This window comes from Notothenia rossii (assembly GCF_949606895.1).
Source record: "Notothenia rossii genome assembly, chromosome: 10".
Lineage (NCBI taxonomy): Eukaryota > Metazoa > Chordata > Actinopteri > Perciformes > Nototheniidae > Notothenia > Notothenia rossii.
The window spans coordinates 23,291,415-23,358,814 of NC_136908.1; the positions used below are offsets into that span (position 1 = coordinate 23,291,415).

The window sequence follows — 67,400 nt, forward strand, 5'->3', positions numbered from 1 at the left end:
CCCTTGAAACACTTTCTTATTATTTATTTTGTAATATTTTCAAGACATTCTTTTTAGTCTTACAGCTTGATGAAATCAGCCATTATAGATCATATGGCCATCTGAGTGTGTGTGGTACTGTTTGTGGTTTATTTTTCACTGTGTAATACAGTTATTATTCAAAATGTTAGAGTTCCTTATTTGTATACTGAAACTTGCACTTCTGTTCAAAAATAAATAACAACAACAAACCTGAAATTATGCATTTGGGACTTTTTTTTACTTTTTCTTGTTGTACAGTACCAAATCCGTACCGAACCGTGACCCCCAAACCGAGGTACGTACCAAACCGTGAATTCTGTGAACCTTTATACCCCTACCGTGTCGTGTTTAGCTGTTTGGCAAAGTGTATCTGGAGATAAGAAAATCTCATTTGGTCATCCTCTCAGAGAATTATTTGACACATATACATATATTTTTTCTTCTTTTAACCATAGCAGTGGAGTGGTGTAGATGTTGTAATGTTTCATCAGATTAGTTCCCACCACGGTTACATATGATGGGCTGGACTGATGCAATTGGAGGTTTGTGGTTGTTTGAGACGGAGGATTGACTCTTGCTGCTTTTAATTAGCATCAGTGGGCTTATAAGGGTTTGTCTTCTGTGGTATTTTGTTGTTCTTCCTCTGAATGTTCCCAAAGCACTGTTTTACAACCTTTTTCTGAGTTGACACAATTCTGTATCATTTGAAATTATCACATTTCTACATTTCAACAATCTAGTTCCAACACTAACCACAGTGACTCAGTCTAGTTCATTGAAACTTTCACTTCTGCTTATTGTTGTTGATAGGGTAAAATGCCTTAACACGGCTAAACCAACAAATGGTTGCTTAGCCCCAATCCCCATCTCCACAATCACAAACTTAAGGACTTTGAGACTCAGGACTGTCAAATTGTCAATTGCACAGGGATTTGATGCAAGCTTTTCTTTTTGTAAATCCGCAGATCTGCAGACTTTCCTGAGGGACCTTAGTTCTTAGTGATTATGTATAAACGGTGGATGTCCTATTTTTTATTTACTTATCAAAAGACTACTCAATGTTCTTATCAGTGTTCAATTAGCTGAAATTAAGAAACAGAATAAAACAGACTTCAGCATAAAAGCTAATTCTGAAGAACGATTCACCTAATTTCATATTCAAGAGAAAAAAATTGAGGCAAGTAAAATTGCTCTGTATTAAATATTTTCACCCACATTGATTAGTGTTTAAAGTTATTTCAGGTTGTAGATACATTGGGATCAGTCTGAACAACTCTTCCCTTTGTGGTACCGGGAGAAAGAACCAAACCTATAATCTGACCGGATCCCACTTATGGCGCATTTCCACTGCAGGGCCTCGCTCGGCTTAGTACGGTATGGCTAGGCCTCGTTTTTTCCTCGACAACATTGAGAAAAAAACGATTACAGCTGGCATATTCAATACCTTAGAAATACTTTTGATACTGTGAACCATACTGCTACACAAATTAGAACATTATGGGGTAAAGCAAAAATAACGGGTTAAGAGTTATCTGATAAATAGGCTACAATATGTGGATATAGATGAGGTGAAATCAAACAAGCTTCCTATAACATGTGGAGTCCCTCAAGGATCAATTTTAGGTCCAAACCCGTTTCTGATTTATATTACTGACATTATCAACACCTTGGACCTATTACATTACATTGCATTTAGCTGATGCTTTTATCCAAAGCGACTTACAATAAGTGTGTTCGAGCAACAAGATACAAACTTGAAGAAAACAGAATCATATAAGTAATCAGGTTTCATAGAGCTAAAATCAGTGATGCAAACACAGGTATGGTGAAAAAAGAGAGAACTATTCGAAGCAGGAAAAAAGCAGCGTAATATACCATCTGACAAGGGCCTGTGCTATAATGCTTCAATTAACTGCTATTCTTTATAATATACTCAGATCAATAGGAGACAGAGATGTTAAGTTATAACTCAAGGTTTTTTATTATTATTTACAGCAGGGGTGGGGAACCTTTTTCCTTTCAATTTTTACAACATCCTCCGAGGCCCGTACAAATTATTGAACTCAACCTCTGCTTAAAAAAACTAAAATCACAGCCAATTCATTTTGCCTTTCTTTCATGCTGTGCAAAGAAAAAGCAACCTCTTAATCCAGATATCTTACCATGACTCGCGCATGCATGCATGTGCACGGTGTGGCATGACCACCACAACAGAAAGATATGGACACAAGATGTGTGCAAATGTGGGGGCATGCTCCCCCGGGAAGATTTTTTTGGGAAATATTGAAGTTAAAAGCATCAATCTGGTGCACAATGAGAGCAACATGAGGAGATCTATGGGTACATCTTTCAACACCCATTTGAAACAGAACTGTAAGCAGATTTTTCTTTTTGGATATTTTACAAATCACTCCCCTTTTAAACTCTATTCTTGTTATTTTTAACAACTTTTTTGTTACTGTCATATAGTATTTTATACCTGTTTTTCATTTAGTCTCTAATGTCTCATTAATAACTACAATGATCATATCAAGGTGTGCCTTAACCTCACTGAGCTGAGGTTATGTGAGCCTCTCAGGAGAGAGCTCTCTTCCACCTGGTTGTAGAAAAGCTCTTTAAATTCGTTAGCATAGCTAGCTAACCAGATGCTAATAACAACAGATCACCACTGTGTTTACAACTAAAGACACAACCACGCAAACACTGCGGCATGTGTACGGCTCCTTATGGGTAGTGCAATATTTGAAGAGCTGGAGCGGCGTTCCGGTGCTCTCCGTAAGCACTCTAGTCTAGTCCAGAGCCCTAGAGAGAATCTTTGTGACAATTATCTTCATGACAATTGACATGTGCAGAAAATGACCCTATGTCTAGTTTTCTTATATATATATGCATTTATTATTTTCTTGGCCTAACTTTTATTAATTTTTTCTCCAGTTTTCTTTATTTCTTTGTACTCAAGTACTCAAGTACTTTGTACTTAATTTCTATTCGTTTTTGACACAATAATGCCAATGTTGTATTAGGATGATTCACGGGAGGGCTACTTCCATAAGCTATGCTTCGCCCACCCGCTTCTACTCATTTTGTTTATCTTTATGTGTATGAATTATACTTTTTCTTTTTTGGATGAATTAGTAGAATAAAAATATAAATTCAAAAGAAATTCAAAAAATGTTGTGCAGCAGTTTTATCAGATAAGCACAAGAAATATTTCCAATTCAAACTGATAACCATAACGTAAATAAAACTCCTGTAAGAAAGATAGAATATATTAATATTAAATAGCCTAAAATAGTAATTGACTGAATTGAATTTAAATTCACCGTACATGTTTTTGAAAAATAAAACATAATCATTAAAGATTTAAAAAGCTGTATTGTTGACAACCATAGCTACAGTTCTTCTTCTTCACTGTGTTTGCTTGAGCATTGCTCCCATTTTTAATGATTTACATCCACCTGTATACTAATGTGAAACCATTGGTGAAAATTGGTCGTAACCTTAAAAAGATGCTCCATAGCGCTACTATTGGTTTAAAACTCCACTATTGTTGCCTGAATCTGTTATTATGTTGAAATCTATCAAATCCTAAGGAAACTTCCTCAATCTCGTTCCACTTTTAGTTTTTTTATCTGTTTCCCCAAGAAGTCAAAGTCATTCTGTTCTTTACATGCGCTCTTCTAAGCTTAAAGGAAGTTCTATAGTTGCTGCACTTTTCTTGTTTCCCTTTGAGGGCAGCCGTTTCCTTCTGTAATCTACAGAAACACACTTAACTTCTCAAGTGGATTGTTTTAGTTTTATTTTGAAGCTCAATTGCATTTTCTCGCATTGGTAAGGATACTTTTAATATATGAAATGTTATCTGCTTGTCCTCAGCCTCATTGAACCAAATATCTGGTTGGCCTTCTCTGCCATCTTTGATTTCTCACCAAATGTTACTGTGGTATCTTGCTATTTATATCAACAACCATTTGATGTCTTCATGTCAGATGTCACTGTGTGTCATATGATCTGTTGCATTCCCAATGTGCGGCAACAGACAGTGTGAACCGACAATTTCTAGGTCATGGATGTTTGATACTTAACTGGTAAACACTTTTATTTCCCCCCAAAACAGTCCATGGAGCCTTCTTAACCTGATGATCTCTAAGTGTTACTTGATTTATTTGTTTTATTCAGCGAGGCTGGCATTTTTTTCATGGATGTGAAAATTGTGGGCATGGTCTTGACAAACTTAGATACAAGCATAAATGTTGCATATTTGTCTTTTAACCTTATAATGAAAGGTTGATTTTGTTTTATCGCTACATGTCTTGCTTATAGCAGATAGAGTTTGCCCAGTCTTAAATGTCAATACATTTAAGACTGAGAATAAAATTAATCCTAGCTACACAAAGGGCTTCTTGTCCATATTGACTTTTTAAGTCCAGTTTAAACGTGAGCCAAATACTTTACACTACATTTAAATACGATAAAACATTACCTAGATACAATCTATATATACAAAGCTATAGTCTGATAGTATTCAGACACAAAACTCTGATGTCATGCCAAGAGTTGTTGCTGATATTTTTAATTGCCACCCTTGTTTAGATTCAACAATTATGTAAAAGGTCTCTTAGTTGTCCCTTTTAGCTGTTAATGTGACACGGATAATTTAATTATAGCTGAAAATAAATGCTTAATAAATGCTTGCAAGTTGACTGAAAGATGTTTTTCTTGCACGTCTTCTTCTTGTTTGGAGTTTTTAGCATGAAAGCAAATGAGGAAGTAATCTAAAACAACATTACATTACATTACATTGAGTTTAGCTGACGCTTTTATCCAAAGCGACTTACAATAAGTGTGTTCGACCAACAAAATACAAACTTGAAAAAACAGAATCATATAAGTACATCAGGTTTCATAGAGCTAAAACATTTCAAGTGCTACTCAACTGACTTTAGATAAGCCAGTCCTTTATTAGTATATAAGTGCTTTGTTAATAGTTATATCGCTCCAAGTGGATTCAATAGAGATGAGTTTTCAGTCTGCGCCGGAAGATGTGTAAGCTTTCTGCTGTCCTGATGTCAATGGGGAGCTCATTCCACCATTTTGGAGCCAGGATAGCAAACCCACGTGTTTTTTCTGATACGAACTTGGATCCTCCTCGCAGTGCGGGTGCAGTGAGCTGTTTGGCTGATGCAGAGCGGAGTGAACGTGCTGGGGTGTACGGTTTAACCATGTCCTGAATGTAGGAAGGGCCAGATCCATGACACGCAGCATGGTACGCAAGTACCAGTGTTTTGAAGTGGATTCTAGCAGTTACTGGAAGCAAGTGAAGGGAGCGGAGGAGCGGAGGAGCGGCGTGGTTTGGGAGAATTTAGGAAGGTTGAAGACCAGACGAGCCGCTGCATTCTGGATGAGCTGCAGATGTCGGATGGCACATGCAGGTAGACCATCCAGGAGGGAGTTGCAGTAGTCTAGGCGTGAGATGACAAGACTTTGGACCAGAACCTGCGCCGCTTTCTGGGTCAGCTGGGGACGTATCCTCCTGATGTTGTAAAGCGTGTATCTACAGCAGCGGGTTGTAGCAGCGATGTTTGCAGTGAAGGACAGTTTGTTATCTAGGGTCACACCTAGATTCCTTGCAGTTTGAGTCGGGGAAACAATAGAGGTGCCGATGTTGATTGTTAGATCAAGAGTGGGACAATCTTTTCCCGGAAGGAAAAGCAGTTATGTCTTGTCAAGGTTGAGCTTTTATTACATTGCATTTAGCTGACGCTTTTATCCAAAGCGACTTACAATAAGTGCGTTCGACCAACAAAGTACAAACTTGAAGAAAACAGAATCATATAAGTACATCAGGTTTCATAGAGCTAAAACATTTCAAGTGCCACTCAACTGGCTTTAGATAAGCCAGTCCTTTAATAGTATATAAGTGCTCTGTTAATAGTTATATCGCTCGAAGTGGAGTCGAAAGAGATGAGTTTTCAGTCTGCGCCGGAAGAAGTGTAAGCTTTCTGCTGTCCTGGTGTCAATGGGGAGCTCATTCCACAATTTTGGAGCCAGGATAGCAAACCCACGTGTTTTTGCTGATGGGAACTTAGGTCCCCCTCGCAGTGCGGGTGCAGCGAGCCGTTTGGCTGATGCAGAGCGGAGTGCAAGTGCTGGGGTGTACGGTTTAACCATGTCCTGGATGTAGGAAGGGCCAGATCCATTCGCAGCATGGTACGCAAGTACCATTGTCTTGAAGTGGATTCTAGCGGTTACCGGAAGCCAGTGAAGGCTCCCTTCACTGGCTTCCGGTAACTGCTAGAATGGAGGAGCGGCGTGGTGTGGGAGAATTTAGGAAGGTTGAAGACCAAACGAGCCGCTGCATTCTGGATGAGCTGCAGAGGTCGGATGGCACATGCAGGTAGCTTGAGGTGGTGAGCAGACATCAGACCTGGGTCTCTGAGCAGGGAAAGGACAGAATTAATTGGGTGTCGTCAGCGTAGCAGTGGTATGAAAACCCATGCGGGCTAATGACTGATTCGAGCGAGTTTGTGTACAAGGAGAAGAGGAGGGGACCAAGAACAGAGCCCTGAGGGACCCCTGTAGTTAATTGACAAGGGTCGGACTCCGACCCTCTCCAAGTAACCCTGTAGGTGCGGTCTTTGAGGTATGAGGTGAGGAGGGAAAGTGCAGAGCCTGAAACTCCAAGTTCTTGGAGAGTGCGAAGGAGGATCTGATGATTCACCGTGCCGAATGCAGCAGACAGGTCCAAAAGGATGATGACAGAGGAGTGGGAGGCTGCTTTAGCCGTGTACAGTTTCTCAGTGACAGCAAGGAGGGCAGTTTCTGTTGAGTGACCTGCCTTGAAACCAGACTGGTGCGGATCCAGAAGGTTGTTCTGATGGAGATAACAGGAGAGTTGTTTAAAGACAGCGCGTTCAAGTGTTTTGGACAGGAACGGGAGGACGGCGTTCACACCGACCCTGTGTAGTGCGGCTAAAGCGAACCCTTTTTACCCCCTTTGGTTCCAGTTTGTTTCGGTTTGTTAGTAACTGTTGTGCGTACTACACTGCTCATACTTAAAGAAACACAATTTGTATCCGTCACAGAAACATAGCGTGTTATGGTCATTTTATTGCCTATAAACTGTCACGATCTGTCTGTGTTGTGTTTTTTCTTGTCTAGATCTGTCTTTTGTTTTCTGTCTGCGTTGTATTTTGTTTTGTTTAAATCTTTCCTTGGTTTCCTGTCTGTGTGTGTGTTCCCTCCTACCTGTTCCCTCCTACCTGTTTACTTGATTGTTTTCACCTGGTGCCCCTGTGTTTTCTCCTCCCTCCTCACCTGTCTCTTGTTTCGTTGATTAGTCTTGTGTGTATTTAAGTTCTGTTTTTGCTGTCTGTCATTGTTGGTTTCTCGTTTGTCTGAGACTGTGTTCTCAGGGTAGTGTTCGGTTTTTTGTCACCTACACCTTGCAATAAAGGTATTTTTCTCTGTTCAACCTGCATTTGGGTCCTGCCTGTTTCACTAACCCTAACATAACATTTTTATTTTCCTTTTTTAATTGGGTAACTATTATCCTATTTGTGCATACAATCCAGTTTATGGCGTATTTCCACTACAGGGCCTTGCACGGCTTAGTACGGTATAGTTAGGCCTTGGTAGGCCAGGCTCACTTTATGCTGCGTTTCCATTACAGTTTAGGAACTGGGACAGTAACTATAGTAACGCTGTGTAGGCGGAGCCGTGACGTCATCTTCAATTCGAAACACAAAACCAACATCAGCCGTTAGCTGTTAGCCCTCAGAGCTCACAGCTCCTCATATCTGTTCAGAAACAAGACAAAAGTTAAACAAGTACAAATCACAGACTGTCTATGTCATGGTGAATACAGTCGCTGGTTTATTTATGTCTGTAGGCCGTTCTTGTGAGTGTGGACAGTCGGAGCATATACCACGTTAACTGAGCCAATCTCCATTCAGAAAACACGCATTTTAAAAGGTTTTTCAACTGCTGTCTCTCTGCAGGCTTATCAAAGCATTAATTCATAGTTTTTACGAACCGGTATCAGTATTTTGTTACTTCGTCATCATTTTGAAACGTGTATTACAATTAAATCACGGTAAAATATGTTCATTTTGTTGTAGTTGCCAGCAATTCTCTCACTAGTTTAGCATACTCAGCCCAGTTGTTGGCCCGGAAAGAACCTCGATTTTGGAGTGCCAGAAAAACTAGCCGGAACTACGCCTAGTGGAAACACAACCAAAAACGGGCACGGCACGGCTTAAACCGCGCTCCGCACTGTAGTGGAAATGCGCCACTAGTGTAGTGTAATACCAGAGTGTACTGCATGATACAGCCCAGCTGTGCTGTGATTGGCTAGTACACATTGGTTTATTTTCAGTAACCAGTTTAGCTAGCTAACTAGCCATAGGCTTGTGAAATACAAAAACTTAAATGGGCCCTATTGTGCTTTTTGGGGTTTTCCCTTTCCTGTAGTGTGTCATAGGTTTTTGTGCATGTAAATGGTCCACAAGTTCCCTCAAGAGTTTCTAATATTTTGACTGTGTTGTATTCTCTTTTTCCAGCCACACAATGTCTCTCAATGCCTCCTTTCCACTCCTTAAGCCTTCCAAGAATTACCAGGCATCAATTAAGGACGCTGAAGCCATCATGAAAAACGTCTCCATGGTCCTCTACGCTCTGACTGTCCTCCTTGGCATCCCAGGGAACTCCATGGTGATCTGGGTGGTTAGATTCAAGCTCAAGGTGGATTCAAAGAGTATTACGAGTTACAAATGTATAAAAATGAAATATTTTCCTGAAGCTGATTGTCCTATTCTTGTTGTGTCTGCTAAGGATCAGCTCAGTGCAAACAAGAATTACAAACTAACTTTTAACATGTCTATCTACCTTTGAGTATGAGCATAATACAAAGCAATATCCAAGCAGTTCATCTGTTTTCCTCTTTATTGACTTTTATTATTGCTTTGCTTCTGTTTTTCCTCCTCCTCAGCTAAATGTAACCAACGTTTGGCTGTTGAATCTGGCGATAGCGGACTTGATCTTCTGCATCACGCGAATCTTCTCCCTCACCAAGAACCTCTTCTTCGACCACTGGCCATTCGGCACCTTCATCTGCAAGTTCAACGGCTTCTTCAAGTACGCCAACATGTTCTGCTCCGTCTTCTTGTTGGCTGTGATCAGTCTGGACCGAGCCCTCTGCGTCTGGCATCCCGTCCTCACCAAGCGGCGTCGCACCATATGGGCCGCCAAGGTGGTGGCTTTCTGCATCTGGTGCTCAGCGATTATCTTTAGCACTCCATACTTTGTCCACCGCAAAGTCTACCTGGGGAAGAACAACCTGAGCAAGTGCTCTATGGAGGTGAAGGAGGGGAACACCATTGCTAAACCAATTCTCTACTCAATCCGCTTCCTCTGTGGCTTCATGATGCCTTTCCTGGTCATCCTTATCTGTTACATCCTTGCCGCAATTGGTATCCGTCGAACCCGCCTCACAGGGAAGTCCCGCCCCCTGCGCATATTGGCATCATTAGTTGCTGCCTTCTTCCTCTGCTGGGCGCCATACCACTGCCTCCTGATGGTGAAGATGGTGGACAGTAAGAATGTGGTGGTGAAAATCTGGCACCCTGTGGCGAAGGGCGTCGGCTACTTTAACAGCTGTGTGAACCCACTGATGTACTTCTGCATTGGGTTGGGAGTGAGGGGGCGGTTCAGGCAGAGTCTGGCGGGGGTGTACAGGAGAGCTCTGGCGGACTATGGGGAGGGACAGGTGACCCAATCGCACGACCAATCTCTGGATGACAGCAGCGGGTCAAAGCACAGTACTGCCATAGTGGCAGGAAGCAGTCTCACAACAGTGGAGGTAGCTAGAGTTTGAGTCTCTCCCAAAGTTTCCTGCATTACTGGTGGTTTTTATTATTAAGTCACACTGGAATTACAGTTGGAGTGTCGTTAGCAGTCTGTGATTTAGATCAAATCTCTCACATATGTTTAGATCAGCTAACTAATTCATAATTGGATCGATACAATTATGATAACCTCCCCTCTAGAGTTAACACAAATGACACATATTGATTATGACAAAACATAGCAGAAACAAAAAGAAGGTCATTTGTTACGTTTTTATGTCTTTTATAAGAGATTCTACTGAAATATTCTGTACCGTAAGGGAAGTCATTAACACCAGCATACCCGGTTGTCATATATGCTGTGTGGCTATATTTTTTTAACAGGGCATTATTTTTGAAAATATCCAACAAGAAAGTCTAATCTACTGTTTATTGTATGTTCATATGTATAGAAGTATTCATAGTACTTGTCCTTGCAGACCATGAAAGTTGAATTAAGTGCCACGGCGATATATTAGAAGGTAAAAAGGTTGGTTATAGTAAAAGGAGTAGTATAACGTTTTTAACTGACTTTCTCTGTATTTGTATCAGTGACGTGCGGTGAGGTTCATGGCTGGTGAGGCACTGACTCTTTCAGAGTCAGATTTACAAATATTATATTTTGACCTTAATCGAAATATTCGGCTATTTTCAAAAGCTTTTTTAGTCTGATGCTTCGATTCATTTTAAACAGACCGTTCAACAAAAGGATACCCAACATCTAAATATTGGATTGTTCTTTCTTAGTAAGATCCTATTTTCATTACAATTGTGGTCTTACCTTGACTTGAAGATGAAGTCCATGCTATCCTTCTGGACAACAATCTCTATTACTTTTTTGTAAAAGTCCTCCTTATCTTCCTGTCATTTGAAAAGTCTAGCTTGTTGTTCGTGTCTACCGTCTCTATGTAGAATAACAGTAGCAACAAGAACCTGTGGGCTCATGTGCGCCCCCTTCAGTGCGGCAGAGGTTATGGCTACCTCCCCTGGTGCTTTTTTCATTGATGAGACCAGCGAGCCTAAATATCATATATACGTGAAAAAAGTTATTTAGAGACTATGGATGGCGAGGACAAATGTAATAAAGGGATCTACAAACATTACACTGGTGACATACAGTGAGATGGTAACAGGCATGCGCTTAATGCCCGCGCTCCAGCCATTTTCTGTGGGATGACGCATTCTGAGGTGAGGCAGAGCTCATCTGTGCCTTACCTCACCCCACAGTAACTGGCTCACAAAATAAGTGCCCGCGTTAAATTAGTGCCCGCGCTCCAGCAAATTACTATGGGTTTACGAGAGGCAGAGCTCATCCCTGCCTCACTTCTCATCACTACCCGTAGTTGTAGCGGAGCTCGGCAAATTTGCTGATTTTGACTTTAAAAAGCGATTGGAATCATACATAAAGCACATTTACAACACAGATCAGTGGAGACATTTTATTATTACTATTTAGTTTTTCTTTAGTTGTTTTTCCGTTACATTGGAGTATGAAAGGGGAGGCTCTGCCTCTGGCCGCACGTCGCTGATTTGTATATATATTGGTCAAAGCAATCCTATATCTAAACTGAAGACATCATGATGAAGGGAATCATTGGATCGAGGTTGATGTACTGAGATCGGATTCACAATTTCCTGTAAACTGTGTTGTGATGTTTGTTATTTGAGTCACAGATGAAAAGTGGAACTGTGGTATGTCTGGAGGAATAGGAAAGACGAGAGGGGGAAGTGAGACTATTCAAAGGAAAGCCAGTTATAAATTGACACTGTCCTTTAGTGAGGGGTCACACTGAAGGAAAGATGAAATTAAACTGTACATTAAATCCACTTGAAAAACTAGAAGAGCTAGAGTGCAGATCTCTGCCATGTGTGTCTGACAACAGGGCAGGTCTCCAGGTTAACTTTTCCAACACCAGCCCAAAACTGTCCCACAAGAGCACGGAAATATATTTGTTTAATTTGAGGAGAAACCCTTCCAAACCAAAAATGTGGTTTCTCTAACTTGTAATCCACCAACCAACCACCAAACCAAGTGGCTTGTGTTCTTTCAAAGCAGGCCACTTAATGAGCTGGTTTCTTACAGTAAAACACAGCTAAAAAACGACAGATATGTTGTCAGTTCAGAAGTACCGTTAGCTGTTAGCTGTTGCTATTAGCACACACACCATAGAGCGGGGGTCGGCAACCTTTTTGATATGAAGTGCCATTTAAAAAAAAAAATGTTATCAGCAGGAGGGCGGGGGAGCCTCGCTGCGGGGAAGCAGTGTGTGGACCTGTCAGCGCAACTTAGATGATGCCGAATTTAACAAACACATTTAAATAATTGGTTTAAACGGCATAATGATAAGGACGATTGTCCGTTCTGTGATTCTCCAGAACACACAAGTTATGATATTAGGGTCATGCAGAGTGAGATGAGATCGCTGTCCCTTTAAGAGAGAGAGAGAGGGGTGCGGCTTGTGCATGTGTGTTTGTGAATGGTAGAGCGACAGTGAGGGAACGTGTGTATGTTTCTGGAAGTGAAACGGGAAAGCAGAATAACAGAGGTCTGTGATGTATTTTGTGAAACAGAAGAACAGCTAAATAAATGCAACGTCCTCCCAAGAAGAGCTCGCCTCTCTCCAGTCATTTAAGCTAAAGTGGGTTATTGAACCTGAAGCTTGTTGCTTCTGCCCTCCTCGACTACGGTCTGGGAGCCGACAGGAAAGTTCAACACACAGATGGCCAGTCCGCCCCTTTGTAGCATATTATTTCGATGAGAGATGAGCAGATCGCCACTGGGCTTTCAACTAAATAAACACAGCCACGCAAAAACTGCGTCATTTGTACAGCTCCTTATGGGTACTGCAATTACTATAGTGCTTTCCTCCGTGGTGAAACGATCAGCACTGCACCACGGAGGAAAGCGGCAGAAAGTCACCTGGAGATAAAGAGAGCGGGGCTGCGTTGCGTGCATGGCTTCCTTCTGCAGGTAACGGGGAGACGCGCTCTGGCGGCGGTCTCGCGTTCAGGATCCGAAAATTAATTTAAATATTTTGCACACTTATTCCACTTATGTCTAGTGTGCCACTGGTTACGGTGCCGCGTGCCAGCATTGGCACGCGTGCCAGGGGTTGCCGACCCCTGCCATAGAGTAAAGACAGCACCAGTCATGATGGTTTTAAACAGACAATAAAATACATTTTTCAAAACATTTGAATCATCACAACCACGAGAAGTCCTTTAACATACAGTGATGAATAAGTACAACACATATTAGTCTTATTGGTCCAGTAATATGGGAGATTGGTCATGGAAAAGGAGGAAATGTAAAGCTAGGAGCGAAAGCAAGATGCCTTTGTGTCATTTGGTTTATATGCATATTTTGTGTTCTACCATCAGAAACGCTCAAAAGGATTTCATGAGTGTAATTGTATTCTCTGTGGGCAGATAATTTGTTTCTGTTATGGGACACATGCATACAGTATGGAAAATAATAAAGTCAAGCCTTGACCAACACCACAAACATCAGTCCTTAGCAACAGGCTCATAAAACACAGCAGTACCAGCTCTTCAGATTACTTTCGCCTCACTAAGATACACATATATGCAATGACGCTGTTTGTCTTTAAAGGTTTTATGGTACTTCTGTTCTGCTGAGTACTGTAGCAGCAGTATTATGATGAATTTCTGAAGCTCAAAGTGTTAGACATTGATTTAAAGTTCACAGCATAGAGGAATAATCAGCTTATTTCACACTTTTTTGTTGCACATTTCTTTTAAACATCTGTATCATATAATCATAATGTATTACTTTGTAAATACTACTGTAACATGCAAATATCAAGTGCTTTCACATCTTTTTTAAACAGTTTTATTGTGCAAAGGTGTCAAGAAAGAGGCAAAAAGCTGCAACGTTACACGTGATGGTGGTCCAAGATAATTTAAAGATTTTTGTAGAGTTTTACTTTTGCTGTCTATTCGCTGGCTACGGACACCCAAGAGCATAATTGGCATTGTCACAATATAATAAATAAAAATAAATGTTTTCAAAGATTTCAGTTTGGTAATTTTATCTCCAAAACAGCAACTTGCTGCTTTGTCTGAGTCTAAAACTCAATGAATTTAATTATATCTGCTTCTATAGTACATAGTCTTCAAGAAATTAGTTTGTCTCTTGGTATGAAATGTGTCGTAAACTTTTGGTATAATGTAAGTACATAGCTCAGCAACCTAAATGGCTTGAGGATGAAACCGTCTTCGTATTTAGTCATTTTAAATACATTTTCTTCTGAATTAGTACAAAATAACATTCTTAACAGTATACATTAAATAATAGTTTAATTAAAAACACATCATATCATTCATTAGTAATCCTGTTTTAAACAATGACTTGTATTTATCTGTTTCAATTGAATATATTGTAAGACTAATAAAACTAATATAAAGTGTATTTCATGTTAAGATTAGTGTCATACAGCAATTTATGTTCATGTCAAAGTTAACCAAACAAGTGAAGACATTAATATTCAAGACAAATAAACCAGAGAAGTTCATCATAAAGAGCTTTAATGACAAGAGATACATGAAACATGAAATGTCAATCAATCAACCCGTAAATAAACCTTAGATGTAGGGATGTTCACAAACCACCTTTATCGATTATAAATTAAATTAAAACATTTGTCGCTGTTTTTCATACTGACCAGCAAAACATTCCTCCATTTATTTAAAAGACACCTGTGTAACAGATATTTTTTTCACTTATAATTATATAGATCAAGGCAAAAATAGGCCCAAAAGGCCAGGTTTTTAATAAAATACCCATTAATTTTCTCTTTATTACATTGTCACGTGTAGTGAAATCTTAATATTGTATTAAATGTTGCTGAGTTAAAGCAAAAGATTCACAGGTAAATTGTTTTTAGGGAAACACAAGTAGCATAACTTCAGGTCCTTAAATTAAAACATAGAAATACACACCAGCAAGTGTCATCGTTTTTTGTTGCATTTGACACTTGGTTTAGGGTTTCAGTAGAGTCCATTTAATCATGTTGTGAAAAAGTTTTATAAATATCATAAACTGGGATAACATTATGTAAATAAGATAAAGTTAGATTATTTTAGATCATATTAAAAGCATTTGCTTGTTTCCAAGTGCAAAACAGTTATTGTTGTTGTTGTGTTGGTGTTGTTCATCATTGTTTTACACCAGTGTTCCACTTCTGTTGTAGGTCCTTGAATACATAACATGTGGTTTTGTATTATTATTTACTGTGATTGGACTATCAAATGAAGTCCTTTTAGGAGTCTGGGCAAATTGCATGTTGCTTGTCTCTCTTGTTTGTCATGTCTTGCAAGATTATTGTATAAAATGTATGGCCACAGTTACGTTATGTAAATACAAGATATCGCAATAAAATGTCAATTATGAATTTTCTAAGAAAAAAAGAAGAAAAAAAAAGATATGGCTTGTTCCTCGGTGAGTGTTCTGTTTAGTCTTTATTTAATAGTATAGCCTTGAAATAAAGGAGTTTTTTGTCACTTTAATCTGCATTTGGGTCCTGCTTCCTACACACAACGTAACAGTACGAACCGACCAGAGATATGGGCCCAGCAGATCCTTTTGAGCAGGAACTATTGGATTATACCTTCTCTTTGACTAACTGCGCTTATCGATGGATGGGAGCGGTCAGGGTTCAGTAGCGAGAGGCTGCTCTGGCAGATGCATGCAAGATTACGATGGAGAATCAAGATTTGGTTAAATTCTTACCTGCCTGGCTTTTGGATTACCTCACGGTTTGTTTTCCCATGCCTGATAGACCCAGGTCTCCCAATTCCCTTTTTGATACCACACGCATCGGTGTAGTCCGTCTGGCGTCAGCCCCTGCTTCTTCCCCAGTCGTCTGGCTTTTGGAGGTCCACGGAGCCTCCAAACGGCTCCTAAAAGAAGGAGTCGCAAGGCCAGGTTAGCAGCACGAGCCTAAGGGCCATGGTTCCAGAACCAGTTCAGCCCCCAGCAGCCGTGGTTACAGACCCAGTTCTGGCCCCAGCAGCCATGGTCCTTGCTCCAGAACCGGTCCCGGCAGCCATGGATTCGTGCTCCAGTGCCGGTCCACACAGCCATGGTACCGTGCTCCAGTACCATCCCACACTTCCATGGATTCGTGTTCCGGTACCTTGCCCTGCAGCCATGGTTCCGGCTCCAGAGCCGGCCCATTCAGCCGTGTTTCCGGCTCCAGAACCGGACCTTACTGCCATGGTTCCGGCTCCAGAACCGGTCCACACACCCATGTTTCCGGCTCCAGAACTGGACCTTACAGCCATGTTTCCGGCTCCAGAACCGGACCTTACAGCCATGTTTCCGGCTCCAGAACCAGACCTTACAGCCATGTTTCCGGCTCCAGTGCCGGCCCCAGCAGTCATTGTCCCTGCTCCAGAACCGGCCCACAAAGCCATGTTTCCGGCTTCAGAAACGGACTTTACAGCCATGATCCAGGCTCCAGTTCTGGTTTCCACAGCCATGGTCCGACTCCAGCACCTCGTCTCCTGTCGGCGTACCGGCCGACGCCTACTCCTGGTCCTGTCCCATTGGAGGCCCCGCCATCACCTGTCCTGCCGAGGGTCCTGCCAACTCCTGGTCCTGTCTCGTTGGAGGCCCCGCCATCTCCTGTCCTGCCGAGGGTCCTGCCAACTCCTGGTCCTGTTCCGTTGGGGGTCCCGCCGACAACTCTTCTGCCGGGGGTACTGCCAACCCCTTGTCCTGTTCCGTTGGAGTCCCCGCCATCATCTGTCTCGCCGGGGGTCCTGCCAACTCCTGGTCCTCTTCCGTGGGGGATCCTGCCGAGGCCTATCCCACCAGCTCCGGTTCCTGTTCGGCCGACACCGGACTCTGCTCGGCCTCTGGAGTTGTCTGATCTTCGCCCTCGAGCCCGGCCCCCTGAGAGCCCGGCCCCCTGAGAGCCACAGTCTTCGCCCTCAATCCCGGCCCCCTGAGAGCCGCAGTCTTCGCCTTCGATCCCGGCCCTCTGTGAGCCGCAGTCTTCGCCCTCGAGCCCGGCCTCCTGAGAGCCGCAGTCTTCGCCCTCGATCCCGGCCCTCTGTGAGCCGCGGTCTTCGCCCTCGAGCCGGGCCCCCTGTGAGCCGCGGTCTTCACCCTCGAGCCCGCCCCCCTGAGTGCCGCGGTCTTCGCCCTCAAGCCCGGCCTCCAGACTTTCCCGGCCGCAGTCCTCGCCCTCATGATCGGCCCCCTGACTTTTCCGGCCGCGGTCCTTGCTCTCATGCTCGGCCCCCTGAGTTCGCCCGCGGCGGCCTTCGTCCGCCCGAGACCCCATCCTTGGACTCTGCCTTGCCCCCGGGCCGTCCGCCCGAGACCCCATCCTTGGACTCTGCCTTGCCCCCGGGCGGTCCGCCCGAGATCCCTTCCTGGTCCTCTGCCGTGATCCTGGGTTGTCAGCGCAAACCCGTCCTCCTGACCCCCTCCACCCACCCTGATGGCCTGGTGATTCTCTAAAGTACCGCAGTCTCTTCTCCTAAATCCTTTTGAATTCTCGTATCCACTATCCCTTAACCCTGTGACGTTTCACTCAGAGGTCAAGGAATAGGAGATAGGGTTAGAATTTAGGAGCTGATTTTTGGATTATCGGAACGCAACCCTGGTGTGTCTTATTACCCGATTGTGTTCACCTGGTGTCCCTGTGTTTTCTCCTCCCTCCTCACCTGTGTCTTGTTTGTATCATTAGTCTTGTGTGTATTTAAGTTCTGGCTTTTCTGTCTGTCTTTGTCGGTTCGTCTTGTGATATGGCTTGTTCCTCGGTGAGTGTTCTGTTTAATCTTTATTTAATAGTATAGCCTTGAAATAAAGGAGTTTTTTGTCACTTTAATCTGCATTTGGGTGCTGCTTCCTACACACACCGTAACATTTTTGTTCTCGGGAAGAGGCTCCAGGTATCAGATCTTTGAAGAACTGCTCCTCTTCCTGCAGAGAATCAAGTGTTATACTTCATGTATTTGTCCTCAATGTAGTGTTGGAAAACATTCTGAATTGTAGAACATTGCTGTATTAAATGGTGTTGAGGTTAGATTATTCTTACAAATCATCAAATAAGAAGAATAAACGCAAAAATGTTCACAGCTTTTGAAAAATCGTATTGCTGAATTTAACATAATTGGATTAAAACACGTGATATTTACATTACATGTCACTTGTTAGACGCTTTTATCCAAAGCGATTTACATACTCAATGCTGTGGATAATCCCCACAGGAGCAATTTGGGGTGAAGTGTCTTGCCCAGGGACACAACGACATGCTGACTGCAGTGGGGTTTGAGCCTGTGCCCCCTGATCCGAACAACAATGCTCAACCCACTGCACCACACGCCTCCTCCCTGATATCGCTTACGGCCAACAATTGCAGGGGTACCACTTATACCACAATAAGACTACCCTTATAAAGGGTCTACGAATAGTTTGTAATTAATTTATTAATTAGGTTGTGAACACTTTATAAATCATTAGTAAGCTTCTATTAGACATGAGATAAACAGGGCAACTGTGACCGGTTGCTTGCCAAATAGTGAGCCCACATTTATCTGTACTGCTAAGCCTTATATTGGCTACTTAGCTTACTTTCTTACTTCGTCTCCTTCTTAAGCCAGCATCCTTGGTATCCTTGTTGTTCACTGAGTTGATTCTCGCTACGTAGCCAATATAAGGCTTAGTCATCTTGCCAAATAGTGAGCCTGTGTTGATGTCTATGTTAGAACTGGTTTATAAATGGTTCTTAATGATTAATAAAGTGTTTACAACCTAATTCATGACCTACTTATAAACCCTTTATGAATCCTTTATAAGGGTAGTCTTATTGTAAAGTTGTACCTAACAAGGTAACACTTTATGGTAAGGGTACATGAATCATCAGGAATTAATTAATGCATGAAAAAGCATGAATTCATTCATGCAGTACTTCATGAACTATCGGTAATGTATAAGGATTAATAGTATCTCATGCATGACTTAATGCAGGAACAATACCTTAAAGGTACGGTAGGTAAGAATGTAGAAACCAGCTCGAGTGCGCTAGAATTTGAAAGTACACAACCGGAAAAAATCTGCCCCTTCCTTCGGACATCCTTACAGAGCCCCTCCTCCAACACACACGAACGCGCACATGACCAATGAGGGCACGAGATAAGTTTGTGCACAGATGGAAGGCTGACAGGCAGGGAGGCCATCCAGTTATTTTAGCCGGGCCGGCTCAGATGATTGGTCGTGCTTTTTACAGCGCCACGACTGCCACAGATTAAATTTGTCAGCGACGTAAACGGTGATGTCACGACGCAGCAGCGGCAGCACCAGTCAGGCTCTGAGCGGTGGAAACACAAGTGGTGCCACAGAGAAGAACCAGTTAAGCAGCACAAGAACGTATCTTGAACCTGAACCGGTTTGGGGGGAAATGGGAATATGGGGAAAGAAAGGATGGCCCAATTACCAGCCTAAATATGAAAAACGTAGTTAAAAGAGAACATTTTAAAGACGAGCAAGAGGTTAGGCCAAACAATAAGACAATGTGAATGTGTTGTTTCTAAAGTGTGTTTTGATGAACTGGAATCATGTTAAAGGAGCCGAGGAGCCTGTGCGGTATGGTTAGCATATTCTCTACAAAAAAATAAGAGAGACAAACTCTGTAGTTGCATTGGGTCATTTCAGAATTGCGGTTACATTTGGTGTCCCAGCAAAAACAATGTTAATTATTTTCTCCTAAAAAAATATTTTCAGACCCTGCTTTCAATATTATCACTAAATAGACTGTATGTAAAAAAAAAACAATGTTTGGAGTACATTTTATGCACAATTTATTTGTTAAATATTCATCAAATGATTCCCACACCCTCCAAAACCATCAAAATTGCCTGTCCCAGGACAGAAATTCACATTTTCAACTTGAATAAATATTACATAATTCACCAAAATTTGCAGATTTTTTATGATAAATCTATAAATATGTATATAATCAGTTGCACAGAATGTTATTTTCCTCTAACACAGCTGATCTTGATATTTAAAAAATAAAAAATGTACCTGTCCCAGAGCTCTGTCAACTCTGTTATGTCTGGCATAAAACTACATAAAAAAAACCTATAGCATTCAAATAAAACCATGTGACCTGCACCAAGTGATGTCACTTCCTTTTCCTCTCTTCCTTGGAGGGAACAATGGTATGTTTATCTTTCTCTCTTAATAATTTGTGCAAAATGTTGAGAACAAACCAAGAGTATATTTATTAAGCGTCAACTCTGTTTGTATGATGTTTTAGTGAATCTCTCCATCATTTCTTAAAAAATATATATATGATGGAAATTCATAAAGTTGTGGTTTTAGTCATGGCATGTGTTGTCTGGTTCTAAGATAGCACATGGAGTTAGACACAAAATGGTGGAAAATGTCAACTCTGTTATCGTCAACTCTGTTACATTTTCATGATAACAGAGTTGACAGCGACTAACAGTCACGTTTTCAGTGACTTTTGACCATTTTGCTGTAGTTAATATATAATTGAGAGTTATTTTTCTGTAAAGGTGAGATGTGTGATGTCGCTTTTCAGGTCATTAAAATGTAATTGAAGATGGTGTCGGCAGCAGAAAGGCAACGGCAGTACAGGGCACAGCGAGAGGCTGACCCTGAAAGGAGGGCAGCGAATTTGAAAAAAGACAGGGAGAGATGGATGAAGAGAAGGGGTGCAGGGTCAACTGGCCAAGTGGCTACTCGGACTGAAAGGGGGAAGAGGCAGAAGAGGAAATATTGGAGAAAGGCTCAGCAAAGATGCAGAACAAGGAGTTATTTGAAGCAACACCAGAGATTTGAAACACCACCGCAGAGTCCTGAGCTAGACCCTGAGCCAGACCCTCAGCCAGACCCTCAGCCAGACCCTGACCCAGGGCCATCCAGGTTAGAATGGTTAAGTGAGAGCAGGTTGATGAGTTTAATATTACAGTAGAGAAGGCTACTATAGATTTAGAGAAGTGTAGTTCTTTCATTATTAGAAACTGTCAATGCACTACGTAATATATTAAAATATACTTGCAATATATGTTAAATTCACTTGGTAAATAATGTATTGTATTTGTTATTACAGACAAAGGACATCAGGACTGAAACGAATGAGACGAAAGAATTCCAAATTATACAGAGAAATCAAAAGATTAGAGATCGAGCTGAAAAAGAAAACGTCTACTGTCGAAAGATACAGGAAGCGCATGCAGAGATTCCCAAAGGCGACTGAATCCCCTCGATCACAAACAAAGAAACAGATAGGAAGACAGAGAGTCTCTCCGGCGATTCAAAGAACTCTACTGTTTCATAATGCATTGACCAGCACTATCAAGCAAAAGTACCAAGAGAGCAAAAAGGAAAGAGATCGTCAGATCATTGCTAAAATTGTGTCAGGAAAAATCCTGAAAAGATACAAGCTACTGAAAATAACACAGGCCGTATTTGGTTTTTCACGAAAGCGGTGTGGTCTCATTAACAGTCATGGATTGTCATTTCAGCGAAGCAAGTACCAAACATCCCAAAGCGTGCTCCAAACAAACGTGAAGAAGTTTTTCTTGAGAGATGACGTGAGCCGCTCAACAGCAGGAAAAAAACAAACCGTTACTCGGAAGAAAGTGAAAATGCAAAAGAGGTTTCTAAATGATACCTTAAAAAATCTTCATCGCAAATTTCTTCTTGAATACCCATCATGTAAGCTCTCATACACGCTTTTCTGCTCCATGCGTCCTTTTTGGGTTGTCCATCCATCCGTTTCTGACAGGGAAACCTGTCTTTGCAAAGTGCATGAGAACCTATCCTTTCTTGTGGAGAAGCTTCACGGGCTGAAACTTCTTGAAACGACTGACTTGGAAGTCATTGCCAACTCAATAGGTTGTGATAATGCTGGCAAAGAATGTGCGTACGGTGAATGTGCAAACTGCAGAAGCAAGGCCTATCCCATCAAGCAAGGCTATGAGGCTGGGTCCTCCGTAAAATTTGTTCAGTGGACAACTGAGCTGGGAGAAAGGAGGAAGAAAAACAAAGAAAATGAGAAAGAAAGTAAAAAAGAATCACAACCAGTCCGAATGACTGTGAAAAAGGAGATGGAGAGTTCTCTTGGAGAGATGATCGATATGTTCCAAAGTCAGCTGAGAGTCTTCACAAGGCATCAGTTCAACATTAAAACACAATACAACCACTACCGTGAGCACAAGAAAAGTATGACATCTCAGGAGTGTTTGATTCACATCGATTTCTCCGAAAACTATGCTTGCAAATTGTCTGCAGAGATACAAGCGGTTCACTTTGCATCCTCTCAGCAGCAGGCTACCCTGCATAGAGGAATCCTTCATGTGGGTGGAGAGGAGAAACATTTGTGCTTCACCACTATATCAGCATCGAAAGAGAAAAGTCCACCTGCCATATGGGCGCACATGTCCCCTGTGTTAGATCATGTGAAAACACACTATCCATCAGTCAATACGGTTCATTTCTTTAGTGATGGACCATGCACCCAATATCGACAAAAGGGCAATTTTTACATGTTTAGCACAGAGCTGTTCAAGCAGGGCTTCCAAAAGGGCACTTGGAGCTTCTTCGAAGCAGGGCACGGGAAAGGTGCTCCAGATGGAGTGGGTGGCGTCTTAAAAAGAACAGCAGACAGACTGGTCAGTGAAGGAAAAGACATTGCAAATGCCAGGCAATTGTATGACAGTCTGTTAACGGCCCAGACCTCTGTACAGCTGTTCTACATTGAGGAGGAGGCTGTGAACAAAGTAGTGCAGAAGATGCCAAAACAACTCCCTGTGGTTCCATCCACAATGCGCCTCCATCAAATGATCACTGAATCACCAGGAAAGGTCATCTACAGAGATGTCAGCTGTCCCTGCTCCACTAGAGGGACTTTTGAGTGTACATGTTACAACTCACAGAAATTTGAATTTCCTGTTCAGCCTGTCCTCCCTGATAGCACTGAAGAACAACCCATGCCAGTCTCCTCTGATTGCACTGAACAGCAAACAGCAGAAATCAAGTGGGGGAGCAAAGACATGATGATTGGACAATGGTGCGTCATTAAATATGACGACGACGTTTATCCTGGAACCATTCTTGAGGTCAATGAGACGCATGCAAAAGTCACATGCATGCACAAGGCTGGGCAAAATAGGTTCTACAGGCCAATTCGTGAGGACACTTTATGGTATCCCTTCGATGATGTCCTCAGAATCATCCCACAACCTACCCAAGTGACAGCGCGCCATGTTGAAATAGACAAAGAAATATGGTCTGAAATTGCTGAATAATTCTTACTGCAGGGACTGGGGGCAGGGTGCATTTGTTATTTTGTTGCATTCTTATTGATCAAATCAATGATTTTATAGATGAACAGGATGGTGGGGTGGAGGGGGGTGTTATATTGTGATTTTGTGATATTGACAACATGTAAACAAATTAACAACTTAACATTTTCAACTTTATAGATGTTCTGATGCAGTCTACCAGTTAATGTACGATGTGTTCACATTTTTGAAAGACAAGTTTTTACAATTTCCCTCAGAATCATCCCACAACCTACCAAAGTGACAACGCGCCATTTTGAAATAGACAAAGAAATATGGTCTGAAATTGCTGAATATTTTTTTATGCAGGGACTATTATTTTGTTGCATTGTTATTGATCAAATCAATGAGTTTATAGATGAACAGGATGGTGGCCTACAAGTGGGTTGGGGGTGGAGGGGGTTCGTTATATTGTGATTTTGTGATATTGACAATGTAAACAAATTTACAACTTAAAATTTACAACTTTATAGATGTTGCTACCAGTCATGTAAAATGTGTTCACATTTTTTAAAGACAAGTTTTTAAAATTGCAATGTTACTGGTTTGGACTTTAGTTCATGGTGTGTCAACTCTGTTATGTCAACTCTGTTCGAGTCACGTCAACTCTGTTTGTCCTATGTTTTGTTTAAAAAAAAAGACAATTAAATGCATTTTATTGTCAACCAAAAAAACAGAAGATGTGTCATGACTAACTTACTCATTACAGGACATTTCTAAGCATTTGATTAATTTTTAAATCTATAATTATCAGAAAATGAAAGGGCCCTTGGCAACTTTTCAATGAAACGTCTCAGTGTTTTAACTCCTGAAAAAAATAATATTAATCCTAGAAAGCTTAAGTTTTAATTAATTGATATAGGGACAAATGTTCTCTCAGGGAAGACATCATTTAAACATGTATTGCATTTTAGTACAATAAATATTCAACCCACTTTGTCCATAACAGAGTTGACAGATTTTACTCTTAGTTCACCGATTATCTGTTAAAATATTAAAATTCTTACATGATTAAGCGTGGCAAATACTGGAAGAGTAAAATATAAAGTATTCTCTCTGAGAAATGAAAGAAAAAAATACAGAAAAAAACTTTTTTTTTTCACTCTTGTCTAAACTCAAAATGTACCCACAATTCTGAAATGACCCGCTTATATTTAAATGCTTGTACTATTGAGTTGTCTTGCAGTCAGTTACCACTAGTCTTCTGGAAAAGTTACATTCATTTTAAAGATTGACTTTTATTCTCATTATTTCCAAAATTAAAATATCTAGTTTAAACTTGTTTTGACCGTTGTTTACACGTAGTTGGCAAAGAGATATTTGTTTTGATCATAATCAAATTGCTTTGAATTGCATATAAAATAAATATTTGTTGATAACTAAAATGTAAATATATGTGCTGCCAACCCTAACCCTAATAATTTATCTCATGTTCTGTTGCTGCTCTCTAATGGCAGGTGGATTTATGTACTGTCCGTGCATTTGTGTGTGTTTACAGAGTTTCACATTTGGAGTTTGACGATGTAAATCACAAGCTAACAAGGAATCCCTGCTACATTAAGTTGGCTGGTCCATGCAGCACTTTGAAAAGCGGTGTATTAATCTTGTTTTTTTTCCAAAAGCCATTGTGGGGACCAATTATTGGGCACTTTGAGTATGAATACCTTCCATATTCACACAGAATACCTGTAATAGGTGGAAACCCCAGATGTGAAATTTCTCAACATTCAATGTCAATGTGTCCAGTTTACCAACGCAGTAATTGCGGAGGTGCTTGAGAACATCTGAATCAATCAAGAGAAAAAGCACAACACACAAAATATCGTCTGATTTTTTTCTTTACTCTGCGTATGCTGTTGCTGATATATTCGATTTAGGAAATTGTTATTCCGTTTGCTTTGCAGCATGATAAAAATACTTTATCACCAAACAAAAAGGTTAAACGAATGAAAATGACGGTGGTGGCAGGCGTAGAGCATGAGAGGGGGTCTCATTAACTATGACTCCTCTCATGTTCCTTATTTAAGTGCTGTTTACTGAGGGACTCTGGGGCCAAGAAAAACACTGTCAGGTCTTTCGGTTTGTTAAATTGCTTTTATATTTATTTAATTTGGTTTTTGTTGTATTGAACCACCTTCTTTCTCAACAAAACATGTAATTTCTCAGATGTCAGCACTGTTGTTTCTTTACGCTCTGGCACATAGTAAAAGGCAGTAGCTGTATGCAGCTTCTTGTATACATTTTCAACTGTTGGCCACAAGATGGCCTTCATGAACTCAAGACTTTAACTCTTCTCTCGTAAGCTTAAAAAGGACCAGAGGAGTTTGTGTGACAAGAGGGAGTGCCCATGCAGGTTATAATTGCAGAAAATGAGGTAGCAAGTGATCGGCTTTAAGTATTTTATATACCTTTAAGAATCTTTAAGCCAGATGGGTCCTGTGTTTTTCTGCCTTGTTAATATGAGCTTATATATCTGGTAAAATATTCGAAAGAGTTGGGCATGACACTCCAAGACTCCTATGATGTATGAGGAATTAAATATAATGAACAATAAGCACTTAACACGAAGCAAAGTTAATTCATTTGTACAGCAGCACTCAGTCAAAGATGGTTAAGTAAAAAGAAGAACCTGCAATATCACTGGGAACAAGTCATGAAGTGGTTAAAAGCTAAACCTACATACAATATTAGTATAAGTAAATACCATTGATCTGTTAAAAGGTACCACTTTGAATTAAAAGTAAAGCCCTTCTGTTCTTGTTTGTGTCAGAATGCCGATGAGGTCATACTGATGATTTGCATCCTACGCTCTTAATAACCAAGAATGTGTTGATTGTTCCGCTTATTGCATTTGATGTTGCATTTTAAAATGTGTCATCACTCTCAGCATAATTCATTTGTTGCTAAGGAAGTGTGTGGGTGTCTTTGTTGCGGCCTACATGCAGCTAATTAAGTGTTGGAATATGTGCAAATGCTTAATTGAGCTTGGGAGAAACTGCAGAGATGATTTAATAATTGTTTGCAAGTTCATCACAATGAGGATCCCCTTTTGCTTTACAAAAGATTGACTCAAAATGATATTCAAAGGTTTTATTGTCATACGCACATACAGTAAGCTACAGTGTAGAAATGGCAATGAAATTCTTCTGACCTGAACTCCTCCGACAATGAATAATAAAATACAAGGGGGGGGGGGGGGGGTATATATAGTGCAAGACGTCTATACACATGTAACTAGAATATGATATGTACAAGAACAGAACATGAAACTGACAGACATGTTCTTCCAGCTCTCGTACAAAGATGAACTTTGAATTGAATGACCAGATGTCGACAGATGTACAATTAATGATTGTTTTTTGAAATTTCCAATGACCAGACATGTGTTAAATAGTGGTGATTAATACATTTTTGTCAGATCAGATTACACTCTCGCACTAAACAAAATAAATTAATTCATATTTACAGATTACAAGGTATTGAATAATAAGGTATTTCTACTATTATCACAAATAATGTTAATATCCTTAATCGTCCAGCAATCAGACTTAAAGGTGGCCTATCATGCAAAATGCACTTTTGTACGTCTTTTATACATGAATATGTGTCCCCGGTATTCCAGGGAACTCACCAAGTGTCAGAAAACACAACCCTCTCTATTTTCCTCCATACCCAAATCTCTTAAAAAGGGGCTGCAACGGATCTGATCCAGATTTGAACACTTCTATGACGTCACAGAAGTGGCGCTACGGCTATAGAGAGCCGCAGTGACGCGTCCTTAAACCCGGAAGTAAACTTCTTCCGGTTCCTTCGTCTAAAACGCAATGCAATTTCTCCATAGGATTTTGGAAAATAGCTCGAAATAAGGTCTGTGGTTGACACATATTTAAGAGATGGATCACGTTTTGTTCAGCCGGATAATATCCACATGTCAACCCTACTTTTATAATTTTTGAATAATAAATCTAGTCGGCAGAAGCAAAATGCTAACGTTATGCTATAAACGAACTACAAGCCAGTACAGCAGCAGGGTCGCACGACTTCAACGTCACGCCAACTTAAGATCGTTTCAACTGACTTGCACTGAAACTGCACTTTGAAAACTTTAAATATATTAACATTTTAAACTGTATACCCCGGTTATCTAGGCCCGTTTTGTTTAATGTATACCACGTTTATCTAGGCCCTTTTTGTTTTATGTATACATGTCACACTGTGGGAAACGATATTTCGATATTTCTGGATGTATAACACATGTAGAATTTTTGACAATAAAGCTGAATTTGACTTTCGCGTGCTTGCATATTTTAACAAAGCTTTTAATTTTAGCCACACTGAATTTAACTAGAATTCATGGCTGTGTCAATTACCAGTCTGATATCGTTTTACAAAGATGACAAGAAGAGTGTAGATAGAGGAGAGAACCACTACAAGTCAGGACACGTTACAGTGCAGCCTAGATGAAGGTGTGCTTACCGGTGTTGTCAGGGCTAGCATGAGGGACAAGGTTTATAGTGTCGGTGAGTAGTGATAGCAAGAGTACTGTTAACCTTTTAAGACCGAGATAATTTATTCACATTAATTCCCATCAACAAATCAATTTTATGTGTCACATGAAATCTTTATTAGGCAAGGCAAGTTTATTTATATAGCACTTTTCAACACAAGGCAATTCAAAGTGCTTTACAAAAAATGAAAGACATTAAGAAAATGGCATTTAAAATCAGTCATTAAAAAGAAAAGCTAATAAAATAAACATTAAAAGAAAAAATACATGGATAAAAGTTACAGTGCAGTCTAAGATATTAATAGTTCAATTAAGAGCAGCGACAAAAAGAAAAGTCTTCAGCCTGGATGTAAAATTAGTAAGTTGCAGCGGACCTGCAGGTTTCTGGGAGTTTGTTCCAGACATTTGGAGCATAATAACTGAACGCTGCTTCTCCATGTTTAGTTCTGACTCTGGGGACAGAAAGCTGACCAGTCCCTGAAGACCTGAGAGATCTGGATGGTTCATCATTTAGCAGGAGGTCAGAAATGCATTTTGGTCCTAAACCATTCAGTACTTTATAAACAGCAGCAGTATTTTGAAATCTATTCTTTGACACACAGGAAGCTAGTGTAAAGACTTCAGAACAGGAGTGATGTGATCCACTTTCTTAGTGTTAGTGAGGACTCGAGCAGCGGTGTTCTGAATCAGCTGCAGCTTTCTAATAGATTTTTTAGTGAGACCTGTGAAGACACCATTGCAGTAGTCCAGTCTACTGAAGATAAAAGCATGGACACGTTTTTCCAAATCCTGCTGTGACTTTAGTCTTTTAATCCTAGATATGTTCTTTAGGTGATAGTAAGCTGATTTAGTAACTGTTTTAATGTGACTGTTGAAACCAATAACTAATTTAACCCGCTGACAAGAGAGCCTACCTCCGAAGATCGTGACTGGCTGACGGACAGACTCGGGGGCAGGTTCTCAGGAATTTCTTGGCTTCTCTCCCCCGAGCCACAGACCTTATTTCGAGCTATTTTCCAAAACCCTATGGAGAGCCGCACTCACTTTACGACGCGTCACTTTACGACGCGTCACTGCGGCTCTCTATTGGGCCAACTCCAGGAATCAGGAGGAGACAGCCACGGACATTGGCGTTCCAAAGCGCTGGAGACGCTGTAGTACATATGCCAGGTCTGTAGATGGTGCTGTTCTCACAGAATCAGCCCATGCAAGACAGTGTTAAATTGAGCGAAATGAGGAATGGCTAGAATGCATGATCTGTTTGGTATTTTGAAAAATAAAAAGTATAAATATGCCTTATATAGGTATGGTCCTACACTATATTATTCAAATATAGCATGATATTAACATTACTCTTTAATGTATTAGCCATGCACAGACAGACAGACCTAAAATTATTACAAGTATTATAAGTAGCCTACTAGATTAATTTTGGCCCGTAACAAACATTTATAATGTTTCATATAACAATTATGTAGCATATTTGATACTCAAATTAGAGAGGTATAATTTAAAGAAATGTATATTCTATATTCAACATTAGATAAAAACAGAAGAACCCGTTCCAAGTACCATAAATAGATGTTCAGGTAAGTATGGCTAATAAGACTAATTAATTTAGTTAATTTGGTACGGATCAGTTTTAGCATTTACAAATGTATGAATTAAAGTTTTAGGAATGTGTAATCCTTCTTTTCCAGGTTTTTACAAAAGTCTTTGAATATTTGCCTAACCCTTCATTTTCATATTTTTAAACATTTTGAGAATTGTTTAACTTTTCCCTTTCAGATTTTGAAATGATATAAGGATTGATGGTTTAAGTAATGTAATTATGTTATCATGAATCCGTGTATCTACCGTACAATTGTTTTTATTTATTAGACACGTAAACGGAAGACCGTCTGTGAGGCGTTTTTGCTTTTTACCTTACTAAATGGTCAAATGGTCATTGGAGCGAGGGGCGGGGCGAAACTCACGGAAGTGATTTCAAAACAAAAGCACTCGTTTGCTAAAATCACACTTTGAATCACTACAGTATCCTGCTGAAGGACCGGTGATTATTATAAACAAGGGGAATTTAGCGATCACAACGAAAACGGCCAAGACATATATTGAGCCCAGAAAATGAATGTTATTGAGGGCTGTAAATATAATAAGCCTCTGTCTAAAATGGACAACATCGTTAGGAGATTTAAACTATAGGGGAGAGTGGGGTAATTTGTGCCAAGGGGCAAGTAGTGCCACCCCTGTTATCTAGAAAACCATAGAAGAAGTTGGTCATGTGACCACATATTTTTGAAGAGGCATCCATTTCAATCATCCTGCAAAGAAGAGAGACACATGGCTTGAGAGGTAAGCACATTTAAGTTCAAAAAACAATTTTTTTGCCCTCCAAAGTAAAATTTCTATGATCAAGGTTTTTTGATTGCTGTGTTTGAACAATTTAGAGAACTTTGAAAACAGTTCAGACATGTTTTAGTGCTTTAGTAAGCTACACCATGAGTCTATACAGTTAGCATGATGCTAGCTCAAAACAGCTGGGGGATGCATTTTTTTCAAAATGGTGGGCTTGGGGTAATTTGTGCCAAAGGGCCTGGGGTAAGTTGTTACCCAAACTTGTGATTATTTACTATATATTACTTTATTGTATTTTATTGTTATTGTACATTGTATTCTTACATTTGATCACTAAAACTATGTGACATTCTTAATTTTAGACCAAAATCCATCATGCCACGCAAATACAAAAGGAAGACAGACAGGGTTTCAACTCCTCTTGAGGAGTTGGAAAGAGCAGTGAAAGAGGTGCAACAGGGGAAAACCATACATATTCTTCCCTTGCCAAAAGCCACATAAAGAAAAAAAAAATTTTAAGAAAGAAAGTGAAAACAAGAATCGTGACCGACACACCTGAGAAGATGGAGCTGGAGAAGGCTCACAAAGAAAAAGAAGATAAAAAGGCTGAACAGGAAAAGAAAAAGAATGAAAGAGAGAAGAAAAGGGCTCTGAAAGCTGCAAATCAAACCAAAACCAAGAAAAAAACAGCTGTGTACAGTAGCTCAGAAGAAAGCTCCAACACCAATGATGAGGCAGAAGATGGCCTGGAGTAGACACACAGCAGAGAAAAGGAACGGGCTGAAAAGAAGAAAAGGAGTGGAAATAAGAAGGGGGCTCTGAAAGGGTCAAAACCAACCAAGCCCAAAGAGAAAGTGCTCTCCAGTAGCTCAGAAGAGAGTGACTTTCCGATTCCACTTAGCGATGCCACTCATTATGAGAGTTCAGATGTCCAGAGTGATGATGATGATGGTGACAAGGATCTGTCTGCTGGTGACTTTGTTATTGTGAAGTTTGCAGGTAAAAAATCCAAATCCTATAACTATGTTGGATTGGTGGAGAATGTTGAAGGTTACGAGATCAGTGCAAAGCTTCTGAAGCAAAGTTGTAAGAGGTCTGTTGATGGAAACCCCATCTTCACATTTAGAGAGAATGATGAAGGAGTCATCCCTAGAGGTGATGTGCTCAAGAAACTACCCACACCACAAAAACTTGGTGGTACAGCCAGAAGGGAGTATAAGTCCACATTCCTCTGCAGCATTGACAAGTGGGATGTTCAGTAGTAGGCCGAATCTGTGAAGAGATTCAGATGCAGATGATTTGCAGATGATTAGGTGCTCGTTTTGGAATTGTAATTTTGTTCTGAGTATGTGTTCATGTGGCGCTAGGCCTTGTTTAAGCAAATTGGCCACACCACAAAACTTGGTGGTACAGCCAGAAGGGAACAGAAGTTTATATTTCCCTGCAGCATTGGACAAGTAGGATGTTAAGTGTTCATAGGCCTTGTTATAGAAAAGTGGCCTTTGATGTTGTTACAACTTTAAATAAACATTAAATAAATAATTTTGTATTGAATTTGTCTTGCTTTTATATAGCATTATTGTTTGTGAGATTAAAATGATCTGTTTTACTTCAATTATCAATGGCACAATTTACCCCAGTGTATTGTCTCTAATGGCACAACTTACCCCGCACCGGGGGCAAGTTGTGCCACAAAACCACTTTTTTTTCTAAAGCTATATTTCTCAAACAGTTTATTTAAGATCCGAAGTGATTGTTCCCAGGGATGCACAACATCCTAAACTATATGTACATATTTTAGTTGGAGGCATTACTGTAATCCCCTTGCTTTAAAGGCACTTTTAGTAAAAATTGGCACTACTTACCCCACTCTCCCCGGGAGAGTGGGGTAATTTGTGCCAAGGGGCAAGTAGTGCCACCCCTGTTATCTAGAAAACCATAGAAGAAGTTGGTCATGTGACCACATATTTTTGAAGAGGCATCCATTTCAATCATCCTGCAAAGAAGAGAGACACATGGCTTGAGAGGTAAGTACATTTAAGTTCAAAAAACATTTTTTTGCCCTCCAAAGTCAAATTTCTATGATCAAGGTTTTTTGATTGCTGTGTTTGAACAATTTAGAGAACTTTGAAAACAGTTCACACATGTTTTAGTGCTTTAGTAAGCTACACCATGAGTCTATACAGTTAGCATGATGCTAGCTCAAAACAGCTGGGGGATGCATTTTTTTTCAAAATGGTGGGCTTGGGGTAATTTGTGCCAAAGGGCCTGGGGTAAGTTGTGCCAGTGGCCCAACTTATGATTATTTACTATATATTACTTTATTGTATTTTATTGTTCTTGTACATTGTATTCTTACATTTGATCACTAAAACTATGTGACATTCTTAATTTTAGACCAAAATCCATCATGCCACGCAAATACAAAAGGAAGACAGACAGGGTTTCAACTCCTCTTGAGGAGTTGGAAAGAGCAGTGAAAGAGGTGCAACAGGGGAAGACCATACGTCAGGTTGGAAAGGAGATGAAGATCTGCAGGATGACCATAAAAAGAAGTAACAAAGCCAGGCTATGAAAGAACAGCAGTCGCCAAACGAGTCTTCAATGAGAACATGGAGAAAGAGCTGGCTGACCATATTAAGACACTAGCAGCAATGTTTCATGGCATAGGTGTCATGAAATGCCGTGAACTGGCTTTTGAGTACGCACAAAGAAATGGCATTGACATGTCTGCCAGCTGGACCAGAGACGAAAAAGCAGGTTAGATCAAGTATAGGCTATTGGATAGTTATTTGGAGCGGATAGCTTCAACTTATCTGAATGTAAACTGCAATGTGCTGATAAACTTTTAACCTTTTCTAGGACCTGATTGGTTCAACGCCTTTAAAGCACGCTACCATTTGGCATGCCGCGTTCCTGAAGCAACCTCTCTTGGAAGAGCTACTGCCTTTAATAAGCACAACGTGGGGGAGTTCTTTGATAACCTCTCTAAAGTGATGGACAGGTAACTTAATAATCATCTGGCTTTGACATGCTGATATGATCACATGAACACTCCGAGCCCCCCCCCCCTCTCTCTTTCTCACACACACACACACACACACACACACACACACACACACACACACACACACACACACACACACACACACACACACACACACACACACACACACACACACTCTCTCTCTCTCTCACACACACACACCCACCCTCCCACACCGTGTCTAGGTAGCCTGGCAGCCTGGCGAGAGGGTACAGCATCTCTAGAGGGTCTTCTGTCCTCGGCAGCAGAGTTGACATTTACACACACAACCACATTCAAGTATGTTAAAACTGCTTTAAACGTCTCTGATCATCAGCACTACCTTTTATTTTATTTCAGGTACAGCTTCCCTCCACACATGATGTACAACATGGATGAAACTGGTGTGACGACAGTGCAGACACCCAAGCAGGTTGTCACAGAGAAAGGGAAGAAACAAGTGGGTTCAGTAACATCTGCTGAAAGAGGAGAGCTCGTCACTGTGGCCTGTGCAGTAAACGCCACTGGAAATGCAGTCCCACTCATGTTCATTTTCCCGCGTGTCCGCTTCAAGGACAGCCTCCTCAATGGATCACCAGCAGGTTCCATTGGTCATTGTACAAAGTCTGGATAGATGAATGAAGACGCCTTCCTCATCTTCCTGAAGCACTTCATCCGCCACACCAACTGCTCCACCGATCACCCAGTCCTGCTCATTCTGGACAACCATGAGTCTCACATCTCACTCAAGTCAGTGACAATTGCTAAAGAGAATGGGGTCATTATGCTCACCCTGCCACCTCACACCTCACACCGCTTGCAACCATTAGACAAAACTGTCTATGGACCACTCAAAACCTACTATAACCGAGCGATAGATGGGTGGATGCGATCACATCCTGGGCGAACCGTATCGATCTATGAGGTCTCGGAACTTGTGAAGCAAGCGTTCCTCTCTGCAATGTCACCAACAAACATAACCTCAGGTTTCAGAGCAACAGGCATATACCCTTTCAACAGGGACATCTTCCCGGAAGAAGACTATGCACCATCAATGGTGACAGACAGGGCAAATCCAGAAGATGAACCCAGTGCCACTGCTGACCTGCCTGGAGAAGAGCCCTCCACCAGTGCATCTGCTCACCTGCCTGGACCATCTCATGAGCCAACACATGTCACAGGTATTTTAAAAAAAAGTCTAGTAGGCCAATAGTGGCGGTGCGCATAGTGGCACGTAATCTTGTTGTTCCCTGTGTTCAATGACAATAAAGTTCCTTTCCTTTCCTTTCTTTGAAGCAGATCCAGACCCAGGAGAGCCACCTGCCACTCTGAGAAATCCCGAGCACTTATCAAGTGACAAATCTGGTTCTTCTGCTCACTTGGGTTATGTGTCTCCAGAAGTCATTCTTCCCTTGCCAAAAGCCACAGAAAGAAAAAAACAATTTGTAAGAAAGAAAGTGAAAACAAGAATCGTGACCGACACACCTGAGAAGATGGAGTTGGAGAAGGCTCACAAAGAAAAAGAAGATAAAAAGGCTGAACAGGAAAAGAAAAAGAATGAAAGAGAGAAGAAAAGGGCTCTGAAAGCTGCAAATCAAACTAAAACCAAGAAAAAAACAGCTGTGTACAGTAGCTCAGAAGAAAGCTCCACCACCGATGATGAGGCAGAAGATGGCCTGGAGAAGACACACAGCAGAGAAAAGGAACGGGCTGAAAAGAAGAAAAGGAGTGGAAATAAGAAGGGGTCTCTGAAAGGGTCAAAACCAACCAAGCCCAAAAAGAAAGTGCTCTCCAGTAGCTCAGAAGAGAGTGACTTTCCGATTCCACTTAGCGATGCCACTCATTATGAGAGTTCAGATGTCCAGAGTGATGATGATGATGGTGACAAGGATCTGTCTGCTGGTGACTTTGTCATTGTGAAGTTTGCAGGTAAAAAATCAAAATCCTATAACTATGTTGGATTGGTGGAGAATGTTGAAGGTAACGAGATCAGTGCAAAGTTTCTGAAGCAAAGTTGTAAGAGGTCTGTTGATGGAAAGCCCATCTTCACATTTAGAGAGAATGATGAAGGAGTCATCCCTAGAGGTGATGTGCTCAAGAAACTACCCACACCACAAAAACTTGGTGGTACAGCCAGAAGGGAGTATAAGTCCACATTCCCCCGCAGCATTGACAAGTGGGATGTTCAGTAGTAGGCCGAATCTGTGAAGAGATTCAGATGCAGATGATTTGCAGATGATTAGGTGCTCATTTTGGAATTTTAATTTTGTTCTGAGTATGTGTTCATGTGGCGCTAGGCCTTGTTTAAGCAAATTGGCCACACCACAAAACTTGGTGGTACAGCCAGAAGGGAACAGAAGTTCATATTTCCCTGCAGCATTGGACAAGTAGGACGTTAGGTGTTCATAGGCCTTGTTATAGAAAAGTGGCCTTTGATGTTGTTAAAACTTTAAATAAACATTAAATAAATAATTTTGTATTGAATTTGTCTTGCTTTTATATAGCATTATTGTTTGTGAGATTAAAATGATCTGTTTTACTTCAATTATCAATGGCACAATTTACCCCAGTGTATTGTCTCTAATGGCACAACTTACCCCGCACCGGGGGCAAGTTGTGCCACAAAACCACTTTTTTTTCTAAAGCTATATTTCTCAAACAGTTTATTTAGGATCCGAAGTGATTGTTCCCAGGGATACACAACATCCTAAACTATATGTACATATTTTAGTTGGAGGCATTACTGTAATCCCCTTGCTTTAAAGGCACTTTAAGTAAAAATTGGCACTACTTACCCCACTCTCCCTACAGCGGTTCTGCACTGCGGTCACTCAGCCGTCTCTCCACTTTGTTTTTTCAAATCAGCTGCTCTTCATTATTCCTGCTATATTTGACGAGTGATACACATATTTGTTACCACAAGTTCTTAAGAAAACTGACTCTGTTGGAATCGGTTCTAGTTTGACTTCTACCAGAAATAAAATGAAGTACTTTTACTGTGTACTTAATTTGTGAGTAATCCTCTGTCAAAGTCCCCTCCTTAGTACATAATGCATGTTTTTCTGCTATCTTTGATGAGTGATATAAATATAATTTTACCATTAGTTCTTAATGAAATTGATACTGTTTGACTTTGTATTAGTTAGCCTACTACTTACAATACATTGAAGTACTTTTACTGTGTACTTTTTGAGAAATACTCTGTCAAAGTCCCCTGCTGAGAACAAAATCAAGCCACTTCTGCTAAGTTTGATGAGGGAATTCTTTTTTGTTGCCATTAGTTCTTCGTGAGATTGATCCTGTTGGACTCAGTACTACTGAAACTACCCCCACAAGTACTATGAAGTACTTACTGTGTACTTTTCCAACAATCCTCTGTCAATGTCCCCTCCTGAGAACAAGAATGCATGTTTCTCTGCTATTTTGAATAAGCGTTAAAAAACCTTTCTTCATGAGACTGATATTGTTGGACAGAGTATTTTTAAGAGGATGGTAGACTGCACACTGACACACTCTGTCACTATTGTTGCCCTCTTATGGTGCTGCTGTCTTTTAATATATAATTATTCCTCCGCCGCTAGTTCATACCTCGCAGATTCTTCAGTCTCATCAGCCTCATCCTTCCATCAGTCCCAGTCAATGCCTCCAGCACACTTCCAGTGTCTGACTCCATATGACATTGTCCTGATGATGTAAGGGTGATGCCCCATGATCACAAAATGACCCCTCTAATGTCTGAGCGCCAAAGACCTCATATTATGTCTGCATTCATGTTACAAGACCCATTATAACAATTTCCTTTCCTTTTTTCTCTTCTCTTAACTGAATAGCCCTGTCTTTAAGTATAATACAATGTAAAGTCCTTTTCCTGCACCATTTTAAGGCTTCCAAACAGGCATTTTTACTGTATGTGTTTGGAGAAATGACACAATCATTGGCCCAGAATTGTACTTGATAAATTCTGAATCTTGTGGTGCTTGAAAAAATACACACTGGTTAAGCCGTCCAGGTTATATACTGTATGCCTTTTTTGCAATATTTTAAAATGTCAGTAGTTATTTAAACAAACCACTATCTGAGGATAATACAAGCAATTATAAAACACCCTTTACTAGAGAGCCATTAAAGCCCATGAAGAATGTATACTTTCAAAAATCTTTTCAATTGCTGTAAGTTAAGGCACTGTCTTTGTAGAACATTTTAAATATTCTTCATTTGCAGTATTTTTTTTTAAAAAGTGTTCAGAAAGACTGCATCAATTATATGCTATATATATATACATGGGCGTAATTTCCACTGGGGACAGGGGGGGCATGTCCCCCACACTTTTCAAAATCCAGTTTGTGTCCCCCCCACTTTTCAAATGTGTTTTTTTTTACGCAAGTGGTCATCGTCACGGAGGAGCGTCTGTGTGTGTGTGGCAGGAGCGCAGTTTGTGTGAGAGAGAGAGACAGAGAGAGAGAGACAGAGAGATAGAGACAGAGAGAGACAGAGAGAGACAGAGAGAGTTACAGGGGTTGTTGTTAGTATCTGGTGCTAGCTCGGAGCTAACGGAGATTAGAAGCTGTTTCAACAATAAGGAGAGGGAGAGTCCTCTCCTGTCGGACTGAGAGGCTGAGATAACGTCAGCTCAGGGAGGTAAAGGACTCAATGAGTGATTATAAACTTTAGTTATCTCAGTGGGTCTCAAACGGTTTGGTCTAAACAAATATTTCCATCTATTTAATATAGTCTTTCAAAATAAGTTAAAAAATAATTCCAATATCAGTAAAAAATAAAAAACACAGTTTGAATGGGAAGTGATTAGTAAAATATGCATAAATAAAAAGAAAGAATGCAGACTAGGTAAGATAAAGATAGGAGAGAGGAGTATATCAATGATGTGTTATTGGTTCTGAGCATATTCTAATGGTTTTTGGAGTATTGAAATATATACAGTTTTGTTTCATGAGTGTTGAGAGTTGTATCTATAAATCTCTTAATTTGTGCACCAAATTGATGCTTTAACTTCAATTTATAGAAAAAAATCTTACCGGAGGTGCATGCCCTCGGACCCCCCTATAGGATGTGAGGTCATCACAAATAAAACAGGTTCATGGATAGTTTGCACACTCATTATATACACTACACATTTTTCTTGGATTAGTTAACACCATAGTCCCTATTTGTAGAAAGGCAGGAAATGGAATTAAATAGAGAACAATGTTTCATTGCGCAGGACCCCCTGTTTTGTGTCCCCCCCCCACTTCTCAAACCAAAGTTACACCCTAGTATGTATATATATATATATCATATTAATATTTTGTATTAACTAACCAAAGTCAATTTAAATAGTGGGCAAAAATGGGTTAATTTCCATGCATGTGGTGGTGTTTGATATAGTTTACGTTTAACTTCAACTATTTTAGGCAGAAAAACGTATACCAAACCATTTTTTAATAATTTACTATAATTTAGAAAGGTTTTTGTGAGAAATCATTTCAAAAGTAAACTTATTTTTCATTTCATATTTAAATTTGAAATGTTTGCTCACAATATTATTAATTTATACATTTTTATCATTTAAAAAAAATTATTAATCCATTTATTTTTATTGTATTTCCTTGAGGCTGGGAAGATATTCAACATGCAAATGTTCTAATGCAAGTAAGCATAAGTATAACATGGAAAAGGAAATAAAATACGTTTCATAGGAGGATGTGGATTTATTTTCTCTCACCTTGTAGTTACACAATCAAACAATCTATAATTTAGCTCTGGCCTTCACTCACAAAAAAAACATTTAGTTGAATTGGACACATTTTTCAAAGCTCTATTGACTGACATGCGATGACTGGGACTGATGGAAGAATCTGCGAGGAATGAACTAGGAGCAGAGAAATAATCATATATTAAAAGACAGCAGCATCATAAGAGGCCAACAAGAGTAACAGAGTGTGTCAGTGTGCAGTCTACCATCCTCTTAAAATACTCTGTCCAACAATATCAGTCTCATGAAGAAAGATTTTTTTTAACGCTTATTCAAAATAGCAGAGAAACATGCATTCTTGTTCTCATGAGGGGACATTGACAGAGGAGTACTGGAACAGTACACAGTAAGTACTTCATAGTACTTGTGGGGGTAATTTCACTAGTACTGAGTCCAACAGGATCAATCTCATGAAGAACTAATGGCAACAAAAAATAATTCCCTCATCAAACTTAGCAGAAATGGCTTGATTTTGTTCTCAGCAGGGGACTTTGACAGAGGATTCCTAAAAAATATACACAGTAAAAGTACTTCAATGTATTGTAAGTAGTAGGCTAATACAAGTCAAACAGTATCAATTTCATTAAGAAATAATGGTAACAATATATTTGTATCATTCATCAATAGCAGAAAAACATACATTATGTACTAAGGAGGGGACTTTGACAGAGGATTACTCACAAAGTACACAGCAAAAGTACTTCATTTTATTTCTGGTAGAAGTCAAACTAGAACCGAGTCCAACAGTGTCAGTTTTCTTAAGAACTTGTGGTAAAACATATTTGTATCACTCGTCAAATATAGCAGGAAAGAAGAGCAGCTGATTTGAAAAAACGAAGTGGAGAGGCGGCTGCGTTGACCGCAGTGCATAATCGCTGTATAGTTTACATCTCCTAACAATGTTGTCCATTTTAGACAGAGGCTTATTATATTTACAGTCCTTAATAACATCCATTTTCTGGGCTCAATATGTGTCTTGGCCGTTTTCGTTGTGATCGCTAAATTCAGCTTGTTTCCCTTAACATTATCACCGTTCCAAGCAAACGAGTGCTTTTGTTTTGAAATCTCTTCCGTGAGTTTCGCCCCGCCCCTCGCTCCAATGACCATTTGACCATTTAGTAAGGCAAAAAGCAAAAAGCAAAAACGCCTCTCAGACGGTCTTCCGTTTACGTGTCTAATAGAGAAAAACAATTAGACGGTTGATACACGGATTATCATGCCATAGTCTTTTGATTTAATATTTAATTAAGCGTAAATATAATCCTAAATTGAAGACACTTCAATTTTGCAGATTACAGATTGATCAAATCACCACTGTGAATTGTATACCTTAACTGGATCTCTTATGAAATTGCCTTAAAGTAAATCTTTAAAAACAGGGGTACAACGAGCGGATACAGATTTGCTGCCGATCTGACGTCAAATCGGCGGCGGGCGGTCGGACCCACAGAAAGTTGCTATCAGAAACAATGCCTGACGTGTTTTGGACGTAATCTCGTCTTTGTTTACATTAGGAAGCCTCGCTAACACTCAGAGCAAACCTGTACTGAAGAGCACATGTGTTTAAAAAGCAGAAAATAAAAAAAGTAACTCACCTTGTGATAAACCCCGCAAGAGAAAAAGCATTTGAGCTCCATACTGTTTCAGAAATAATCTTTGATGTGGATAAGAACAGGATGGCATTTTATCACAGCAGAATTTAACTTTACCTCCGTTAGAATTCTGATCAGGCATTAGCTCCGCCTCCTCTCTTTTTTTTTCAAGCTAAGGACCCCAAATCCGCGTTTCTCTAACAGGGCTGCAAAAGAGGGGTATGAGCAGTATGAGGCATGGCTACAATGGGTGAACTGTTTAGTATTTTAAGCAAAAAACTTCAAAGACATGTTTTGTATAGGTGACCTGTCATGCAAAATGCACCTTTGTACGTCTTTTATACATGAATATGTGTCCCCGGTGTTCCAGGGAACTCACTAAGTGTCAGAAAACACAACCCTCTCTATTTTCCTCCATACCCAAATCTCTTAAAAAGGGGCTGCAATGGATCTGATACAGACTGATCCAGATTTGAACACTTCTATGACGTCACAGAAGTGGCGCTACGGCTATTGGGCCAACTCCACCAATCAGGAGGAGATAGCCACGGACATTGCCGTTCGAAAGCGCTAGAGACATTGTAGTACATATGCCAAGTCTGTAGATGGTGCTCTTCTCACAGAATCAGCCATGAAAAGACAGTGTTAAATTGAGCGAAATGAGGAATGGCTAAAATGCATGATCTGTTTGGTATTTTGAAAAATAAAAAGTATAAATATGCCTTACATAGGTATGGTCCTACACTATATTATTCAAATATAGCATGATAGGTCCACTTTAAGTTTCACTTGGGATTGCATGATATAGCCCAGCGCAACACCCTCGTCAAATATGTTGCCACTTGTTTGTACCATTTTCAGGCGATTTGTAATCTGTTCAAGAAAAAGGATGTGTTTTGGGATATTTGGGGAGTTAAGTGGTCCGCGAGTGTTTTTTTTATTGGTTAAGTGGTCCTTGGTATGAAAAAGTTTGAGAAACACTGTACTAGATGACTACATTTGTATGTGATATTTGCAATTTAAAAATGTAATAAATATATTACCCCATAATATCATCAAAACTAACTTCACTTTGTGTAGTCCACAGGCTCAAATGTGTGGCTTTATTTGTCTTGTGCTTTGGGCTCAAATGTGTGATCCAGTCTTCTAGAAATCATCTGTCCATGTGATGGAGGAATGCACAGTGCCTTTAGGGGGTGTGGTCTCATAACCATGCAGTAAGCCGTGTGCTATGTGTGATTGAGGAATGGCATGGATATTCAAGTGTACTTGAATGGCATGTTTGTTTTAGTCAAGATTATGCTAAAATATACTTCCCCCAACTATATTTAAGTTCCCTATGAAGAGCCAACCTTCAATTCGCAGTTTATTCCCATAAATTCCCGTTAATTCCCATGGAAAGTTTCCATCTTTGAAAATTCCCGGAATTTTGCAACCCTAGTCAAGAGTCAATTGAGTATTATCTGCTTCCTAGGTAGGTTGATAGCAGATTACATTCTGTTCCTTCGAACTGAATTTCAATCATGTTACATTTTAAAAAGGCCATTTGATTATTTACAGACTTTCTATAGCATTTAAAAGTATTTGCCTTTAATTAGAAAACATGCTGCAAAGTAATCACAGGAAATTATAAACCTTTATTGGGGATGTTCATCACAGCTGTCAGTATTCTCCTCGACTATCCATCGTTAGTTAATAAACTATACAGTGGATTGTGTAGGAATGGTAAAGGCTAAAACAGCTTGTTACTTTGACAAAGATTTGAATGACTTCAGAGTACATCTGTAGAAGCCACAACTTTTACTTTTATTTTGTGGAATGTAAAAATATTAACATTCATCATCTCCAGACAGACACGATAACAAGCCGGTCACTGCCATTGCTTCCCTTTCACTGACCCAACTCTGAAATGCAGATTTAATTTGCAAAAGGACAGAAAATGTGCTGGAAGATGAATCTACTTTAAGCCACTCTTGGAAACCGGCCACCAGTAAAAGTGAAGCTGACGATCGGTGTCTTGAACAAGGTGTGTAAATTGTGAAACCAGCGGACAGAAATATTTCTCATCCTGTCCTGATGTAGACCCTTAATGAAAAGCAGTTCTTAAAATATTTTTCCATCAGGTTGTTACTTTCCAGCTCTCAGTCTCTCCCAAAAATACAGTATAACAAATCAGCATGTGAAACGCTAAAAAAACATGACAAAAATCATCCATTCCCCATCAGTAGGTGGTGCTCGTCCCAAAACAGAAGCAATACAAAAAAACACCTCTGACAAATCATAATCCAATTGGACTCTACTTAAAACCAGCATTATTTTTTTCAACCACTTTTGACCCTCTTCTCTCTCCGTCTCACTCGTACTCAGCGATCAGCACCATCATGCCCACTCCGAACAGCAGGGCCAGGATCTCCATCAGAGACTGGCCGAAACTGGTGCGGCCCGCTAACAGTTCTGGGAGCACGGTCACCGTGGCGATGTAAACAAATCCGCCGGCAGTGAACGGCAGGATCCAGGCGGTCGCCGCAGCGCCCACGCCCTCAGCCAATAGGGAGCAAGATGTGCCGGCCAGAGCTCCCAGAGCCGTCAGCAGCTGTAGACACATGGCCTGATGGGAAAGAAGAAGAGGATGATTCAAGTCTTATGAGTCTCCATAACTACAACACAATTGCTTTTTTTTCTTCAAAATATCTTATACAAATTAAGTTTGATTAAAACATTTATTTTCAAATCAATATGCATAGAAACTGAAAACATTTAATCTGTAATTACACACCAATTATCGTTTAAAGGCCCAACAAATTTCAATTTGCTGATATTTCACAAAGTCAAATGTATTATATAAATCTATATTTAGCAAAGTCCATTTATTTGATGACTGGGTCTACAGAAGACTGGGCCAATAGACTTCTTTTAGGATCCTGCCTATTGTCTGTGTTGGACAAGATGAAGCTGCAGCTTGAGTTATCAGCTACCTTTTTTTTGGTGCAGCCGGACTGAACAAGGATGGCAAAGTCTCCGATCTCATGTGGGACCTCGTGAAGCAGGATGGTGAGGGTGGTGACGGCGCCCACCGCAGGACTGACGAGGAACGACGCTCCGATGGCCAGGCCGTCAGTGAAGTTATGTGTGAAGTCAGCTGCAAGGTTCAGGTAACCCGACACCTTGATGTCTATTAGTGGAGACAATAAAGAAGAAATGAGGATTAGAACACACTGTTTCCAGTCTCCAACTACAAACACGATGTCAGGGAGCATTTCTGTGGCCCTCTGTTAGATGGAGGACACGTTATTCACATACATGTGGCATCAATTATGTCAGCAGCACATACCAGTGCTAATATGACTAACTGAAGTGATGCCAAAAGAAGATTAAGTTTCTGTTTCTAGATTTTTCAACCCTACAGGCAAATTCAAAGCTTATGATACTTATGGCGCATTTACACTGCAGGCCTCGCTCGGTTTGGTTAGGCCTTATTAGGCCCGGCTCACTTTAATGCTGCGCTCACATTACAGTTTAGGAACTGGGCTAGTTACTATAGTAACGCAGTGTAGGCGGAGCCGTGAAGTTGTCTTCAATGAGCGCCCCAGTAAAACAACACAGCCGTTAGCTCTTAGCACTCAGAGCTCTTCATATCTGTTCAGAAACTAGACAAAAGTTAAACAAGTACAAACCACATACTGTCTGTGTCATGGCGAATACAGTCGCTGGTTTATTTATGTCAATCTCCTTCTCTCTAATCATCAGCTTTCGTAGCTCCAGCTGAAGCTGAAGCTCGCTCATTATCGGAGCGACCTCTGTTTCCTCGTCTTTGGATGAACCAACACCCGCTTCCTCCGACAACACTTCCTGTCCTATGAGTGCAGCCAACAGCTGTTCCTTAATTACCTGCTTCCTGCTCTGTTTACTCATTTGAATTTCAAACCTGCCTGCGACTAACTCAAGTTGTTGCTTACTACATGCATCCAACTTCCCCCGCGTTGGAGCAGCAACAACCCCCTCTAAATCAAAATCCATAACGCAATACCTCAATTTAAACTTCCCCCCAAAAAAACAACAACAACACTGATACCAGTTAGGCTACCACACAAGCAGCTCTACACTGTATACAAACAACACCAACAAAACAAACACACACAGCTGTCAAGGTGCACAAGAAGCACTATCCACCTGCCCGAGACAGCGTTAGGACGAGCCCCCATATGTTACGACCCAGCCCTCTACTTAATGGTAGAGACTCGTTGGGGAGAACCGCAACAGAGAAAACAACACAACAACACGCAGCCTTTACGGTGTTCATTTATTGATACCTCCGTACTTACATGGCCAACCGGCAAATGAACAATGCGCCGGAGGACAGGAAAACAAACAAAAGGACAAAGGGGGCCTGGGCCAGCCACACCACGGGCTGTAGGACCCAGCGCTTCCTTCCGCTACCCAAAAACCTAACAAGTCCCTACGGGAGAAAACAAAGCTGCGAAAAAACCTAAACTACCTGTTCCTCCAGTTTACATAAGATAGAGACACTTGGGAATCTACAGATCCTGAAGTAGAAGAAGGAGGACACCACGGAAAACCTCATCCGGCATTAAGATTGGGGAAGAGAGCTCTTCTCCTCCAGCTTCTGCTTTTCAAGTCCCCAGCTGAACGTAATTGGGACACCTGGGGGAGGCGGAGCCAGGGGCGGACCAGGTGTGTCTGTGCAGCAGGGAGACAGAGAGAGACAAACAAGAGGGGAGCACATAACAAGGCCGTTGTTGTGAGTGTGGACGGTCGGAGCATATATAACGTTAGCTTAGCCAAGCTCCATTTAGAAAACACGCATTTAAAAAAGGGTTTTTCGCCTGCCCTCTGTCCGCAGACTTGTCAAAGCCTTAATTAGTGGTTTTTACTATCCAGTATCAGTATGTTGTTACTTCGGCATCATTTTGAAACGTGTATTACAATTAAATCACGGTCAAATATGTTCATCTTGTTGTAGTTGTAGCCCCCTTGCCAGCGATTCTCTCTAGTTTAGCATACTCAGCCCGACTCAGCCTGGTTGTTCCTGGCTCTAGAACCACGATTTTATGGGGCCAGAAAAACTGTGAAAAAGTACCCCCGGGCCGGAAGTAGGCCAAGTGTAAGCGCAACCAAAAATAGGCCCCGCTCGGCTCGGCACGCTTAAAGCGAGCTCCGCGCTGTAGTGTGAATGCGCCAATAGATGACTGACGGTTTCATAAAAGCTAACGTGTGTTTGCAGCCCCAGAAAACGTGACTTGGCCACGCCTGAAACCACTCCCTCATCTACTAAACTGGAATAACCCCATCACAGCTGTTTACCTCCGCCTGCTGGTGAGGCCGCAGTTTGCATCCATGTCTGTACTATCCTAGGAAGTTGGCCAAAACCCAGTTTTGTGAGGTCACAGTGACCTTGACCTTTAACCACCAAAATCAAATCAGTTCTTGCTTGAGAATAAAATGAAATACAAAAAATTCTCTCAAGGTGTTCCTGAGATACCACTTTCAGGACATTGGAGAAATAAAAACTGTCTTTGCATTAAATAACCCATCTCTTACCCTTAGGTACATTTCACATTTTTATTCCACACTAGAAAAAGGTAGTACCTATACGTAGTAGGGATGTAACGATATACCGAATATCGCGGTAAATAAATTTCCCAATACCGTCGTGAGACTGACAAAATCTACCGCGATTTTTAAAAAAAAATAATTTTTTTTTTTTTTTTTTTTTTTTTTAAACACTTTTTTTTTTTTAAACCTTTATTTAACCAGGTGATCCCATTGAGATCATCGATCTCTTTTTCAAGAGAGACCTGTCCAACATGGCAGCAAGTAGGTTACAACATGAAAATAAAACAACAGATAACACAAAAGGACATCGTATTTACAGGGCTACATTTACACACCTAGAGACATTGACAAGTACCAACCATATATTTATATCTCGCCATGTCAATAAGCCTGGCGTTAGACTTTTTCGCTGTCCGTCATTTTGACAGACAGGATCGTAAAATATCCGTCATAATCCCTTATTACCCGTCGGGTCTGAACAGTTCACGATAGAGCATGCTCGTGAACTGTCAACGGGGGGGGGGGGGGGGGGGGGGGGGCGGTGTTATGCCGTGTGTGCATGCACCTCGCGGGACGCGCACAGCGTGAAGCAAAACCTCCCAGACATGTATTGATCTGTACGGCAAAGTACGGTTTGGGAACTATATCATTTCCTTTTGGAGGGCATGCATAACACGGCATAACACCAGAGCCTCGCGGGAAACGTTGGCGCTGTTCCGAGTTTGTTCTAATCTGTCAAAATGACAGACTGCTTTCAGATTTTTCCGTCATTGTTAAATAAAATATTCGGTGAACGCGACCACTGGTGTCCCAGCAACATCAGTACCAAGCGAGAGAGTTGTTTCCAGAGCAGGGGATATTGTAAATGCCCAAACACCCCAGCTTATAAATACCTGGAAATGTGGACATTCTCATATTCCTAAAAACCTGTTTGATGATGCTGAGTGAGTGACGAGTGAGTTTGAGTTGAGTTACTTGAAAAACTAAAGTGAAACTTGATTTATTTTATTGCAGGGTCTGATTATTAAATGTCCTTGTTTATTTGTGAGATGCAGTGGCATAAAGAAAATGCTTACTTTGTTGGGTAGTACCAGTAGGTACAAAAACACTGGTTTTCTTGTTCCAGTCTGTTACTGTCACTTTGTTTTTGACACTTTAAAATACTGCTATCCTACAAAAAGGCTGTAAAAATCAGATTTATTATGTAATAAAGAAACATTTTCCGAATAAAAAAAAAAAAATGATTTTTTTTTTTCTTCCCTTTATTATTCAATATCGCGATAAATACCGTACCGTGGACTTGTTATCGCGATATTATCGTACCGTGAGTTTTTGGTATCGTTACATCCCTAATACGTAGGACTAAACTTTTTAATTAAACGACGAAAGGAAACTATAACGCATAATCACTCCTCATCTCAGACATGGTAGTGTCTGACCAGCAGAAGGTGCTAGTGTTCATAAGTACATCTGGAAAAATCTACATTTTATTCACCTGTGCTCTTTGGCTCCTCTTTCTTTGACACCGCTTTGTCTTTGCTTTTTTTCCCCTCTTTCTTCTTTCCTTCCTTTTCATCTTCCCCATCGCTGTCCTTTTCCTTGGGAGCATCTGGGAATGTTACAAGAGTGTACAAATTAGCCTCAGATCCCAGATTGAATATTAAAATACTAGGTAAAGAGGCTTTAGATTTCTAAAGCCATTTGGGCTAATTATCTGGACACACTGTACACAAATAATGCAAATAGATAATAAAGTGTGAAAAACTGCAATCTTTAGCATGATCAGACTAAGAAAAGTCCTGCATATGAATATTTGATATATAACAATGAGTGTGTTACATCGGCGTACCATGTGAGTGGCCGTGGGAATGACTGTGGCCTCCCTTCAGTGCCCGCACAAACTTCTCCACAACCAGGAAGGCTATGATCCCACCGAGAACCCACAGACCCACGGACATCGTGTGACCGTGGGCAGCCCCTGTGCAGGAAGAGGACAGGAAACACAGGTTAGAACTGTGACGCATGAACAGAGTCTGAAACGTACTGACGTCCCATGTTAATCCTGCTCATTACAATACACTGCTGACAGTACATGTCACCATCTATAGAGTCAAAATAGGGTATTCTTTTGGCTTCTGTACATTTATTTTTTACGTATTTCCACACCTGGGATCATCTGAGGACATACACTCAGAGAATAGGCAGTAATTGCATACCGTGGGAGTGGCCGTGGTCCTGTGACTCTTCACTTGCATGCGAGTTTCCGTGATCTTCTTCTCCATGGTGAGAGTGGGGCTCTGTGCACACAAGAAGAGACATCAACATAAAAACAGACAAGCGGAGGATCCTGCTACAATGTCTGGGTTTTCAATGAGCATTTGATCATTGCCGTCATTAGCTCACTGACAATATTGTTTCTTTATGTCTGTGTTAAGTTTGCAGAAGTGTTGTGGCTATCCATGGTTGGGATGCTGAAGTATCGATAGCTAGTAAAAGTGAGCTACGAGATCAGAGAGAAAAGTAAACATGAGCTGTGAGAAAAAAAGTCACCGGGTGTTTAAAATCCCCTGCGTCCCTGTTAGTCATTAGTTTGGTTCCGCACTCTCTTTTATTTGAACAAAACCTCCCTGCATTAGCCCTCTTATAACACCAGGCATGTTTTACATCACAAATGCACCTGAACACACCTCTTGACACAATTAAGCCAACAGGAGAGTATAATAAAAGTCAGTAACAATTGAGCCGACTTCTGGGGATCACTACCTACCCAAAGCGTGTGGTATGAGGTGGAGGAAGGCGTCACCCAGCAGTCCGCCTGAGGCGAAGCTGAGCAGCACCTTGAGCAGGTTCTGGTGCTGGTCGCTGTTGGACTGAACTGGAATCAGGAACAGGATGAGGAAAGGGGCCGCACTGATCAGCAGGGTCGCTCCGATAGCCTGCGGACAGGGATGAGAGATTTATTCTGCATTAGCGTCAAACTGTGAATTAACCACAATGCGACACGAGAAAACCGGAGTTAGAGGGGGAAAGGAGCAGAACGGTGATCTGTAGTGATGGCAGTTTGACACTGAAGCTTCGAACGGAGCTTCAACCCTGGACTTCCTATTCCATAGAAGCAGTGCTTCGAAGCTTGCTTCAAAATCACGTGACATGTGACGTCCGAAGCAGCAACTGCTTCAAATCATGTGACATGTGACGTCCGAACCAGCAACTGCTTCATTTCCTGAATGAATCAACTCACTGGTTCGCCGTCCAATCAGGTGATTCAATGCACTGCCTCGTCTCGATTCTGACAGGTGACAGGTTGAAACAGTTTCAAATTTGAGCGCTTCAACACTTTATAACCGCTCTAAACAATGCGCAATGTGTGGGTTGTTGTCGTAGTTTGCATTGTTGCTGTTGAGTTGTTGTTGGCATTGCATTTGAATTGGATCATTATAGAGCAAGCCAGGAAGAAAAATAGGTCGTTCTGGCAAGTGAAACACTTCGAAATGTGGAGAAGTTGTGAACAAAAAGACAATGAGTAATATAAAAACACTTCGATGGTCTAAGGAATTGATAGCCCAGTGGATAGAGCCGGCGGCTAGGATGCGGCGATATCCTCCGCGCAGCTGGTTCAAAGCTCGGAATAGTTAAACTTTTAATCATTGCTTTTCAACTTTAATACTTTAATAACTGATAAAAGGCCCTCTCCGCCCAAAAAAATGTCAAGCACTCTCTAGTCTCTTCTCAATAACCCAATATACACTATTATCAATCTTTAATTGCAAATAGAACATGATATTCAGTCTTAGTGTGTGTGTGCATCGAATGTTTTTCAAGGCAAAGATGCGTTAAACCCACTGCAGCCTTGCACTTCGCCAGGAGAGGTCGCTTTAACTGAAGCTTCGAGAAATGAACCTATTTCCGACAGAATTGTCCAAGTGGTTCGACGCTTCATTCAAAGCTTCATTTTGCCATCACTAGTGATCTGTATGAGGCTAATCTATGCTATAACAGCATGAGGAGCGTTCATTTGTAAGCACAAATGTGCTTTGTCATTGATCAATAACAATGACTCCACAAAAAAATTATGATAACTACATGCAGGGCTGTAAAAAAATAAGTATTATTCACTCTTGAATAATGAAAGTAAAAGAACAAAATGAAGCTGAATTACTCATTAATACATTATTCTACTGTGAGGTGTTAAACTAAATAACGTGAATGGCAATTTCATTAAATCACGGTGCCTTCAAAGCATATGAAAAAAGCTTTTTATTATAAGGGGAAATAAATGTATTGCAGGGAAAAAGATGAGTATTGATAAAACGAAATATGTTAAATATGAAGCTGAAGCCATCCATCCATCCATCTTCTCCCGCTTATACGTGGTCGGGTCGCAGAGGTAGCAGTTCCAGCAGTGTCGAGACGAAAGTCAATATTGAAAGAAAAATAATAATATCTGAGAAAAACGGACTGATAAATAATTATTTGTATGTATTTTCGTTTAGAGTATTATTATTATTATAGTATTGTTCAATACCAGGAGGGGTATTCGTTTCATTTTGAATAGCGTAGGCTACTTTTCTTAATAAGCGAGCTGTTATTAAAAAATATTAATGCCGCTTCCTGTAGCACGGCAACAAAAGGGGCAGGAATTGTGATGGCCGGCCGGTCTCTTGTTCCCAAAGCCACGGAGGGAGAAGTTGACGACAGTGTGTGTGTGAGGCTCCAGAGACGCCGTTGGTATGTTTCTCCGGTGTTTATTGTGTTTTATGTACTTGATCTGTTGCCTTATTTTGTGAGAGTGCTGTTGCGCAATCGACGGCTTTTTACGCAGCGTGGTCTGCCTGCGCTCCGTTTGTTTGGTGTATATTTTAGACAGCGCAGGTGGTGTTCAGTGGAGGTTTTCTCTGGTGCTTGTTTCCAAGTAGAGAAATACACTCTTATTAATTCATTTAAGTTAATGATGTGGTTGTAAAATAACTCACAATTTATCCTTTTAATTAAAATACCCTGAAAAGGCAGGAATGTGACTGAGTTGGTGTTATTATTATTGAGAAAAGTGCAATGAGGCATGCAAAATGTTTGTAATTTATATTTGCATGTGAGCTAACATTTGTTTGTCCTTTGTGTTTTGAAGGTTTTCAACCCGATGAAAATTGGAGTTGTCTTTTAAAAATAAAGACAAAAAAGAACAAAATCAGAGTTGTCCAAGCGTCCTCTGTTGCCCTCCAGCCTCTCAAGTTCGGGCTAAATCACTATGTACATGTCAAAAACCTGAAGAACTTGACAAGCAGAGAGCCCCAAACGTTCCTTTCCCTGGCCACATCAACCAGCTCTGACTGGGGGATTCCAAGGCGCTCCCAGGCCAGCGAAGAGATATAATCCCTCCACCTGGTCCTAGGTCTACCCCTCGGTCTCCTACCAGCTGGACGTGCCAGGAACACCTCTCTAGGGAGGCGCCCATGTGGCATCCTAACTAGGTGCCCGAACCACCTCAACTGGCTCCTTTCGACGCGGAGGAGGAGCGGTTCAACTCCGAGTCCCTCCCGGATGACTGAACTTCTCACCTTATCCCTAAGGGAGACGCCAGCCACCCTGCGGAGAAAACCCATCTCGGCCGCTTGTATCCGCGATCTCGTTCTTTCGGTCATGACCCATCCTTCATGACCATAGGTGAGGGTAGGAGCGGAAATGGCCCGGTAGACAGAGAGCTTTGCCTTCTGGTTCAGCTCCCTTTTCGTCACAACGGTGCGGTAAAGCCACTGCAGTACCGCTCCGATTCTCCAGCCCATCTCACGCTCCATTGTTCCCTCACTCGAGAAAAATACCCCGAGATACTTGAACTCCTTCACTTGGGGTAAGGACTCATTCCCTACTTGGAGTGGACAGTCCATTGGTTTCATGCTGAGAACTAGGGATGCACCGAATATTCGGCCGCCGAAAATTATCGGCCGAAAATGGTTAAAAAGGCCCTTTCGGCCGAAAGGGTTCTAGCACCGAAAAAATATCACCGAATGTCAGAGAACAGGGTTACGTTGGTAAACTAACGTGTTGTTGTGATGACGTAATCAAAACGCGGCGACAAGCACGGCGCGCGACCATGCTCGCGGCTCGCTCACAGCCAACATGTCTGCCGCTTGGAGATATTTAAAAATATCAGAGAAAGAGGCGTGGATTGCGATTTGTAAAACGTGTTCAGCTGACATTTCTCGAGGGGGTGTAACTGCAAAGACTTTCACCACTTCGGGATTACTCCACCACTTGAAATCAAAACACCCAGACAAATATGCGGAGTAAGATCAAATCACAAGCACTGACAGCGAGTTACTGTTCAGCGCTGCCTCTCATGTGCTTGATGAGAAGAGGAACAGACTTATGGCTGATAAAGCAGAGAAGCTGCTGTTCATTAAAAAGAACCTCCCACTTTTCACCATCTCAGGTGGGGGAAATGACAGCAGCACAGTGTTCAATATATTGTACTTTCGGTATCTAAATGATACAATGTTGTTTACATTGCTCATGAGGACAGACCACCTTATTTGCAGATTCTTGAAATTGTAATTTAATTTGTAATTGATTGTGGATTTTGTATCCAGTTTTCACTTTATGTATCTATACAATGTTTACTACTTATTTACAGATTCTTGAAATTCAATTGTAATTTAATTTGTAAATAGTTACATTCATGTGGATTTAGCCAGTTTACACATTTGTATCCATGCACTTATAGGTGCATTTGTTGTTGTTGAAGGCCTGGCTGTTACAGTCTTTATTTACACTATTTTGTTGTAGGCCTACTGGCCTAGATGTTTATGTAGTTTTAAAGCACCTTGGCTTTGTTCTGAATGCACTTTGTTGTAGTTATCCTACAGAGAAAAGAAAATGCACTTGACTTGGAATTAATGTGCTGTATGCATTCAAAAGTGCTGAATAAATGTTTTATGGACCCATAATAGTGATTATTATTTAAGTTAAGTTTTGCGATAATCATTTATTTTTCCATAATCAGGTAGCTGAACAACATTGGTAAAAAATGTATACATTTTATATATATATATATTTTGATTACGTCATCACAACAACACGTTAGTTTACCAACGTAACCCTGTTCTCTGACATTCGGTGATATTTTTTCGGTGCTAGAACCCTTTCGGCCGAAAGGGCCTTTTTAACCATTTTCGGCCGATAATTTTCGGCGGCCGAATATTCGGTGCATCCCTAGTTCTCAGCATGAAACCAATGGACTGTCCACTCCAAGTAGGGAATGAGTCCTTACCCCAAGTGAAGGAGTTCAAGTATCTCGGGGTATTTTTCTCGAGTGAGGGAACAATGGAGCGTGAGATGGGCTGGAGAATCGGAGCGGTACTGCAGTGGCTTTACCGCACCGTTGTGACGAAAAGGGAGCTGAACCAGAAGGCAAAGCTCTCTGTCTACCGGGCCATTTCCGCTCCTACCCTCACCTATGGTCATGAAGGATGGGTCATGACCGAAAGAACGAGATCGCGGATACAAGCGGCCGAGATGGGTTTTCTCCGCAGGGTGGCTGGCGTCTCCCTTAGGGATAAGGTGAGAAACATATATATAATCATTTTTGGCCTTTCGGCATTCGGTTTTCGGCCAACCGTTTCCTATTTTCGGTATCGGTTTCGGCCAAGAATTACCCATTCGGTGCACCCCTACTGAGAACCATGGCCTCAGATTTGGAGGTGCTTGTCCTCCGGGCCTGTCGGTGACTTGCAACTGCCTCGGGAGTCCCACGGGATAACAAATCCCTGAAGGCCTCCTTCTTCAGTCGGATATAATGCTCAGCAAGAAAACAAAGAGGAAGAATTCCAAAATTCTGTATTGTGTTCCAGAAAAAGGCATTTATATTAAACTGGCTCCTCATGCCAATACTTTTCCAGGAAGGTTGGCAGATTCCTACTTAAATTGTGTATCAGGATAGGATGAAACCGATCTGACCTGAGAGCTGCTGCTTACTACAGAGTCTCATACAATGTGACTCTGAGCAGCACCACCGCTACATAAAATACTTTGCATCTCTTTTCCAAGAGACTAATATAAAACAGATATTCCTTGCCACATTTCATACAGACAACCCATTGTTCCTAGCCTAACCTTGTGAACTCACCTGTGTCCAGAGCTCCAACGTATCCCTCTTCTCTGGTTCTGCCTCCCTCTTCACCCTCTCCCCTCCGTGTGAGTGCACGTGTCCATTTTCCTCCTTGTGCACCCGGACAATATCCTCCTGTTGTCCGTGATCATGAGCGTGTCCGTGCCCGTGATCATGAGCGTGCCCGTGATCATGAGCATGTCCGTGATCATGAGCGTGCCCGTGTCCGTGATCATGAGCGTGCCCGTGATCGTGTCCATGGTCATGAGTGTGAGCGTGCCCGTGGTGCTCCTCTTCCTCCAGAGGGATGTTAGCCTCGGCGCTCCACTTGCTCGCTCCATGGAACATCTTCACATCCTCAAGGTCATCGTGAGAGTGGCCGTGGTGGCCGTGTCCATGGTCGCCATGGGAATGGCTATGAGCGGTGGTTGAATGGGAGGCTAACAGGAGGACTGCAGATGCGGCCAGTGTCAGTGCCAGCAGACGTACACAGCCCATGGTATCCCCTATGACAAAAAGAAAAAAGTGAAGAAGTGAGAATTTTAATTTTAAAAAAACCCAATGGAATTCTGATGATTATATTTAGTGGTCATGTTTACGTCAATGAGAAGGATACAACATTTGGACCTGTTAGCAGCTGAATGATGGTAATAAATGCAAGTGCCTAGATATGCACAACTTGTCAGCAGGTTAAGAAAGGGCCTACAATCCCTCTTTTCCCCTTTGATAGCAAAGAACCAGGAACCAAACAGTTGCTAATGCTAGAACTGTTTAAATTGAAGTATTACAGCACTAAATGACTGCAACATTTGAATGCACTGATTTGTTTTGCAAGTGTGGCTGCGGCCACTGCTTAATTAGAAAGATACAGCTGCAGTGGATTTGCTTTACCTGACCTTGTGTAAGGAATTGCATCATCAGCCAATAAACTGTGTTCTCTGGGATAGATGTGTTCACTCACATAAAAAGGTGACCGCCCCTTGTAGTCATGGAAGCATTTTCAGTCACACCATTTCACCTTTACACAAGTGCATCATCAGTGAGATTGGGGTGTTATCCCTAGTATCTATTGAAGAACTATTCTTACTTAATCGGATCAGTCAGTTTAGCCAACATGGCAGGTATTCAAATGGGGATTGCATTTACTGCATTAATGCCAGTGGTGGAAGAAGTACTACAAAATATCAATACCAGTGTTAAAAGATGTGAGTAATTGTACCTGTTTAGTTGTTAAAGCCCTACACTCAAAAACATCCTTAAGTAAAAAACACTAGTAAACGTGTTAAAATAATATAAATTACCCAAAGTACTGATTATGCAGATTGGACCTTTACGGGGAAATCTCAAATCTGTATATCATTTTATTTCACTGGATTATAATAATTGCTGGATTCATAGACTCATTGCTAGTTTAATTGAATTCAAGAAGCGCATAAGACATCATCATTTGGGTTGATTTACATGTTGTGTTAATAAGTAAGTAACCACAGCTACCAACTACAGCTGTAGTGGAGCAGCAGTATAAAGTTGCATGAAATGGAAACAGTCAAGTAACTTGTATTTGATTAAATAGGCTGTGATTAATGATTACAGTTGTGCAACATTAACATATTCATTGGGTGTATTGCGCCAATGCAAAACGGTTAATGCAATACAGTTGTAATTACGATAGCATTCATGTAACGACACCTTAGCGGATTTAACAAACATCTGTTTCAGCTTGATTTAGAGTTTGCATTGTTTTTGATCGTGTTTATTTGCTGGTAGCTTCCTCGTAGGATGTTGGTGTAAAGCGGGTAATCCGTAAGTGTTAAATACATGTAATCTAACTGCAAACAGTGAAAGCCCCAGTCATCAAACAATGACCACGCATCACACAAGTTATAGAGAAAGCCTGCTAGCTTTACTGGCTAGCTAGCTAACAACTTGCTAACATGTTGCTGCAGCAGAATTATTGACTGCGACATACAATAGAAAACAAGCAATTACTTCTCACCGGATTGTGTCAGATATCACTGCCTGCTGGGCCGCTGGATAACTCTCTGTCCTGCGGGCAATACGTTTGATAAAACGCTTATACTTGTGTCTGCTTGGATGCTATTGTTAAGACGTGGCATTTACTCAAGTAAGCTCAACGAAATCTCGCGAGGTCGCATTCCACTCCAAAATGTGCCTCCTTCTATACTCACTCGTTGTCTCCATTTAGATAAAAAGATTGATTTTATTTTCCCTCAGCGATCACAATAGGATAAAAACGTATTTAGGAATAATTGTTTAAAAATGTTCACTCCTATATAGGCTACTGGATCAAATTGCATTTATTAAGATACAATAGGTCTGTAATGACATATCGCGAGATTAATGTTGTATCTGAGACTCACCTATTTAGGCTGCGCGAGACTGCAGGAGCATCCTGGAGGAGAAGAGGATGTTGCTCCGCTTGCGACTGACACTGCAATTACATAATGTAAATAATAGACCTTTATGTATTTAAGGGGCGAGGTAAGATGAGATAAAATTGACCTTTAACAATCCCCGTAGGTCAATTCATGTGTTTAGGCTGTAACATAATAAGAATAAATACAGATATTACACATGGAATATACACAGGAATGAAAAAAAGAATGAGAATATACAAGTATTAACAGTATTATTAGTAATTAATAATGACCTGCAATAATGTATCCTGGAAAACTTTCCCAGGATACATTATTGCAGGTCCAGCTACAGAGCAGTATATCACGTTTAAATGAGCCACACCTTTAAATGTTTAAAATGTTTTACATTGGAATGGTATTAGCCTAAAACTAAACTGAAAACGTTAGAAATAAAACATTATAATTCAGCAGTATGATATGGGAAGTATGATTTAAATGTGTCACTTCTGCATATCAACCTGTTCATGTTGGTACTTATAGTTATGACATTCCCAGAACAAATGACCATAACTACCCTTCTAAAAGGGGAAAATTAATAATCTTTTTTCTCAAGGCAATGATAAACCTGTGAGTTGGATGTCGAAGAGTCAGAATCAATATAGATTGATTTTATTTTAAAGTAAATTCAGATTGAACATAGTAAAACAATTTAAATGATTGTGTCCGTCCAAAAAAAAAAACATTACTTATATTGAAAACCACCCTTGAGTGATGGGATGGTAGACTAAAAGCTTTAGGGATCCAAACTATAACATATAATAAGTACCCTGTATCAAGATTGATGCAAATCAAGTGAAATTTGACCTTTTTAGAGAGATTTAGCAAAAAAAACCATCTCTTTTTAACCGCTAGAACTGAGGGAAGGTTCCACCTACACACACACACACATGTTACCAAATAAGGAGTGAGAGTGACGCGTAACAAAACCGGAAGCTGCGCTAACCTCTGGTGGCTAGCATTAGCAGATGCTTATTCTCCGATTTTTGCATAAAAATTGAATTATGGATTATCAATAATTTGTTCAAAGTGACAGACACATCGGCTTAACCCAGTGGTTCTCAAACTTTTTCTGTCAGGCCCCCCCTTTGGAGAAAAAAAAAAGTCGGGCCCCCCCAACACAAATAGTCAGGCTCAGTGGCGGCGCCAGAGATTTATTTTGGGGATGCTGTGGGGTAGCTTGACGTTTCATAGAGGGTGCTCAAACATTTAGGGTTTCCCATTAATGTACCGGTCGCTACAGTGGAATTTTCTACTGCAACAATCCCCACGCAAATACACAGTGTACCCACGACTGTTACAATGAAGGCTCGATAATCAGCTCAAGGCATATAGCTGTAAGCAGGGTTAAAGTGCTATTTTTATAGGTTGTGTGTGGACCTCACTTAGGGGGGTCCGGGGGGATGCTCCCCCGGGAAGATTTTTTTTAAATATTGAAGTTAAAAGCATCAATCTGGTGCACTTTCAGAGCAAAATGAAGAGATCTATGGATACATCTCTCAACACCTATATGAAACAGAACTGTAAATAGATTTACTTTTTCTCTATGGATATTTTACAAACCACCCTTTTAAACTTTATTCCTTTTTTACTGTCATATAGTATTTCATACCTGTTTTTCATTTATTCTCTTATTTTTTTATAACTATAATGATCATATAAACGTGTGCCTCGGAAATAATTGTTTACATAAATGGTGACCAAAACGTTTGAGACCCACTGATATAAAACTGAGAGAGTCCTTTAACTCACTGAGTCTCTCAGGAGAGAATTCTTCTCCACTTTGTTGTTGAAAAAACTCCCTATATCCGTTAGTGTAGCTCGCTAGCACCAGAAGCTAAGAAAAAAGATCTCCGGTACCGGTGCGCTCTCTCTCTCTCTCGCGCACACAAAATGGCTCGTTCGACACACACACACACACACACACACACACACACACACACACACACACACACACACACACACACACACACACACACACACACACACACACACACACAGAGCCGAGCTTTAATGAAACACAGAGACACAGACGTAATAGTACTGTACTGCATCATATTATTTTCGAATCAATAATTTTTCAATTTATGAATTGTTTTTTTTCTTTTTCTTTTTAATAACCATTTTTCCTCCTGGTCTCTCGCGCCCCCCCTGGCATGCCTCTGCGCCCCCCAGGGGGGGCGCGCCCCCCACTTTGAGAACCACTGGCTTAACCTATGGATTAACCTTCAACCACGTTTTTTCTCGTTTTAATGCCAACTTTTGATCAGAATAACAAATAAAGGTGAGCATATCTCCGTGTTTTGCTACCTAAAGCTACGTTGTGTGTTGTCTGTATTTGCTTCCCCTGTCGCGAGTTGTAATCGCTCAGTGATGATACTTATATTTCTATAATCTGTGGAATCTCAGGATGTTATCTAAGCTTGTTTGTGCAGATCCAATAAGTATATTGATCGGTATAGCTAGAGTTCTGTGCTCTGCGTTAGCATACTTTCGCTCAGGGCTCATTTAAACCCTTCTTGTGAGACTTGTGTTTTTGTTTCGGTAAAAATTGTTCGTATCATCAGTTAGCTGAGTTTCTTACCGTTAGGAGGGTATGACACATTCATAGTTTTGTTAATATTAAGAAGCCCTGAGACACAGTGTCGTGGAAAAAAAAAAAAGACCCGCCGAAGGGGTCTTTGGGGCTTAACAGGTTAATGTTAATGCAAATTACTTTATTTCTACACTGTGGTAAAGTTACTTTTACTAAAATACAATATCTAGGTACTTCTTCCAACATAATATATTTGATAGGTTTATAGAAACATCAGACAAAAATATTTAGCAAATCGTTCATATGTTTTTTTTTCTTCTCAAAGCTGCATCATTTTCAGGAATAAAAAGTTGATTTTGTTTGTTTGCAACAATAGTCAATGATAGCAACATGCCATTCTTATACAGTAGTGACATGTGTGATGGCCCCTAGGCCTTAGACTCAGGTCCCTGGTTAGCCACTCCCCAAATCAGGAGAGATTGCTGACACCTGATTTGGGTTGACTGCAGCTCCAAGTATGGGTGCGAGCAGTCAGTCTGTGGCCGTTTCTCAATCTCGAGGAAACTGGCTTCAAAGCCAATATTTCAAGGATGCTACATCATCGAGTGCCGCCGAAGGACTTTTCCAATCTCCAGCATACTTGGAATTCCACCGAGGCTGCTTCCTTGGTTTGGGTGTAATTTCGAGGCTGCACATGGGTAGACTTTGCGTCCTTAAAATCCCCACAATGCTTTGCGCACGGACCAATTTCCCCAAATCTGTGGCGGAAAATGTAAGGCGGGCCTCTCATATGACGCACACCTGCACACTTGCTAGCCTGTTCCACTCTTCGTTTTCCTAATGCCAGGAAGGATTCTTGCCTAGCTTCTGAAGGAAGTGACTCGGAAGACATGTGCTACCAAGCAAGCCTCCTCGCGATTGAGAAACGGCCACTCTCACCTTTTGGGTTGCTTGGCTCTACTGGACCTTGGTTTGTTTGTATTTCCTTTATATACTGATGCATGTTCACACACCCACACACTACACACATTACTGATTAACTGACTTCATAGTTCATTTAGTTTCTTTAAATAAATGCACTTCAATTGGATGAATCATGTGTGGTCTCCTTCTTTTGTCCGTCTTTGAGCCAGGGCGTGACACATGTAACTAAATACTTTTAATCAAGTAGTCTACAAGTTCAAAGTACTTTAGTATATTGGCACTTTATGCTAGTTTAGCTCTTGAGTTTTAGGATTTAAAAGAAGATGAATACATTATTGTTGTTGCTTTTCGGTCACACTGCATCCGCAGGTAAGATTGCAGTGGGACTCAGTTATTTCCTGTTATTCTTGTTTGTCACTATCCATGCAGGGTTGCATATACTTTCAGTTTTCTTTTTCTTTTTTAGTAGGGCCTATATGAATAATATATATATATATATATTTATATTTTAAATGTCTCCACGAGTAACACAAAATAAATAAATAGCAACTTTGGCTGTTGCTAACAGACCTGATGTGAACCTGGACAAGACACAAATGTCTGAAGAAGAAGAAAGAAAAGGACTTTCTAAAGAGTTATGTGCACAATAAGAGAAACTTTCTGAATACGGTTGTACATGGACTCCATATTAGTAGGCCTTTTAAGTTTGTCTGAGTACAGTTTCATCTGTTTCTGTTTGCTAGGCTTTTTAACACATCAGCTGCAGGTGCAAAGTCTAACTTTATATTGTAACCATAGTTTCCCAAAGTGCAGTCAACAGGCCAAAGGTGGCTTTTCAGACTCATGTATGCATGCATTATGTTCTAATCTGTGGTAAATTTAAATAGCTTACATTTAATACACTTCTCGGTTACTGCGTTAAACTGGGATCCGCTAACAACAGTCTGTCAGCTAAAGGGGCCCTATTATGCTTTTTGGGGTTTTCCCTTTTCTGTAGTGTGTTATATAAGATTTTTTGCATGTAAATGGTCTGCAAAAGCTATAATCCCAAAGTTTCCCCCAGAGGGAGTTTCTACCACGAAAAAAGGTTTCTAAATTGATTTCCTGATAAAACTGTAAAAGGAGTGAATTCATCTAATATATACATTTATGAATGAAGGGTTTAACGATTGTTGACACGTTTAAATTGCATAAATGTGGTTTTACACAGAGGCAGTGGGCCTATAATGGCGCTTTTCCACTGCAGGGCCTCGCTCGGCTTAGTACGGTATGGCTAGGCCTCGTTAGGCCTTGTTAGGCCTTGTTAGGCCAGGCTCACTTCATGCTGCGTTTCCATTTAAGTTTAGGAACTAGGGTAGTATCTATAGTAACGCAGTGTAGGCGGATCCATGACGTCATCTTCAATGCGAAACACAAAACCAACATCAGCCGTTAGCTGTTAGCCCTCAGAGCTCACAGCTCACAGCTCCTCATATCTGTTCAGAAACTAGACAAAAGTTAAACAAGTACAAACCACAGACTGTCTGTGTCATGGCGAATACAGTCGCTGGTTTATTTATGTCTGTATAGGCCGTTGTTGTGAGTGTGGACGGTCGGAGCCAACACATTCTCACTCCCAACTCGGCCTATGTTGACGTTATGTCAGGGTCCCTGTCGTCACTTTCCAACGCAAGGGGGGGGGGCCTTTAGCGTTGAGTTTCAACTATCAGGGAGTCCCATTGACTTGCATAGAGCTCCCTAAACATATGTAGATGAGTTGGGATCGCGGAGAAATGCTCTCCACAGATCCATTCTCACAGCGTTTATCAACCTTTTTCTTACTCAATATCAAGCCACACTTGTTGTTTTTACTTCTTTATTTTAGTTAAATCATTTTGGACTTTTGTTGCTGTCAGTTTCATCGTTTTTTCCTTCGAATTTTGTATTATTTTCCAAACCACACACTGTTATTTACTCAACAATAAGACACAATTATCCTTGTGTTTATTGATTTGTTTGATTGTATAATGTCGGACTTTTGGAGTCCGTCAGGACGGAGGGTCGTAGCAGCTCGTAGTAGTTGCTTTAGAGAATTTTACACCCGGAAGTAAGTATTCTCTCCGCTTTGATTGACAAACCCCGTGATTAGTCCTCAAGCTCTGTGATTGGATGTTTGAGTGGCAGTGCGCCGAGGGTTACGCCGAGCGTCAAACAGCACTTTGAAATGGGATGAAACCAGGGCAGACTGTCCAAAACTGGATTTGAATGGGTCCACCCCAGTTTTATATTTAATAATCTCCGGTCTTTATTTATTGAATGTTCAATACCTGACAAGGTCGGAGATGAAAAACTTGGGTCGCAGGTTCCTCAACAGTGCATTACAAGACATCTATCAATATGTGTGTATACCTCCAACATTAAACTGTCAAATTTCTTATTTTATCTACATACATAAGAGTATAATTCATATGTACAATATCAGTTAAAATAACTGCTTCAACATTGTTAACATTGCAGGAAAGTTGATTGTCAAGTCCCAAAACAAACTACGCAATATATTAAACGTTAAGTACTTTGTCAGGCTTAATATTTATCTAGATACCCCCAATGCTTTTTTCTTATTTAAAAGAAGACCTTAACTTAAATAATGATTTAATGTTTGAATAAAGCCTAATTAGTTTGTCTGTTTTGCACATCCTCCTATAAATATCTTTGGAAATCCGGCACTAAAGTTCTTTATTGTAGAGATCACTACAGTATCTTCTTGATATTTTCTATTCTATATTTCTATCATTGACCTTCTTCTTTCCCCCTATTTTGTATATGTACTATTACATTTAAATGTTTTGATCAAATATAACATAGTTTCAACAAAACAATTCAATAACGTGCTTTAAACACTAGGCGGTGCGGGTTAAAAAACTGTCAAGTTTACAGTGTTAACACAATAAAATATACTGCTGCTTCCAGTTTAGTTTGTGATGGATGTATTTTGTTATCCACATAAATGTTGTTTTTATATTTGTAACACCAAACCGACAGAAAATATGGTCTTAACATGACTCAGTGGTCTAGTTAATAAAAAATATATTATCAAACATAATATTAAAATGAACTCTTATTTTGAAAATACAGCTTCATGTGTTCGAATCATAGAGGTTCGAATGAGCTGCTCCGACCCTCGGTCATGACGGACTGCAAAAGTCCGACATCATACAATCAAACAAATAAATAAACACAAGGATAATTGTGTCTTACTGTTGAGTGCATTTTTCAACGTAGGAGAGGTTTTCCTACATTGAGTGTAGGGTTTGGGAATTATGGCAGGTTTAAAAAATATGAAGTCGAATTTCAAGCTCTCCTCCTCTCTCAGAATCAGAATCAGAATCAGAGACAGGTTTATTGCCAGGTAGGTTCCCACATACGAGGAATCACATACGAGGAATTTCACTTGATGTCGTGGTACAGACATAAAATATAAAACAAGAAATCTAATTTAAAACAAAAAATCTTTAAGGACACCGTAATAAAATATAGTTAAATAGCAATAAAATAAAGCAGTAATTGACATGGAAATAGAATGCTATGAATGAATTATAGGATATAAAATATAAAATATGAAACAAGAAATATGTGCAGTAAGCAGTATGAACATTGTGTGCATTATGTAATTCATATAGAGACTACGTTGTGGCTGAGGTAAAGTGTAAGTGGGGAGGCCGAGCCTCGTTTAAGAGGCCGGTAGCGGAGGGTAAGAAACTGTTCAGGGTGGCGAGAGGTTTTGGTCCTGATGGAGCGCAGCCTCCTGCCTAAGGGGAGGGGGCTGAACAGTTTGTGTCCAGGGTGGGAGGGGTTGGCCACTATCTTCCTCAGGGTTCTGGAGGCCTGCAGGTCGTGGAGGGATGGCAGATTGCAGCCGATCACCTTCTCTGCATGCTGTAGCCTGCCCTTTTCCCTGGCTGTGGCTGCGGCGTACCAGATGGTGATGGAGGAGGTGAGGATGGACTCGATGATGGAGGTGTAGAAGTTCACCATCATCGTCTTTGGCAGGTTGAATTTCTTCAACTGCCTCAGGAAGAACATCCTCTGCTGTGCCATTTGAGGTCCTGAGCGATGATGGTGCCCAGGAAGCGGGAAGGCTGCACAGTAGTTACTGGGGAGTCACACAGAGTGATGGGGGCGGGTGGGGCTGCGTTCTTCCTGAAGTAAACAACCATCTCCACTGCCTTGAGAGCATTGAGCTCCAGGTGGTTTTCCCCACACTAGGTTGCCGGATGGTCCATCTCCCACCTGTAGGCAGACTCGTCCCCACCAGAGATGAGTCCGATGAGGGTGGTGTCATCTGCGAACTTCAGGAGCTTGACAGACTGGTGACTGGAGCTGCAGCTGTTGGTGTAGAGGGAGAAGAGCAGAGGGGAAAGAACGCAGCCCTGAGGGGAACCGGTGCTGATGGTCCGGGGGTCAGAGACGTGTTTCCCCAGCCTCACGTGCTGCTTCCTGTCAGACAGGACGTCTGTGATCCACCTGCAGGTGGAGTCGGGCTCGTGCAGCTGGGAGAGCTTGTCTTGCAGCAGAGCCGGGATGGTCCTGTTCAAGTCGGAGCTGAAGTCCACAAACAGGATCCTGGCGTAGGTTCCTGCTGTGTCCAGGTGCTGGAGGAGGAAGTGAAGGGCTATGTTGACAGCGTCGTCCACAGACCTGTTGGCTCTGTAGGCGAACTGCAGGGGGTCCAGGAGGGGGTCTGTGATGGATTTTAGGTGGGACAGGACAAGGCGCTCAAAGGGCTTCATAACCACAGAGGTCAGGGCGACGGGTCTGTAGTCATTTAATCCTGTGATCCTTGTTTTCTTGGGAACCGGGATGTGACATCACGCACTCTAAGCCTTAACGAGCTGCATCCACACTAATGTTAAAATCTGAAAAAGGCCTCTACCAAGCTCCAAACTAAGTTAAAGTGTAAAAGATATCACAAATCTGAATAAGATTCTAATAGCTGAATGTCTTGTGATCATTTTAAAGTTGGAATGAAGTCTCTAGCTGAAAGTATGTGAAAGGAGTAGCATTTGGCGCACGGTGTAGTTAAAAGAGGATTTGAAGGTTCCTCCCATTGAGTTCCATGTTAAAAAAAGAGTTTAAAAAGCTGAATACTTCAAGAAGTGTAAAGAAAATTGAAAAAGTTAAAAGTTTCCCATCAAGTGCTGAAAACTCTGAATATTGCGACATTTGAATGGTCTCTGTAGCTGAAAGTATGCTGAAGTTATTGAGAGCCAAAGTATTGGTTGAAATAAGAAGAATAAAGATTTGAAGAATTATTGTGTGTTTCTGACCTTACAGTTCCTGAGGAGAAATCTGAGGTCGATGAAGAGCTGATTCCTCCGAAAGTCCTGGAAGGAGACTGTGGGAGTCCAAAACTCTCCTTCCAGAACGGTAAACTTATACTGTCATTTAACATCTTAAACTATACATTTTCACTGTGTGCCTTAAACTTGCCTGCATTGAAAAGTTTATGAACTTTGTGTAAAAGCCATTTCCAGATCCTTTTTTATATTTGCAGAACACTTTTTGTGAGTTTACAAAGCTTATTTTGCGTTTGTGTTACCTTTTTCTCATTTTCTGATTATACATTTACACAAGGATTATTGATAGCAGAAACTGTATTTCTTTGGCTTACTAGAGAATATAGGCCACATGCTGTGCCCATGTCGAGTGTTGTGTAACATTTTATAGTAGCATTTATCCAAGACTACTTAAAAACACTGAGACAATAGAATTTGTAGCACAAAAATGTGTAGATGAGATATCATCTAGGTCATCAGCTTTGCAGTTGTACACTTGGTTGTTGGAGAAATGTGTAAATATAAATACAAATAAAACACCCCCTACTTTTACAATGTATTCCTTTTTCTGTTGTCTTACGGCTTTTAACTCAGATATGATACATTTTTATCACTGAAACATTGGAAGTCATACAATGTTTTCTTGAATCACTGTCTAATCTTTCAATACACTCTAAAACCGTTATCACAACCCAGGTGTCTTTAGTTGAAAGACAGGCTGTTGAAGTCTTACGGGAGTTATCAATGCAGGAGCAATAACAAAACTTAAGTGAGTAAGCAAATGTTCACATATAACATAATAAAAATGGGTTTTGGGCATTGAAAACAGACAAGCAGAGACAAAGAGCATTTGTGGAATTTGGCAGGAACCAGTAGAGAGTCAACTTAAATATTTTACAGAGAAACAAACATGTCTCAATCTTTAGTTGCTATCTTTTTTAAGGGTTTCAAAAACGTGTTACATGGTCAGTTCAACATGGCAATAAAGGCACTGAATCTTGAGGCTTAGGCGCATGTGCAACTGCTTCCCCGTGTTACCACTAGAGAGCAACGTAACCCTGAGCTGCTGTGAGAGAAGTCAGCACAGAGAAAAGAGCTGCCAGAGAATTTCGAACCTCAAGAATTTCGCTGTAACACTGGGTTTTATTATGATTTACTTTTTAAAATAATATGTTGTTTGTAGAATATCAGATCCAGAAGTGCTTTACAATTTGAAATTATAGAACTTTTTATTACATTACATGTCATTTGTGAGACGCTTTTATCCAAAGCTACTTACATACATTCAGTACTGTGGACAATCCCCACAGGAGCAATTTGGGGTGAAGTGTCTTGCCCAGGGACACAACGACATGCTGACTCGAACTTGGTACCCCTGATTCGAAGTCCAGCACTCTATCCACTGAGCCACAGCCGCCCTTTATAATTCATATTCATAAGATGTTTTCCTCCATTGCACAATTTATTCAATGTTTTGAGGCATTATGTTTATATGTAAATGTGGAAAACTTAGTGACCAGGAGGAGAAGCAGGAAGTGAAGGTAGTTCAGAACAACACAGAAATTAACATAATACCTTTTAATTTAAGGTAAATGTTGCATCAATCAGAAAAGTTGCATCAAATGTATATGGAATTACAGACGTTCAAGCTAGCCTACAACTTCAAGATTTAGACATGTCAGTTTGCCTCAGTTCCAACAAGTACTTTTAAGTGTAATAGAACCATCTCAACGTAACTTTTTTCACAGTCACAGTCGAACTGCAAAAACTCTCACATCCTTCAAAGAAGCCCGCAAAACTCACAGCTTCCAACTGCTGAAGCTCCACGCCCCTCCACGTGGGTTGGGTGTCTGGGAAAAGTTACTTTTATTGTACTGAGAAACCACTCTGATAATCATTTTAATATATGGACTGATAATAAACCAATATTCCGTTTAAATCGGAAATATTAGGTTCAACTTAATAATATTGCTTTCAACTAACCTAATACATTTATGTGAAATTTGTTGGCATAATACATTTAATTAAAGTC

General features: G+C 40.8%; 3 protein-coding genes across 8 annotated transcripts; 2 read left to right on the forward strand and 1 right to left on the reverse strand.

Annotated features, from left to right (window-relative positions):
- Positions 1 to 44: 44 nt before the first annotated feature.
- LOC307021057 (fMet-Leu-Phe receptor-like) lies at positions 45 to 12,512 on the forward strand. 3 transcript variants are annotated; one of them, XM_079652823.1, is made up of 3 exons: positions 45 to 316; positions 8,583 to 8,763; positions 9,011 to 12,512. In XM_079652823.1, exons 1-3 carry the CDS (start codon positions 240 to 242, stop codon positions 9,893 to 9,895), a joined length of 1,143 nt encoding a protein of 380 aa, XP_079508949.1. In that variant the 5' UTR covers positions 45 to 239; the 3' UTR covers positions 9,896 to 12,512. The 3 variants fall into 3 exon arrangements, with proteins under 3 accessions (XP_079508949.1, XP_079508950.1, XP_079508951.1); XM_079652824.1 differs by lacking the exon at positions 45 to 316 and adding an exon at positions 3,734 to 3,852; XM_079652825.1 differs by lacking the exon at positions 45 to 316 and adding an exon at positions 7,119 to 7,477.
- A 17,243-nt stretch (positions 12,513 to 29,755) lies between these two features.
- LOC307020975 (uncharacterized protein) lies at positions 29,756 to 35,614 on the forward strand. 4 transcript variants are annotated; one of them, XM_079652665.1, is made up of 6 exons: positions 29,756 to 30,114; positions 30,480 to 32,144; positions 32,515 to 32,877; positions 32,980 to 33,121; positions 33,503 to 34,323; positions 34,439 to 35,614. In XM_079652665.1, exons 5-6 carry the CDS (start codon positions 33,777 to 33,779, stop codon positions 35,332 to 35,334), a joined length of 1,443 nt encoding a protein of 480 aa, XP_079508791.1. In that variant the 5' UTR covers positions 29,756 to 30,114; positions 30,480 to 32,144; positions 32,515 to 32,877; positions 32,980 to 33,121; positions 33,503 to 33,776; the 3' UTR covers positions 35,335 to 35,614. The 4 variants fall into 4 exon arrangements, with proteins under 4 accessions (XP_079508791.1, XP_079508794.1, XP_079508792.1 ...); XM_079652668.1 differs by having other exon boundaries at positions 32,515 to 33,121; positions 34,442 to 35,614; XM_079652666.1 differs by lacking the exon at positions 32,515 to 32,877.
- Positions 35,615 to 42,100: 6,486 nt separating this feature from the next.
- On the reverse strand, positions 42,101 to 56,346 carry slc39a7 (solute carrier family 39 member 7). The gene is made up of 8 exons (XM_079656469.1): positions 56,155 to 56,346; positions 54,177 to 54,664; positions 48,825 to 48,993; positions 48,274 to 48,354; positions 47,907 to 48,035; positions 47,553 to 47,666; positions 43,459 to 43,655; positions 42,101 to 43,091 (listed from the first exon to the last, which is right to left on the reverse strand). The coding sequence occupies exons 2-8, from the start codon at positions 54,654 to 54,656 to the stop codon at positions 42,837 to 42,839; spliced, it is 1,425 nt and encodes a 474-aa protein (XP_079512595.1). The 5' UTR covers positions 54,657 to 54,664; positions 56,155 to 56,346; the 3' UTR covers positions 42,101 to 42,836.
- Positions 56,347 to 67,400: the final 11,054 nt, after the last annotated feature.

Coding starts and splice junctions, on each gene's coding strand:
- LOC307020975 (XM_079652665.1), top strand. CDS start 33,777: ATGAATGAAGACGCCTTCCTCATCTTCCTGAAGCACTTCATCCGCCAC. Junction 34,324..34,438: donor TGAGCCAACACATGTCACAG/GTATTTTAAAAA, acceptor CTTTCTTTGAAG/CAGATCCAGACCCAGGAGAG.
- slc39a7 (XM_079656469.1), bottom strand. CDS start 54,656: ATGGGCTGTGTACGTCTGCTGGCACTGACACTGGCCGCATCTGCAGTC. Junction 48,994..54,176: donor CGTTGGAGCTCTGGACACAG/GTGAGTTCACAA, acceptor CCCTGTCCGCAG/GCTATCGGAGCGACCCTGCT. Junction 43,092..43,458: donor CCGGCTGCACCAAAAAAAAG/GTAGCTGATAAC, acceptor CTTTCCCATCAG/GCCATGTGTCTACAGCTGCT.
- LOC307021057 (XM_079652823.1), top strand. CDS start 240: ATGCATTTGGGACTTTTTTTTACTTTTTCTTGTTGTACAGTACCAAAT. Junction 317..8,582: donor ACCGTGACCCCCAAACCGAG/GTACGTACCAAA, acceptor CTCTTTTTCCAG/CCACACAATGTCTCTCAATG. Junction 8,764..9,010: donor TGGTTAGATTCAAGCTCAAG/GTGGATTCAAAG, acceptor CCTCCTCCTCAG/CTAAATGTAACCAACGTTTG.